Raw genomic sequence first — 72089 nt, forward strand, 5'->3', positions numbered from 1 at the left:
AATACAATGATGACGGTAGAACCTGAATCAGGGTTGCTAGGGAGGGATATTTAACTCCTTTGTTTCTGACTTCCTCAACCGTTACACCACCTCGCTGTGTATACCTGTTAAGTTCTCCCGATATTATAATCAGTTCTACCGCATTACTTCCCTGTTAACAAACATTTAAAGTGCGATATACGTCACACAGAAGTTCACGTTTCTGGAGTAGACCGAAAGCTGCCGAATCTCCAAAGAGCAGGTCAACAAACGTTTCCGTAATTATTAGAAGTCACGAGCATGGTGGAACGTATAGATTTTCTCTGCGAATATAACCCACTGCACTGCTGTAAGGTCTTGGTATTCTAGCAACCTTTTTGGCCAATATACAGTGAAGAAGGAGCGCAAGAACGTTAGCAATAGATTATAATCACAAATGTTAGACAAGCATATCTCTACCAATTTGCTCCAAGTCCCTTGCTCATCACTAGCGCACCTGCACACAAAACGCGATTGAGGAAACTTGGTGATTGACAACGTGCGTTAAAAGTCAGTTCACTTACAGGCGTATTTGCTTAGGCCCATAGGGAAATGGAATCAAGATTCTCGGGGAACAAGTAGTAATGTTTGAAATAAAGGTTAAGTTATTCTCATGGAAACCAGACGAGTGAATTTTTTCGATGTAGATGGTGCAACAATTGTTCTGCCTCTATAGAATATCGCTAGTAGACTCAGTGAGAATAGAAAAGAAAGACTGAAGACGCGTACGGAGGCGTTCACACTACCCTTTTTCCGCCACAACCTACAGAAATGTTGGTACTAAGTACCTTCCTCCACGCCCGCCCGAATAAATGCCAGCATGGTAGCTCAGCGTGTTCGGTTAGAGGGTTAGCTGCCCTCTGCAATAAAAAATAAAAATAAAAAAAAACTGAGTTAATCGATCAACAACCTACTTAAACGGATGTCTTAAGACGTCCGCCCCGAGCAGATGCAACGAACAAAAGCGAACACAATTACATTAAAGAAACAGAAGAATAGCGGAGCAGGTCTGGTGTGGCGGCCTGTGGATGGTTTTTAATGGGACATTGCATGTTCCATATTACCAATGTTAAATTATCGAATTTTGTGACCCATTATCTTAGAAACTTTTTAAGACACGAACTTACAATTTTTCATAATTATTGAATGCACCTTTCTAGATACACTGAACTAGAATTATTACTAAAATTGTATAGTGGGGCATGTTACCTTTTGTTTTCTTTTAAACACTCGATATTTTGACAGAATTTTGTAAATAAATGAATATAAAAACGAAGGAACTCAGGATATTTTAATTATTCTGGTTCTATATGTGCTGAATCTCACACATGGCATGCTGTGAAAATTTTATGTCTCTACCATGAGTACTTTTTTAGAAAACGGGTCATTCATTGCAAAAAATTGTAGTTCAGAGATATTGAGGTTTAAAACATTTTTTTGTTATACAGACTTACATTTTTGCGCCTTTTATGCACTAGAATTACCCTGGCACATAGTCTGTCTCTTCTTCAGTGTCACAATAGCCCAGTGCTTCCCTCCTCCTTTCCTTTCTTGTTTCTTTTGTCCCACAGTCTTTTAGCTGTGTTCTGTCCAAATCTTACCCCTAACTTCTCCAGAACCTTAAGGCTTTCATAGCTGCCACCATTAAATGTTATTACAGAATCAGACACTGCTAACTTTACAGTTATAAGGCCAACAAAGAAATTTTTAGCCACACGTCACCACACAACATTATTGAAAGACTTATTCACATTCTGAGTCTTTCCATGTAAACACTACTTTAGTAGCTCAGGAGTTGCCAGATCTCTATAAATAGGTTTTATTGCCTCCATTACTGCCAAAGCAAGAGAATGTTTATGTGTAAATTCATGCAGTGTGCCAGAAAATTCAGCTTGCCTATATTTACACCAAGTGTTTGGTGGAGGTGGACACAAAGCATGACATAGCTTTGCATCGGTTGATATTCGATGAAAGAAAATGCTCCACACAGCTCTTTTCATCTTCTCTAAATCGTCACAGTTATCTCTAATGGCCTTCCCATACACAGCCACTTCGTGTAACCCAGCTTGGTTTTTAGGTTACGCAGACGTGTTCCCATCCTTTTCTTGACATGTCCTACACACTCAAGTTTTCGTATAGGAACATCATATGGTTTACTGTTTTGTACTGTAATGAAAACCTTGCTGTCTCCATCACCTAAGTAATTCGCATATCTGACACCTCTCTCATTCTGCGAACGCTGGGAAATGTTAACTGCTCCTTTTACCTCCATTCCTCCACTTGTTCCATCATAATTTTTTATACACTGCTGCTTATGAAGTAATCTGTTCTTCTGTTTCACTGTACAACCTTGGCAGTATTTACTGAGAACTTCAAAATCAATACTTATTACAGACGTAAAACCATTTTTAGAACTAAACCCACTCTTTTCCCAGGATCCATCCACAGCAATGCTGATGTCTGTGTCACGCTCATTTTGTTCAACAACTTCTTATGTTGCATCAACCATTGAATCTTCAGCCACATCATTTACAGAGTCCCCAATTGCTGTTACATATTTCGTATACCTAGAAGGTGGTTTTGGCAAATTCAACACAGTGCAGAGAACATTACCAGCTCTTGCACCTTTACCAATGCATCTAAAGCCATAGAACAGTCTCACATTAGGTTCATACAATTCGTTACCTGAACACTTTGCCGGCCGCTGTGACCGAGCGGTTCTAGGCGCATCAGTCCGGAACCGCGCTGCTGCTATGGTCGCAGGTTCGAATCCTGCCACGGGCATGGATGTGTGTTATATCCTGAGGTTAGTTAGCTTTAAGTAGTTCTAAGTCTAGGGGACCTGAGAGTTAAGTCCCATAGCGCTTGGAGCCATTTGAACCATTTTGAATAATTGATGAAGTATGAAATGCTTTTTCTTCCTTGCACTTCTGACATTTAATAATTACTTTAGACACAACACCTATTCTAGGTCCAATAGCCTCATAAAGTTCAACTTCACCACCACAAATGAAATGTCGTGTGACGAGGGCCTACCGTCGGGTAGACCGTTCGCCTGGTGCAAGTCTTTCGATTTGACGCCACTTCGGCGACTTGCGCGTCGATGGGGATGAAATGATGATGAGTAGGACAACACAACACCCAGTCCCTAAGAGGAGAAAATCTCCGACCAAGAGATAGTTTCAGAAAGAACTTGTGCAAGGATTTGCAGATCAATAATGACGTTGTCCATAATATCATTACTTTTACTACTATCACCCGTTTCTAAAGCTACTTTCCTTTTTGATGCATTAGGGGGTGTGGTCGCTTCAGAAACATTATCGTGGTTTCCTTCAGTGGTAGCACACGTGTTTTCAAGTACTTCAGGAGAAAATGGAGGTCTCGCATATCTGTTACCTGCAAATTTGCGTTTCTTGAAGTAACTTTTACGCTTAGTCATTTTATTTACGTATGAAAAGCAATAGAAGTTAGCTTACTACAAAATTAGCCGGTAATCGCACTACTTTAAACGAAAACTAGAATCAGAAACAAAGGACTGATTTGTTTCTTCGTAAAGCCAACTCCTGAAACGTAGCAGTATGCACAAAACAAAGCAATTCACAGCCATAGAGACTGTGCAGTTCCCAAGATATGACTGCTCAACTGTGGCAGTATATGTGAGCCGCGAAATTTGACAGTCACATGTCAAGATTCAAAATATTATTTGAAGGTCTCATAATTGTCTGATTTTAATGTATTATATATCAAAATGTTCAGGAAAGTCCAAAGTACATTATGGAGTAGCAAACAGAAAATGTCAAATTTCAACGAATTTCACTTAAAATGTCCCCTTAAAGCGGTTTTCCATCTGCCTTGGCGAATGCGGGCTCTTTCCCTTTATTCCGCTTCAGTTACACTATGTCAGCGATTGCTGCGCATACACTTTCTCCACGTACGCATACACCATAATTACTCTACCATGCAAACACTGGGGTTACACTCGTCTGTATGAGATGTTCCCGGGGAAGGGGGGAGGAGAGGCGGGGGGAGGGGGGCCCACTGGGGCCGAACCACGGAAAAACACTCGGTTCGTTGTGGGGCAGTGGTGAGGTGGGTGGGCTGCTGTGGCCTGTTATGGGCTAAGGCGGGGCGAAGCCTCTCCGTCGTTTCTAGGTCCCCAGTTCAGTACACAATATACACCCTCCTCCATACTCCACACAGTAGCTTCTGTATGTATAGTGAAATGCGTAAGGAATAAAAACAAAAGAATTTGGCGATTAAGACAAGAGTGAATTATTTCTGTGAAAATGATTTCTGTCTTGACGCCTCATGATATACCAGCTGAGGACACTTTTGCGGCCGGCCGTTGTGGCCGAGTGGTTCTAGGCGCATAGGTCCGGAACCGCGTTGCTGCTACGGTCGCAGGTTTGAATCCTGCCTCGGGTATGGATGTGTGTGCTGTCCTTAGGTTAGTTAGGTTTAAGTGGTTCTAAGTCTAGGGGACTGATGACCTCTGATGTTAAGTCCCATAGTGCTTAGAGCCATTAGAACCATTTGAGACTTGTGCTCGGATGGAAAGGAACAATGCACATTTCTCAGGTGGTGTTAAACATTACGAGGGATTCGTATGCAGCAAGTGTGCGAAAGAGACGTCGTGAGCAGAAGCACTCTTGGTAGGTAAAAGGAAACCTGTAGATACATTCAAGTTGATCATCGACAAGAATAACGGTTTACTACATTGAGCGAAGTACGACAGATGTCAACGCAGAACCTTTGCGTTTCCGGTATTATTTTTCGGGGGTTGGCATATTAGTAAGAACAGCATTGAAGCTATCATTCACGAAGGCTTCAGTAAGCTGAAGAGTAGATCCATGTTTGACTAGCGCACATTAATTCATAGAGGTTATCTGGTACCACTTATTAGATGCGAAATACCATGGGAAACAGTCACGGTCGTAGAACAAAAATGCCAGCGAGACATTTCGACGAACTCGCAAACAATGCATGAAATACATGAAATGTATTCGCAGCTGCGAATACGGACGACCATCAGCTACATAATGGAATGACGACAATGAAATTTTGTGCCGGACCGGGACTCAAACCCAGATTTCCCTCTTTACAGGAGCAGTCACATTAATCGCTTTGGCTATCTTTGCACGACCAACTGCAAGACACAAAGCTTGCATATGTCGTCGTTCATGCGTCATGAGCTGCTCTCGTACACATTATATAATTCCCGTACAGGGGACGACATTTTAAGTGAAAGTCGCTGCCTGGTATTGACGGATAAATATGATATTTCAGTGCCCGTGTTGCATGTCTGAAGGAACATTGCATCGCACTTCTTAACACGGACACAGCAATATCGTATTTATCCACCGATACCAGGCATCAGTTTTCAATTAAAATATGTTCCACCTGTAGGGGACCTACACACCGAGAAGATCGCAGGTTGTGATGCATGAATGCATGAATGGCGACATACTGAAATTTGGGTCTCGCTGTGGGTCATGCACGTATAGCCTGTGAGTGTGTGGGTTTTATTTTGTCAAGTCACGCAATGGATTGATCCAATAAGTACCCTTTGGCTTCTGCAGGAAACAGTTTCCACCACACACTACTACAGAAGTCAGACAGACGTTCCTAATGTACCAACAAGAACTGCTTGAAAAACATTCAGCAACAAATATCTTCTGGAGTCGCCCGCTCTAAGGAAAAGACACAAAAATATTCTATATTCTTACATAACTAGTGGTATACTTGGGTACAGGAGTATTCCTAGTTAGTGTAAGAAAAACATTAAACGAACGAAAAATATTATTTATTGTAAAAAAAATCTTAGAAATCAAGTGAAACTATTTCCGGGTTCTTTTTGGAACAGTATATTGCCTCTTATGGATAGCAATGGTATTATTTTTACAAAGTATTTGAAAGGTTCTTTTCTCCGTTTTTTTTTTTTTTTTTTTTTTTTTTTTTAAAGAACGTTATTTACTCGGCAGAGCGGCTTAGAGCCACACCTACACAACTTGAATAACTTTCCTAGGTACGGTCAAGGCTGTCGCCTTAGAAATGTAATGGAGTGTACAGTTACGGAGGACAGATGGGTCTCGCATACGCTGTAGCGCACTATACCATGAGCTGCGATGACTGCTGCCTGTGTCTCCCGCTGCTGACAAATAACACAACTATCTCTTTCTATCTGGATTGACCTTCACCAGTCAAACTCTTCCTAAGCCTTGATGAAGTCAAGGACTACTATCCGCCCCTAGTCTAACTATTGGCGTGGTACACCGGTCAGACAACCAGTCCACCGCGATGCCACTCAAAACTCGCTCGCAGGTGTTTAACTAGTACTCTGTCTGTGTTCACACCACACAATAAGTGTGGCAGCCAAGACAGTGAACAACGCTTAATCACGAGCAACTCAATATAGAGTGTCACTCCAATTCGCTAACGACAGAGCTGCTCTCCCAGTGAAGTACTGAGGAGAGACTTTGTTCCTGGCTCTTTGCATACGCGTACGAGCGCACTCACTCTGATTACCTCTTCCCGCTCCAAGAACGACAACGGAATGGCACCTTTTTCTGGAAAAGTTGCTAGGGTATATCATTCCCTGCCTTCCCTCGCTCCTCTGACTCTTTGTGTCAGAAATATTTCGCCAATCAGCGTTGCTCTTTTAAACGGGAGAATGACGTTTCGTTTAAGTCGACCAGTGCGGAAATCTGTAGCATCTCTGTTAGGTGTATACTGTCCTCCTGTAAGAACTCCGTAACTACGCAGTCGGCCCGTGAAAAAAATGCGTCTTCTGGGCGCTCCCACACAAGGTAGCGGAATTTGCTTTTAAGGGTATACGGAATGAGTTTTTCGATGAAAAAATCGATTTTTGGGTAAATGCATTTTCGAAAAATTTAGACTCTCCCGTTTGATACCATGTATAAAATTTTTGGATGACGTGAATAGAACTATTTTAAATAATTTTTTAAAATAATTTTGACACACGATGTTCCGCACCTTGTATATGAGACGCGAAATATACCTGATATAGACAGCCTTGCCAGAGATATAACTGAGCACAAGAGAGTTAGCTTTTCTGTTGGCTACACTGCTAGACACTTGACAATAGATTCTGCAACATTTGTATTGTTTCCTTTGTGAGTACATTCATGTCATTGTTGTGAAAGTCGTATGTGGAGAAGTCATTGAGTTTTCTTTCCTTAAACGTGCCAAGACCTAGTCTGAAGGTATTTAGAAAGCGTGTACATTGGCGCAAGAAAGTAAAGTGTACTAAAAATTCGTCTGATTCATCTTCATCAGTATGTGATGCCCCAGTAGCGACTAACCTCAACACTGGTAGTGATACATTGAGTGATGCTGCTGCCACTACACCAGAAAGTGCTTCAAGAAGAAAACTAGCTGGAATTGAAGAAGAATACAAGAAACTAAATGCTGGGACTACAAAATATGAGGTAATTAACGTCTCTTTATTATCAGACGTTTTGGAGAACAATGTGTGCTGCAAACAATGTGGAAAATGTGGCGTTTCATTGAAAACAAATTTGCATGTAGGACTTGCTTGTGAATTAGAGTTGATGTGCAGTTATTGCAAACACAGTGTTACTTTCTTCAATTCCTCACATGTTACTGCAGATACAGGTAAACTATACGATATAAACATTAGACTGGTTTATGGATTGCGGTGTATAGGAAAGGGCAGGGCTGCAGGTGCCATGTTGTGTGGTGTGATGAACCTCTCTCCTCCACCTTCAAAATTTAACAAACACATAATTGCAATAGGCTCTGCTGTAGAAGATGTGGCACAGGAAAACATGAAAGATGCTGTTGAGGAAGCAGTTGTTGAAAATAATAATAGCAGAGAGTTATCCATAGCTTTTGATGGAAGCTGGCAGAAGAGAGGCCACACATCTCTGAATGGTGTAGTAACAGCTAAAAGTGTGGACACTGGTAAGGTAGTTGATGTGGCAATACTTTCCAAGCATTGCAGATGCAAGGAGAAAATGAAAACTAAACATGAAGAGAAGTGCATGGCAAATTGCTATGGGTCAAGTGGTGGTATGGAAGTTGCTGGTGTAAGAAGTATTTATCAACGCTCAGTAAAATGGTACAACGTCACATACATAAATTATCTTGGAGATGGTGACTCAAAGGCTTTGAAAGAAATTGAGGAACTGAGACCCTACGGTAACGACGTGAAAATTTCCAAACTGGAGTGTGTTGGCCATGTTCAGAAAAGGATGGGATCAAGACTTCGACGGCTCAAGGCTAGCATGAAAGGCAAGAAATTGAACGATGGAAAAACTTTAGATGGGAAAAATAGACTGACAGATGCTACAATAGATCATATTCAGAAGTGCTATGGTCTAGCAATAAGACAGAATACAGCAGATGCAGAATTAATGACAAGAGCAGTCTGGGCTCTGTTTTTTCATACAGCTTCAAACAATGAGAATCCCCAACATGGGCTATGTCCAAAAGGAGACGATAGTTGGTGCAAGTACAACAGAGGCAAGGTAACTAAGAAACAATACAATCACCCTCATCACCTGCCACCTGCCATAATGGATGAAATAAAACCAATATTCCGAGACCTCGCAGATATTAGTCTACTAAAGAAATGTCTTCATGGCCGGACTCAAAATCCAAATGAGTGTGTGAACCATGTGATATGGAATAGACTACCAAAAACTGTGTTTGTGGGTATAAACACACTTCACTTTGGCGTTTATGATGCTGTTTCATCATTCAATCAGGGCAATATAACAAAGTGCAAAGTTCTGCAGAAGTTGGGGCTCTGTGTAGGACTACGAACTGCCGCAGCTATGCTTTGTTTGGACAAGGAACGGCTCAGGTCTTCAGATAATGCCATAAAAGTATATTCAAAGATGGCTAGACAGCATAGCAGAGCCATCAAGAGGAAGCTGTTGGACGATTCTGATGATACAAGCTATGGAGCAGGCTTGTACTGAAGTAAAAACTTTGAAGGTAATTTCCCGTAACTTTAGTTTTTTTTTTTGTGTATAAGATACATTTTCTCAGGGCCTATTTATAGTAGAAAGATGAAATTTTCTGTAGTCGTTCCGTAAGACCTAATACATCTGAATTAAAAGATATGTGGAATTATTTTGTATTAATGGATGTAAATTTTAAAATACTTGTTAAAATGTATAACTTTTTTAACATTTACAAAAAATAAAATATCTGAAAAACTATACATTATTTTTTTCAAAATTAATAATTCAGCATAAAAGCAGAACATATCTCTGCGTTCTGCGAAAAAATCAAGAGTATCGTCCAAATAATAAATGAGAAAATATTCCTAACTTTTAGCTCAATTTAACATTGTAAGCACAGAGCGTTCCGTACACCCTTAAGTCGAACACGGGGGTCGTTATCCCTTCGCTATGGCAGAAGCTATCTTCTCTCTGGGCGGTCGCTTCAGCTGAAGTAGGTACATTGTTGACCCAGCCCTCTGAAGGGATGGTCTTCCCAGCGGGCTGGTTTCCTCTTTAGAACGAAAATTCCTGTGGCCGTCATGTTGTGTACGACAGCCTCGACTTTTTTCAACCTCGGTGCGCACTTGCAATTTACTTATTAGATTTGCATGTCGCTTACATAAATTCATACAAAATTGACTCTACCTTATCGAGTTTGGGTTAGAATGAAGCGTCTAGATGTGCAGAGTACGATTGTGAGGACGGAATATGTAAGAATGAAGGTCAGGAGACCACCACACCACCTTACAAGCCACAGCGCTTAAGGTGACTCCTCGTGTAGAGCGGGAAATCCGCATTCGAGCCCCATTCCGGTACAAATTTTCATTGTTGTCATTCCATTATACAGCTGATGGTTGTTCGTTTTCACAACTGCAAATACATGTCACGTATTTCAAGATGGCTTTAGTCGCCGCAGTGCCTGTTCCTTCGGACAAGCATGCATGTCGGAAGGAACACTACATCGTACTTCTTAACATCACAGGCACTGCAGTATGGCAGTGCATGAAATAGATGCTTCGATGGAACCCAAAAGAAACATTCACACCAGCTTCCAAAAGTTTTATGAACGTTGCGGAAAGCTTATTTTCGTAAAAAAATAAAAAAGTTACTTCTCATTCTAATAGTACTATTTTTATTGTATCTTCTGATTTCTTAGCTGTGCGAAATTCGTTGCATATATTGAGACTGAAACATATATAACATTTCGCCTTTTTTAGAAGAATGCAAAAGCATGGTAGGATAGAGAGGAGATCTCCTGGCGCCTTCAACAATTGTGAGTGGTGGTGAATACCTCGGAATGATTTCTTCGAGCTTTTGACCGACAGTCACGACAAAAAATCTTAGTTAGTAGCGGAGAAATGGTACTCCTAATTCTATACATTAAGATCAGGCACTCATGCGTGTACAACGTTTGATGCTTTCTTGGCTACATTGCCAGCACCTTACACAACATTTACTGAAGTACTCACTGTCCTTAAGTGTTATTTGACTGATATGTACAATTTTTCGGTGCATTTTGGCACGTTATGTCTGATTCATAAGTCTAGGTGTCTTATTTACTGTTACATCTTGTCCTCCTCCTCCAGTTCCTTTTCTCTTTCACTATTTACGCTGTCACTATGGGTGTCACTGTCCTTGCTATGGAGATTGTTGTTGCATATAGGGATGTTGTTATGTCGTATCCGCAGGTACACTTCATGTGTTTTTCTTAAATACTGTTTGCCGGCCGGTGTGGCCGAGCGGTTCTAGATGCTTCAGTCTGGAACCGCGCAACCGCTACGGTCGCAGGTTCGAATCCTGCCTCGGGCATGGATGTGTGTGATGTCCATTGGTTAGTTAGGTTTAAGTAGTTCTAAGTTCTAGGAAACTGGTGACCTCAGATTCTAAGTCCCATAGTGCTCATAGCCATTTGAACCATTTTGAAATACTGTTTGTTAATGCATTCAGTTGTGACCATTATTCTTCGTCTCTTATTGCTGTGTATATACCAGGTGCAGAAGTATGAAACCCGAATTTCCCTATAGATGGTGCTGGCCGTCAGTGTAGCGCCCATGAGACCGCGTCTGCAGCGCCATCTGCTTCCTGTAACGGCTGACCACAAATGTCAACACACAGTAACCCAAGTACCATGCATCGGTATCTGTTTCAAACCTGAAAACATGGCGAGTTTTGTGCCTACGAACTAAGATTTGCGGACAGCATTGGTTTCCTGTTATCGTTTGAAGAAAACTGCTGCAGAATCGGATCGAATGCTTCTCGAAGCTTTCGACGAACACGTTCTTGTGAAAACACAGTGTTTCGAGTGGCTCAAAAAATTCAAAAGTAGTAATTTTGACATGAGAAACGAAGAGTGCGGGAATCCACCGAAAAAGCTCGAAGACAACGAATTGCAGGCCTTATTGGATGAAGATAATACTCAAACTCAAGCAGGCTCGCGGAATAATTGAATGTGACGCAGAAAGCCGTTTCTCCTCTGTTGAAAGCTATGGCAGAGGCGCAGAAAATGGGGAAAATGGGTTCCGCATGAATTGAGTGAAAGACAGCAAGCAAATCGTAAGAGCACTCGTGAAATTCTGCTCGCCAGATACAAAAGAAAGTCGTTTCTCCATTGAATAGTGACAGGTGATGAAAAATAGACATATTTTGAGAATCCTGAGCGTCGTAAATCATGGGTGAATCCAGGCAAACAATCGACATTCGCTACAAGGTCAAACCGCTTTGGAAGGAAGACAATGCTCTGTGTTTGGTGCGATCAGAAGGGTGTCATCTATTATGAGTTGCTAAAACCTGGTGATCTCTACTAACAGCAAATGATATATTTACACCGAGCATTACTTGAAAAGCGACCGGAATATGGAAAATGGCAACAGAAAGTCATATTGCTCCATGGTGGTGGTAAGTTCCTGTGGGACCGAACTGCCGAGGTCATTGGTCGTTAGGCTTAATCACTACTTAATGTAACTTAAACTAACTTACGCTAACGGCAACACATACCCATGCCCGAGGGAGGACTCGAACCTCCGACGGGGTAGAATTACTCCAGGATAACGCCCCATCACACACTGCAAAACGGGCCAGGGAAACGATCGAGGCGTTCAGTCGAAAAATACTAGGGCATGCGGCTTATTCTCCAGACTTGGCTCCGTCCGATTATCATCTATTTGCATCACTGTGACACGCTTTCGCTGAACAACGCTTCAATTTGTATGAAAATGTACGAAAATTATTCGCTGACTGGTTCGCTTCAAAAGAAGAACTGCTTTTTTGGCGTAGCGTTCATAGCCTGCCGAAGAGGTAGGAGAAACGTATAAACAGCAATGGAGATTATGTTTGAATAAAATATTGTTTATCAGTTTCAAACAACAGACGTGTAATTATTGTAGCGAAATTCTGGTTTCATACTTTGCACCTGGTGTGTACGTCTGTTTCTGTGTAGTGCAAGTGCAGTGTATGTCTATCGTTCGCGTATTTCCCACAGAAAAAGACAGTGTACTCTGGGGAAAAGTTTTACAGAAGTTCGAAATATGGCGCGTACTTCAATGCGAGATGCTTTTTAATAATTTCCACAACGAAATTCTGTCTCGAAATCTGGCAGAAAACCCAAAGAGATTCTGGTCATACATAAAGCACACCAGTGGCAAGACGCAATCAATACCTTCACTGAACGATAACAATGGTATAGTCACTGATGACAGTGCCACTAAAGCAGAGTTTTAAACACGGTTTTCCGACACTCCTTCACCAAAGAAGACGAAGTAAATATTCCTGAATTCCAATCAAGAACAACTGCCAAGATGAGAAACATAGACGTAGATATCCTCGGTGTAACGAAGCAGCTTAAATCACTTAAGAAAGGCAAGGCCTCCTGTCCAGATTGTGTACCAGTCAGGTTCCTCTCCGAGTATGCTGATAAAATAGTTCCATATTTACCAATTATATACAACCACTCGTTAACAGAAAGATCCGTATCTAAAGACTGGAAAATTGCTCAAGTCACACCAATACCCAAAAGGGAAGTAGGAGTAATCCAGTTAATTACAGGCCTCCATCACTAACGTCGATTTGCAGTAGGGTTTAGGAACATATACTGTATTCGAACATTATGAAGTACCTCGAAGAAAACTATTTATTAACACATAGTCAGCAGGGTTGCAGAAAAAATTGTTTTTGTGAAACACAACTAGCTCTTCACACTCATGGGGTAATAAGTGCTATCGACAGGCTATGTCAAATTGATTCATATTTTTAGATTTCTAGAAGGCTTTCGACACCGTTTCTCACAAGCGTCTTCTAACCAAACAGCGTGCCTACGGAGTATCGCCTCAGTCGTGCTATTGGATTCGTGATTTCCTGTCAGAAAGGTCACAGTTCGTAGTAATAGACGGGAAGTCATCGAGTAAAACAGGAAAGTCATCGAGTAAAACAGAAGCAATATCCGGCCTTCCCCAAGGAAGTGTTATAGGCCCTCTAATATTCCTGATCTATATTAACGACATAGGAGACAATCTGAGTAGCCGTCTTAGATTGTTTGCAGATGCTGCTGTCATATACCGTCTTGTAAAGTCATCAGATGATCAAAACGATTTAGATAAGATATCTGTATCGTGCGAAAAGTGGCAGTTGACCCTGAATAAAGAAAAGTGCGAATTTATTCACATGAGTACTAAAAGACATCAGCTAAATTTCGATTACGCGATAAGTCACACAAATCTGAAGGCTGTAAATTCAACTAAATACTTAGGGATTACAATTACAAATAACCTAAATTTGAACGATCACATAGATAATATTGTGGGTAGAGCAAACCAAAGACTGCGATTCATTGGCAGAACACTTAGAAGATGTAACAGGTCTATTAAAGAGACTGCTTACACCACGCTTGTCCGACCTATTCTGGAGTATTGCAGTGCAGTGCGGGATCCGCATCAGGTGGGACTGACGGATGATATCGAAAAAGTACAAAGAAGGGCAGCTCGTTTTGTATTATCGCGAAATAGGGGAGATAGTGTCACAGACATGATACGTGAATTGGAGTGGCAATGATTAAAACAAAGTCGTTTTTCGTTGCGACGGGAACTTCTCATGAAATTTCAATCACCAGTTTTCTCGTACGATTGCGAAAACATTCTGTTGGGACCCACCTACATAGGGAGAAATGATCATCACGATAAAATAAGAGAAATCAGGGCTCGCACAGAAAAATTTATGCGCTCATTTTTCCCGCGTGCCGTTCGAGAGTGGAACTGTAGAGAGACAGCTTGAAGGTGGTTCATTGAACCCTCCGTCAGGCACTTTATTGTGAACAGCAGAGTAATCACGTAGATGTAGATGTGGGGAACTTTATTCCCCGCATGGGCATGTCGGTGTCTGTCTCAGACTCGTGGTTAATGTGCGTCCGTGTCCATTTAAGAAATGTACCATACTGCGGCTGGGATCGACTTGTTTCATTCTCAACCGCTCCCTTATGTCAGGGAGGAAGCCGTACAGTCTACGTCTTTTATCAAATGGTTCAAATGGCTTTGAACGCTATGGGACTTAACTTCTGAGGCCATCAGTCCCCTAGAACTTAGAAGTACTTAAACTTAACCAACTCAAGGACATCACACACATCCATGCCCGAGGCAGGATTGGAACCTGCGACCGTAGCGGTCGCGCGGTTCCAGACTGAAGCGCCTAGAACCGCTCGGCCACCAGCGGCCGGCGTCTCTTATCACTTACGTCCCACTCACCTTGCCGTGTATCCAAACGTCAGCTTTTAAGGAGACGTGCCGTCTGTATCGGCACACCAGTTACTGTGTATAACTTGTCTAGTCTCCCCATCTCTAATCAGTACCTTGCAGTTCAGTATTTGATCGTGATACCTATGGTGCATATTCCGAGCATATTCCAGCGAGCCGGTACTACGTGAAGAGTGACAGTCCTTTGGCAGAGAACAGGACGTTAGGATACGGTAGCGCGTGCCACTGCCCGCCGGCCGCTGTCCGCCATGTGCCGTGGTGGGCTCGCTTTGATCCGCGGGCTGGCGCGGCCTGTATCACAGAGCGGGGCGTCTGGCGGCGGCGGCGGAGGCGGCGGCGGCTCTATTTCTAGAGCGACAGCCGGGGGGCGGCCGCAGCCGACGCTGACGCCGACGCCACTTGAATCAATTTGGAGCGCCGTCAATTAGTCGGCTGGCTGCCGCCGCGGCGCCCCCGTGCTGGCTAGGTGTGCAGACTCCGCCTGGCCAGCTGCCTGTCAGATCCAAGCACGGGAGAGTTGAGAGAGGTGAGAGGAGTTTATCAACGAAGGCGGGAGCGCAACTACAGGAGCACCAGAGCCAATGACACAGCCTGTAAAAGGGGCCGAATTTATGAGGGAGCTGCACAGTAAGATCACAATTTCATCCATTATAGCTAGAGAACGTATGTATACACTATCTGATCGAAAGTGTATGGACATCTGTCAGCCGACACTAATGCGGGGTTTGTCCACCCTTTACGTTAATGACTACTTTAACTACACTACTGGCCATTAAAATTGCTACACCAAGAAGAAATGCAGATGATAAACGGGTATTCATTGGACAAATATATTATACTAGAACTGACATGTGATTACATTTTCACGCAATTTGGGTGCATAGATCGTGAGAAATCAGTACCCAGAACAACCACCTCTGGCCTTCATACGCCTGGGCATTGAGTCAAAAACAGAGCTTGGATGGCGTGTACATGTACAGCTGCCCATGCACCTTCAACACGATACCACAGTTCATCAAGAGTAGTGACTGGCTTATTGTGACGAGCCAGTTGCTCGGCCACCATTGACCAAACGTTTTCAATTGGTGAGAGATTTGGAGAATGTGCTGGCCAGGGCAGCAGTCGAACATTTTCTGTATCCAGAAAGGCACGTGCAGGACCTGCAACATGCGGTCGTGCATTATCCTGCTGAAATGTAGGGTTTCGCAGGCATAAAATTAAGGGTAGAGCCACGGGTCGTAACACATTTGAAATGTAACGTCCACTGTTCAAAGTGCCGTCAATGCGAGAAAGAGGTAACCGAGACGTGTAACCAATGGCAACCCATACCATCACGCCTGGTGATACGCCAGTATGGCGATGACGAATACACGCTTCCAATGTGCGTTCACCGCTAGGTCGCCAAACACGGATGCGACAATAATGATACTGTAAACAGAACCTGAATTAATCCGAAAAAATGACGTTTTGCCACTCGTGCACCCACGTTAGTTGTTGAGTACACCATCGCAGCCGCAACCATAGTCTCCGAGCTGATAGTCCATGCTGCTGTAAACGTCGTCGAACTGTTCGTGCAGATGGTTGTTGTCTTGGAAACGTTCCCATCTGTTGACTCAGTGATCGAGAAGTGGCTGCACGATCCGTTACAGCCATAGGGATAAGATGCCTGTCATTTCGACTGCTAGTGATACGAGGCCGTTGGGATCCAGCACTGCGTTCCGTATTATCCTCCTGAACCCACCGATTCCATATTCTGCTAACAGTCATTGGATCTCGACCAACGCGAGCAGCAATGTCGCGATACGATAAACCGCAATTGCGATAGGCTACAATCCGACCTTTACCAAGTTGGAAACGTGATGGTACGCATTTCTCCTCCTTACACGAGGCATCACAACAACGTTTCACCAGGCAACGCCGGTCAACTGCTGTTTGTGTATGAGAAATCGGTTGGAAACTTTCCTCTTGTCAGCACGTTGTAGGTGTCGCCACCGGCCCCAACCTTGCGTGAATGCTCTGAAAAGCTAATCATTTGCATATCACAGCATCTTGTTCCTGTTGGTTAAATTTCGCGTCTGTAGCACGCCATCTTCGTGATGTAGCAATTGTAATCGCCAGTAGTGTATGATGGGCAGATTTTCAATGAGGTGCATGAATATCTGCATAGGAATAACAGCCACTTCTTCCTCAAGAGCCGAAACCAGAGATGGTAGTGATGTTGGACACTGGAGTATGGTCCGGCAGCTGTGACCGAGCGGTTCTAGAAGCTGCATTCCGGAACCGCGTGACTGCTACTGTCGCAGGTTCGAATCCTGCCTCGGGAATGGATGTGTGTGATGTCCTTAGGTTAGTTAGGTGTAAGTAGTTCTAAGTACCACGGGACTGATGACCTCAGATGTTAACTCCCATAGTGCTCAGAGCCATTTGAACCATTTGAACTGGAGTCCGGAGCTACATCAGCGAACTCACTCACGCCAGATGTGACCACTGTGTTCAGGTTGGGACTCTGGGCAAGTCACTCCATTTCAGGGATCTTATTCGCCACAGACCGTTGCCTCGCTGCCTTATGACAGAGTACGTTGCCATGCTGATACAAACAGTAGTTGTCTCCGAGCTGTTCCTCAATTGTACACAATACACAATGCTCTAAAATGTATTCATGTCATTGCACATTTAGCGTTTCTTGAGCGCGATAAAGGGACCACACCATAACCACAAAAAGCTCTCTCCACGCCGTAGTATCACCTCCACTGCATTTCGCTGTTGGCACTACACTGATGGCTGGTAACACGATGTTTCATAGTCCTACGACAGATTTACGACAACTATATGCGCCTACAATTACGTGCATCTGTCTTACGACACTTGTTGAAAACGGGGTGACCTGTGCGTTTTTCCTGTCTCAAGGAACCCTTCGTTGCTCCAGCGACCTACAGTAAACTGCTCTTAGGAGGGGAGCAAGTCTTTTTGCACATTCTTTGTAGTATCTTACAGGTACATCATCTTGTCCTGATGCCTTCCACTACAAATTTTAGTGTCTGTTATTTCAAAGTTCTTAGGATGATTGAAAGCAGGGATCGCATTACGATCTTCCGAGGTGAAACTGTTTCGGAAGACTTGGTTCAAATGGCTCTGAGCACTATGGGACTTAACGTCTTAGGTCATCAGTCCCATAGAACTTAGAACTACTTAAACCTAACTAACCTAAGGACACCACACACATCCATGCCCGAGGCAGGATTCGAACCTGCGACCGTAGCAGTCTCGGAAACTTCTGTCCGTCATTTTCCGTTTCGGTACAGTTATGATCACTGAGTGTCTGAAAAGGTGATTTGGAACCGCTTACTCATTTTACGTCAAGCCAGAAGCTCTTAGGGTTTCTAGTCAGAGTGGTTGAAAAAATTATGTTTCAAAGTCACTGTTCCTTGTCTCACTGCTTTCGTTATGCTCATTTTCTCCTCGTTCAACATTTGTTCGTCAGATAACGTTTTAACTTTCCGTAAGTCTCTTCTGACGATTGATAAGATGAATACCTTGAAAACTTCTCACCTGTTTCCACCTCGTCCATTTCCCGCCATTCCTCGTGCTCCGTGTCTAATGACTTGATCGTCGCCTGGACCTTATCCCTTATCTTCCGGTCCCCTTCCACCCTTTGTGCCGAGGCAGGGGAGCCGCCTCTTTTCATCTTGCGACAACGTCTCACGTCGTGACAGGCATACAGAATTGGTCGCTTCTGCAACCTGTTGTCTTTTTATGTTGTCGGTCTCTTGAACCACTCTATCACAGTCGTCCATAGTTCCAAAAACCATCTGTCATCCAAGGTACATTGTGTCTGGAAAACAATCTGTTGCAGATACACATTTAGTATCTTGAAACACAGCTGAAACAAAAGGACCCAAGATAATCTCTAATACAGCAGTTTTCTCCAAACTGCACACTCCATCTTTCCGGTATCATATCGGATTCTTTCTTTTTACGAAACAACCTGTAGGTGATTTTTAATACCACAACTATAAAGTGTGCTAGAGCAGGAATAGTCAATATTTCCAGTAGGTACTAAAATAGACTAAGTCGAATAAAACTTTCCATATAATATGTCCAATCCTTATTGGTTACAGATATACTGCTGGTTACTTAGATAAGTTTTCATTTCGTTTGTTGTTGCACCATTTGGTATGGCACGGGCTATTTATCGTTTGTCATTTTTGTTTTAAAGTTCAAGTTGGAAAAGGGGCGTTCTCTGGAAAAACGACTTAAAAATGTGTTGAGATCGAGGCACTGACCACCAAACGTTTTAAATAGGTTTTTTTTATTATTGAAACTTTCTGGCAGATTAAAACGGCGTGCCACACCGAGACTCGAACTCGGGATCTTTGCCTTTCGCTGCAGGAAGTTTCACATTAGCGCACACACCGCAGTAAAGTGAAAATTTCATTCCATTTTTTTATTCATTTTAAACATTCATGCATGGACTAAATTTCAGTCAAATATAAACGAAACATTGTAGTTTCAGAATATATGATAATATGTAACAATGACAGACTGATTTGGATTTCAGTGAAGTCCTTGTTCTAGAGAACGGCTCTTGTGCTCGAGTATTTCAACCACGATTGTGATATGTTTGGCAATTCCTCTGTACCGATTAAGCATGCTGTACGTATTTACAAATACTAAGTACACAGACATAGACATAGTATTTGCGTACGGGTTCTGTAATGCAAAAACTGCTGCTGCTTCTAGAGAATGCCACAGACGATTACGAAACAGCGGAAAAGCAGAGTCAAGAGCGTTTACTCGCGTTTTCACTAAACTTAGTGAGACTGGCGCAGTGCCCAGCACTCATATTTCATCTGAACGTGAACACGAACAGACTTTGAATGAAGTAGAAGGCATTATTCAGCTGATAGAAGGTAGACCAAAGAAACGCACGCAGAATTTCTACACGTATCGGTGTATCACATACAAGACTAACGCGGACATTATGTACGCACGTTCTCTATCTTCATCATTCATAGCGGATTCAACACCTTCGAGCAAGAGATAAAGGCAGACCATTGGCTAATTGCAAATCAGAGAGTAATCCCATTATTCGATGAAACCACTTTCACGTTTGCTGGTACCAACAACAATCGTAACTCACGTAGCTGGTTCAAATGATTCAATTGGCTCTGAGCACTATGGGACTTAACATCTGAGGTCATCAGTCCCCTAGAACTTAGAACTACTTAAACCTAACTAAGCTAAGGACATCACACACATCCATGCCCGAGGCAGGATTCGAACCTGCGACCGTAGCAGTCGCGCGGTTCCGGACTGAAGTGCTTAGAACCGCTCGGTCACCGCGGCCGGCACGTAGCTGGTTCTGACGAAAATCTATATGCCTTTGTGGAGACATATAACCAAAAACACTTCTCTGCAAATGTGTGGCGAAGTATGACAGACAGTCAGTTGATTTGGCCTGTTGTCTTACCGCATCGTCTCACAGGTCGCTGTTCCACGTACTGTCTTAGAAATGAGCTTCCAGCATTTTTTGAAGCGGCTGCTTTGACTACAAGGATGGCTATGCTCTTTCATCATGAAGAGGCCCTTCACATTCTAGTGGTCAGGTGCAACATCATTTAGACCTAACATTCCCCGAAAGAGTCATCGGCAGAAATCGCCACGGTTCCTGGCCACCGAGGTCCCCGGACATGAGTCCTTTAGATTTTTGCCAATGGGGAATCTATCGTTTGGCTAAAGAATAGTCCTGCCTAGATAAAAGAACGCCAAGACAACCTCAGAAGAGGTACAAGTGCCGTTGTCAAGAGAAATCGAAAGTGCACTGAAACTGGAGTTGAAATTCAGGAAAATAAGCTCAGAAATTAACCATTTGTCTGTGCTTAATACCTTCCACAAGTGTTTGTTCGGGTTGCATTCTAATAGCTGTATCTCTGCAAGCAATAAAAGTTCGTCTATGTTATAAGTAATGTATTAGTTGACTTAATCTGTACTAGTGCCTCCTAAAATATTTATATTCCTTCTGAAACAGTGTATATATGCTGATGAGCGTAACGTAGTATGCTGGATTACAGTGACTTGTCAAGCCTTCTGACACAGCCAGCTGAATATATCCTCACTATACTTTGCAGAGCTATGGGCAGCTTTTAAGGCTCTGGAGCAGACGAGATCTATCCGCTGTGGGATTTCCTTGTACCTCTGAGCCCATGTCAGACCCGTCAGCATCCAACGAATAACTCCTGATAACATGACAGACATGTAGAATGAAATTTTCACTCTGCAGCGGAGTGTGCGCTGATATGAAACTTCCTGGCAGATTAAAACTGTGTGCCGTACCGAGACTCGAAATCGGGACCTTTGCCTTTCGCGGGCAAGTGCTCTACCATCTGAGCTACCCAAGCACGACTCACGCTCCGTCCTCACAGTTTCACTTCTGCCAGTGCCTCGTCTCCTACCTTCCAAACTTTACAGAAGCTCTCCTAAAGGTAGGAGACGAGGTACTGGCAGAAGTGAAGATGTGAGGACGAAGCGTGAGTCGTGCTTGGGTAGCTCAGAAGGTAGAGAACTTGCCCGCGAAAGGCAAAGGTCCCGAGTTCGAGTCTCGGTGCGGCATACAGTTTTAATCTGTCAGGAAGTTTCATGACAGACATCTGTTCCATCATACGACAAAAGATACGATACCATGCGGACTAATTTCCACCTGTTATCGAACTGTAGAAGCAGATGGTAACAATTCGGTATAGTAGTGACTTTCCGAAATTGAAACACATGCGGCAGTCTATGCAGCCGTCTGGCCGACCGCTGTGCACTTCGTTTCAGCCTCCTAAGAAGCATGAAGTGGTCTTCAGACCCATTCGAACTGGACATTGTCCATGTATTAGTCAGCTGTGTTTCATCTAATGGGACGTCAAGTGATGGTGGTGTTCTCGCGAAATGATGACAGCGAGATTCTTCGTGAGTCTAATTTTCATTTTTACTTGTTTGCAAGTTGAAAAGACTCATTCGGGGTATTCTTTCAAACTCTTTATTTTACAAATTTAACTTCGCGATCTGCCGCGGTCTTCGCCGCAGCGTAAACAAACGTTCCTAATGCCCCCTAGCGCTTTTAAGATCTCTGTCTATTGTCGTTCTGAAAATAGCGGCAATGCACTCGTAGCGGCAGAATGTTCTCGGCGCATTTCTTCTGAAAATTCTACATCTGCCCGCCTGAAAATTTCACTAGTGGAACTAATTCGAAAACACGGGCAGCGCATTACGTAGCATTCGGGTACAAGGACCAAGTCTCCGCCAAGCGATGATTACCGCCAGAATAGAAGACGAAAGCCAAAATGAAATAAAAATAGAGCGCCTATATTTCCTCGCTGACACACTTACCTCTGATGTGATAAGCCACCTTGACTTCCGGAAGGCGTTCGATACACTTTCGCACTGTCGCCTGATAAAGTAAGAGTCTACGGAATATCAGACAAGCTGTGTGGATGGATAGAAGAGTTTTTAGCAAACAGAACACAGCATGTTGTTCTCAATGGAGAGACGTCTACAGACGTTAAAGTAACCTCTGGCGTGCCACAGGGGAGTGTTATGGGACCATTGCTTTTCGCAATATATATAAATGACCTAGTAGATAGTGTCGAAAGTTCCACGCGGCTTTTCGCGGATGATGCTGTAGTATACAGAGAAGTTTCAGCATTAGAAAATTGTAGCGAAATGCAGGAAGATCTGCAGCGGATAGGCACTTGGTGCAGGGAGTGGCAACTGACCCTTAACATAGACGAATGTAATGTATTGCGAATACATAGAAAGAAGGATCCTTTATTGTATGATTACATGATAGCGGAACAAACACTGGTAGCAGTTACTTCTGTAAAATATCTGGGAGTATGCGTATGGAACGATTTGAAGTGGAATGATGATATAAAATTAATTGTTGGTAAGGCGGGTGCCAGGTTGAGATTCATTGTGAGAGTCCTTAGGAAATGTAGTCCATCAACAAAGGAGGTGGCTTACAAAACACTCGTTCGACCTATACTTGAGTATTGCTCATCAGTGTGGGATCCGTACCAGGTCGGGTTGACAGAGGAGATAGAGAAGATCCAAAGAAGAGCGGCGCGTTTCGTCACATGGTTATCTGGTAAGCGTGATAGCGTTACGGAGATGTTTAGCAAATTCAAGTGGCAAACTCTGCAAGAGAGACGCTCTGCATCGCGGTGTAGCTTGCTGTCCAGGTTTCGAGAGGGTGCGTTTCTGGATGAGGTATCGAATATATTGCTTCCCCCTACTTATACCTCCCGAGGAGATCACGAATGTAAAATTAGGGAGATTCGAGCGCGCACGGAGGCTTTCCGGCAGTCGTTCTTCCCGCGAACCATACGCGACTGGAACAGGAAAGGGAGGTAATGACAGTGGCACGTAAAGTGCCCTCCGCCACACACCGTTGGGTTGCTTGCGGAGTATAAATGTAGATGTTGTCGTATGGCTTCTAGCAATTTGTTCAAACTAAGGTGTATCTATGGGCGTCCGCAAAATGTGTGGGGGGTGGAAGGGGCGGCGGCAGAGGCAGCACTTTCCCTCTCCTGGAACCTGCGCACAGGCTCCTTATTCATTGCAGAATTCTCTTGAATTTCTAGCAATGATTGTCGTCAACGCTGCTAAACTGGAGATTAACAGTCCCTGGTGCAATAGGAATTACTATGACTTCAGCAGTGACTACTTACCTTGGGGATTTTTTTATTTCACACCGTTTACGGAAAATTATGATGGTTCTTTGGCGCGGTGACTGTTTCGGCGATATTCACTAGTCAGGTTAGGTGTGGGACCTTAGACAATAGCGTTAAAATAATGTCACCAGTCTTTTCTCCTTCTCCCTCTTCCACGTAAAACTCTTTCCAGCTAAGTAAATTCCTTGAAGCGCGGTTTCCAGTGAAAGATAGTCATGGCAGCAGTATATGTGCCTGTGATCCGTCGCCAATTTCTCAAGAAGCTTCCTCCAGTTGTTGTACGAAGGAATCTCAACAGTAGTATGCCGTTTGTCTGTGGACAAAGTAGACGTGTGACGGCTTGCAAATTTTACCTTCAGTTTTAGACGGTGGATCTGATGTAGTAGACTGAGGATACAGCCATTTGCACTTAAACTGTGAGCCCAAGTGCTTCAGTCGATACAAAAAATCTCATTTTCCGCACTATAAGAGTGGAAAGAAGTGTAAAATTTCAACGTCGAAAAAATGTTCTCTCTAGGAATTGGAACCTTCTCAACTCCGTACAGCGCCAGTGACAACCTGGAGAGACGATGACTGCCTTGGATCAATCCTAGGCTGTCAGTCTGACGGTGGTTTTGGAAGGTTTCTCCCGTTCATCTAGACGGCTATAGGCCATAGGCGATACCTTACGTCAGCGAGACAAAAGACGTAGTTTTTCAAAAGACATTTTATTCAATTTTAATTGTGCAAAAAATATAAAAAATGGAAAGCAAGAAAGTGATGAAATAAACCCATTAACGTGATCAGATTAGTTCTGTAAGCGAAGAAAGTATTTTAGATAATATCAAATATAATAAGCGTTTTTTCAAAGTTTACAGCCCGTTTCTTCATTTCAAGGGTTTGTTTTGCTCGTATTCAACAGGATTTTCTCAATCACTCTGACGTTTTTCTATTTCTGATTTTTTATTTTCGTTTCATATCACATAATGGAGAGACAAATAAATTTTGGTAAACTTTTTCTACCTTTATTTCCTAACTCATTGGTTGTGCTGGATGTAATCATATGAGAATAACATTTTAAATCGTTGAATGAAAAAGTGGCATCTATATTCGTTTTAATAACGTAAAATACGTACTTTGCAAATCCAATTGATAACGCTTACCTTTGAGATATCAAATTGATCTATCTTACGAATACTAATTTGATAAATATCAATCGTCTGAGGTCCAGTAAGTTTTGTGTATGCTTATCCCAGTTTAGTTCCTGGGGGACGACACGTTTTCTAGCTCAGCGATGCGGTTACATATAAAACAGAAACTTAAAAACTTTACCCCCTCTTGGAAAAATTTCTCCGGATAGCCATGAGTGTAATCTATATTTCTCATGCTCAGCAGTAGTTCCACAGAAGTTGTAATAATACGAGTCTAAGACAGGAAATAAATTAGGCTTGGGCGTTAATGAGGAAGGAATCTTAATTAACTATATATGATTACTGGAGTACAAGGAATAATCATCATGTGAAAACAACGTTTGTGTTTATTTATCGTAGTGATACGCAGCCATTGTGTGAAGCCCGTCGGCCGGCCGGAGTGGCCGAGCGGTTCTAGGCGCTACAGTCAGGAACCGCGCGACCGCTACGGTCGCAGGTTCGAATCCTGCCTCGGACATAGATGTGTGTGATGTCACTGGGTTAGTTAGGTTTAAGTAGTTCTAAGCTCTAGGGGACTGATGACCTCAGAAGTTAGGTTCCATAGTGCTCAGAGCCATTTGAACCACTTTTTTTTTTTTTTCTTTTTTTTTTTTTTGTGAAGCCCGTCAACGACTAACAGGAATTTCTTCAGATGTAATAAATAACGGAAATCCATGGAAGCGAGATCAGTGCTGTGGGACTGATTGTTAGTTAACGTCGCAGTGACGCCTACAAAAAACATTCTGTGCGTCCAGCTTTATTTTGCAGGTGAGGTTTTTGTGGACCAGTACTGTGCCAACATTTTGTTTTGAATAGTCGTTTGCAGTATCCGGGATCCGGATATCTGCTGGAAATTGCTGCTGAGTCCTGTGCGAAAAACGACGTTTTTCCATAATGCACTTCCGCACATGCTTCACAAGATTACAGTTCATAAATGGTCGTCCGGCCCAGTACGCTCGTGGACATTTGCACGAATTCGGAAAACGCACGCACCTACAGCACAGTGTTTGTATTCAATCCATGTGCTGCGTAGGACTGAATTTCGAGTGGTACTAAGTTATGTGCATACGAAGACTTAGGCAACCTCACTTATCACAGCCGCATTTTTAGCCGCAATAAGGGCAAAAGTACAAGCAATCGTCGATTGTAGCACTCGTCAGATAGTCTCTGTATCTCCGTATGAGCACTCGCTGTCCTTCAGCGCGAAGTAAAAAACTTACTCTGTAGCTTGAAGGAATCCCTATAAATCGCAGCGCTGTTCGGAGGAATCTAGGCATTATTAGAAAAGAAACTTCGTAGAACATGTAAAAATCCTTTTCTCAGAAAGGGGTCAAAGTAATGCGTAAGGTTGCCCCCCAGTGCCACTGCTGTCTATCAGTTACCGCTGCATGTTGTGCGGTCATATCATGAAGTTATCTTTAACGCTATTGTGGGCTTCCCATCCAGCGTCTAGTACTACCACAAATAAAGCGGAGCGTACTCACGAAGCTCACCGGCACCTTTCACACTACACCTGTCAAGGTTTTACTGATCAAAAAATGGTTCAAATGGCTCTGAGCACTATGGGACTCAACTGCTGAGGTCATTAGTCCCCTAGAACTTAGAACTAGTTAAACCTAACTAACCTAAGGACATCACAAACATCCATGCCCGAGGCAGGATTCGAACCTGCGACCGTAGCGGTCGCGCGGTTCCAGACTGCAGCGCCTTTAACCGCACGGCCACTTCGGCCGGCTTTACTGATCATACTCGGGATATGTCCCTTGGTTCAAATGGGTCTCAGCGCTATGGCACGCTTCAGTCTGGATCCGCGCGACCGCTACGGTCGCAGGTTCGAATCCTGCCTCGGGCATGGATGTTTGTGATGTCCTTAGGTTAGTTAGGTTTAACTAGTTCTAAGTTCTAGGGGACTGATGACCTGAGCTGTTAAGTCCCATTGTGCTCAGAGCCATTTTTTGAGCACTATGGGACGTAACATCTGAGGTCATCAGTCCCCTAGAACTTAGAACTAGTTAAACCTAACTAACCTAAGGACATCACACACATCCATGCCCGAGACAGGATTCGAACCTGCGACCGCAGCGGTCGCGCGGTTCCGGACTGTAGCGCCTGTAACCGCTCGGCCATATGACCCTTGGATGTCGTGTTATGTTATAGGGCAACGTCGTGTACTTCGGGGCTTGTACAATATGATTAAGTATACGAGATCACAGGAGCTCATATTTCTAATAAAAGACGTCTGTGAGGTTGGAGATTAAATGAACAGTACTCTGAGTCGGACACTAGAATCACTGAAAAGAGGGTGTAGACCATATTCCCAAACATTAAAATAGTCTGGGTATGAATGACATTGCCCCTTCTCAAGTTATGTTGTATCTACAGTGTGTCTCGCTAAGGAGTTTCTGATTTCAAAATCAAATATCTCGTGAACTAAAATCGAAAGACGAGTGCAACAAATGGTATGTTTATTGTTAAATCTGTAAGAATTTGTACAGAACGTATACAGAAAGTTTCGAAGTAGTCTGAAAAGCTGTTACCAGATGGCGTTGTAGTCGCAATACATGGTGCCTAAACATACAGGGAGGTGACAAAAGTCAGAGGATAGTGATATGCACATATGCACATGGCGCTAGTATCGCGTGCACATGGCATAAAAAGGCAGTGCATTGCCGGACCTGGGATTCATGTGGAAAAGTTTCCGACGTGATTATGGCCGCACGACGGAAATTAACAGACTTTGAACGAGGAATGGTAGGTGGAGCTAGATGCATGGGACATGCCACATCTGAAATCCTTAGGGAATTCAGTATTCCCAAATCTACAGTGTCAAGGGTGTGTCAAGAATACCAAATTTCAGGCATTGCCTCTCACCATGGACAACGCAGCGGCCGACGGCCTACACTTAACTAACGAGAACAGCGGGGTTTGAGTAGAGTTGTAAATGCTAACAGCCAAGCAACACTGCGTTAAATAACCATAGAAATCAATGTGGAAGGTGCGACTAACGTATCCGTTAGGAGAGTAACGTGAAATTTGGCGCTAGTGGGCTATGGCAGCAGAGGACCGGCGTGAGTGCTGTGCTGAACCCGAGACGTCGCCTGCAGCGCCTCTCCTGGGCTCATGGCTGTGGCTATCTGAACCTAGACGACTGGAAAACGGTACTTGGTCAGATGAGTCCCGATTTCAGTTGGTAAAAGCTGATGGTAGGGTTCAAGTGTGTTGCAGACCGCACGAAGCCATGAACGCAAGTTGTCAACAAAACACTGTGCAAGCTGGTGGTGGCTCCATAATGGTATGTGCTGTGTTCACATGGAATGGGCTGGGTTTTCTTGTCCAACTTAAGCGATTATTGACTGGAAATGGCTATGTTGCCCTACCTGGAGACCATTTGCAGGCATTCGTGGACTTCATGTTACCAAACAACGATGGAATTTTTATGGATGACAATGCGACCTGTCACTGGGCGCAATTGTTCGCGGTTAGTTTGAAGGACATTCTGCACAGTTCATACGAATGATTCGGCCACCAGATCGCCCGACGTAAATCCCATCGAACATTAATAGGACATAATCGAGAGATAACGTCGTAATCAAAATCCTGCGCCGGCAACATTTTCGCAGTTATGGACAGCTATAGTGGCAGCATGTTTCAGTTTTTCTGCTGGAGACTTCCAACAACTTGTAGAATTCATACCACGTCGAGTTGCTGCACCAAGTCGGGTAAAAAGATGATGATGATGATGATGATTTTGGATTGTGGGGAGCTGAACTGCCCGGTTATCAGCGTCCGTACAAATTCACAAACTTTGCTCAGTCCAGTCTCGCCACTTGCATGAATGAGGATGAAATGATGGGGACAACACAAACACCCAATTATCTCGAGGCAGGTGAAAATCCCTGACCCCGCCGGGAATCGAACCCGGCCGGGAAAAAGGAGGTCCGAATCGATACGAGGAGGAATCTCATGACTTTTGTTACCTCAGTGTTGTGTGTCACAGCTCAGAGCGATCAGTTCCACCGTTGAAATGTGGAAGGAGGTTAGCGTACCGAAAGAAGAGATTGCAGTCATGTACTCAATTGCGTGTTTTTCGGTACTGGAATGCCACAGGTTAAAACAAAGTCCTACGGCCACAGGGCGCAGCTTTCAAACACGATTTAATGTTCCAAAAGGACTCCATGCAAAAACCATTCGTAGGCTCTTCTCTAAATTCCAACTGACAGGCAGCGTGGCTGATGATCTAGCGGAAAATGTGGGCCCTAGGCAAACTATACTTACTCCTGAAAATGTTGCCACGCTTTCTGTAATTATTCGGCAAAATACAAGGAAGTCAGTTAGAAGAATTGCAACAGAGACTGGCTTGAAGCGTTGCAGCACACACAAAATAGTGAGACAGAGCTTGTACATTTTTCCATTCAAAATCTAAATCCGTCAGGCCATACCCGTACAAGCTTTGCATCAGAGGGCTGACTCTCCAAACCAGATTCTCACAGTGATTGATAATGAAGGATTTGAGGTCCACAGATGAAATACACTTAGACCTGGATGGAGTCCTGAGTAAACCAAACTGACGATTTTGAGGTACTAAAAATCACCATTTGGCTTAAAGCGAAACCACTTTATTCTCCCAAAGTTAATGTTTGGGCTGCGGTATGCAGCAATGGTATTCTTGGACAAACCGGATGAAAAATAAATTAAAATAATTTGTATGTGTCGAAATTATAACAGATGTAAAAAATGCTACGGTTAACCACATGGATAGGTGTACAATCTAGGATTGAAGGCATGCTTGTATCAATGATGGCACTGTAGAGTATTGTAATAACAATAGGTCTAGATATGGGTATTATTGTAGCTAGCTCGATTTTAACGACTCTTCCGAGGCAGCCGGTAATGTAGTAATATAAGCTGAAAGTTAATTACTTTAATTACACTCCTTTTATTTTGTATTACTTCATTATATTTTCATCGTTGAGTTTTATTTATACATTATAGATGAAAAATAGTTGATTTTAAGGTACTTTATCACTGTATATATACTACTGTTTTGTCAGTCTCCGTAGCGTAGCGGGGGTCCCGGGTTCGATTCCGGTCAGGGGACTGGGTGTTGTGTGTCCCTCATCATCATTTTCATCATCATTGACCCGCAAGTCGCCGAAGTAGCGTCAACTAAAAAGGACTTGCAATACGGCGGCCGAACTCCGCCTTGGGGCCTCCCGGCCAGCAATGCCATACGATCATTTCCACTTCACTACTGTTTTAATGGTATGGTGGCAACGAATCACCAGCACCGATTCAGCCTCAGTTTGTGGATGGGGAATATCGACGACCGCCTCGTGGGACCAGTCACCTTTCCACAACACCTCACTCGTGACGCATATCTCCACGTCCTGTGTGTGACTCTGGCTCCCCTACCGAGAGATGTGGCTTTAGTGGCATGGTGGATAATGTAGGTAATACATGATTGTGCTGCAGCTAACACTACTACAGAACGTTCCCACATGCCTAGTGTATTCTCATGTGTGCCTTTAATCATTTCAGCCTAGACTCTCAAAGGTCTTTTGTCTCTACCTTCAAGTTTGTGTACCTATCTCGGAACACATTTCTGGTGATGTGACCATATGACCGGTTTCGTTCTTCAAACTCTCAGGAATCGTTTCTCGCAGTTTGCTGCCATCTAGCAAAATCACCCTGTATAATACAAAGCATTGTATGTTATCGTGGCTATTGAATTTGTACGCCCCGTTTCAAAATCTCCAGTTAACAGGTCCAAAACTTGTGGCAATAAATTAAATTGCACTGATATCTGATTATTGACGCAACCATCCACAGATACTTTTTGACTATTCAGATTGGTAATATTACATAGATCTTTTTGGTCAACGACATGTCGTCTGGTCCACAGTGCACAAGAATATTTGAGTATTTAGTGCAATTTTATCAGTTGTTTCGTTAATAAAAAATACGCTAAAGTGCGGTGGTCCATTGATCGTGACCGAGCCAAATATCTCACGGAATAAGCGTCAAACGAAAAAACTGCAAAGAACGAAACTTGTCTAGCTTGAAGGGGGATACCAGATGACGCTATGATTGGCCCGCTAGATGGTGCTGCCATAGGTCAAACGGATATCAACTGCGTTTTTTTTAAATAGGAACCCCCATTTTTTATTACATATTCGTGTAGTACGTAAAGAAATATGAATGTTTTAGTTGGACCGCTTTTTTCGCTTCGTTTGATGCTTACTTCGGGAGATATTTGGCCCGGTCACTATCAATGGACCACCATATATATATATATATATATATATATATATATATATATATATATATATATATACATAGTTGTTAACGTACATATCTTCCAGTAGATGGTGGTTGGTTTTGGTTTTGTTGTGGTCCGTGTCTCCTGGAACATACGTAAGTGAAGACAATTATTTTGCATCATATATATAGTGCGTGTTTTTATTAATAAAACAACTGATAAAGTGGCACTAAATACTCAAATATTCGTGTGCACTGTGGAGCAGACGACATCCTGTTGACCAAAACATCTACGTAAAGAAAAGTACTAGCCATCTAAAGATGGGCGTGGTAGATCGAATCCGGTTTGGCAGTAAAATAAAACATTCAAAAAGTATTTGTGGCAGGCTCCATCATTCAGCAACTATCATTAACGGCCGCGGGGTTCACAAGATCCAACATGGATGAAATAACATTGAACTGATATTTCTGCATAATCCCTGTAGTTTTTCGTGTATTTCGTCTTCTTCTTCTGCTTTTACGTCTCATTGGACAACTTCAATCGTTTTCGGTCATCTCCTTCAGTAGGTTTTCTTTCCGCTTTGCTCAGTATCTTTTCATTCCTTCTGATGTTTCTTGTCGTTTTTCATCTGTAAATATTTTTATTGTTAGTCGTTTGTCTGTTTTTGGTTTAAATCTTTCGTTTATGTTTTCGGTTTCTTTAAATTTTCTGTTTTGTTTTGCAAGTCTCCCAATGTTAATTCTAGGTCTTTCATATCTTCTCTGGTTTCGTTTTTCAATGCTACTTGTTGTTTCACTTTCCAAAGTTTCTCTATAATTTCTGTAGATAATCTGGTTTCTTGTGTCATTGTACTGTGTTTTTAAAATGTATTAAGATTTTTTTCTTTACACTTACTTAATGGAGCTCCCGTGCTATGTCCAAAATCCAGTAGAGCCACCATCGCAACAGCTTGTTGACCGTTTCTTTAAGCGACTGCAAAACTCCGCCACACCGCTGAGGGTGGTAGGGACAGATAGCCCATAAAGGATCAAAGCGGTCCCCCATTTCGTCGACGCGGCAGCAATTTGCCTTTCGGCGCGGCGTCGAGAAATTCCTACGACACCTGGATTCCCAGAAAGCGGCTTTACCGATTCCGGCGGGGTAGGAGTCCGCGCTACATGCGAACCTTTTTATATTTATGATTTTTGTGTGTAAAGTGTTGGAGGGAAGAGCGCGTTTCTGGGAAGAGCGGCGGCGCGCGGGCAGCATGCTGATGGCGGCGCGCCGGCGCATGCTAATAGCCCTGCCGGCGCGGGCAGCGCTAGGCAGCGAGGGCTCGCATTGTTCCCACGAGCGTGTGTGGCCGGCCCCCTCCCACCCCGATTAATGGCCGGCCGCTGTGACGGGGCTTTGAACCCGGGCCGCCACCCCCGCGCCCGACCTGCATGCGCTATGGGCCCCATCGCCGCCGCCGCGGCCGCTGCCCGCTGTCTGCGTGCGCGCTGCATTTGTACTCCCCGAGCAACCGTACGGCGTGCGACGTAGCCTACGTGGCGTACGAGCTTCATTTCCGCCCTCAGACCTCTTCCCCTATTCCTTTCGCGAGTTTGGCTCGCCGAGTCCTATGTCGAATTTCTCTAATTTACGAACTGCATCTACCAGGTGGTTATAAATAAAGTGCAGCACTCACAGAGTTCCACTGTGGAATGTAATTATCGTATGACAGCGAAATTTGGTAGATATGCTAATAAATTAACGTGGAACCGATTTACGCTGGAAAAAAAATAGTTCTAATTTGGCCACCAGGTGCAAATCTGGTGCTGTGCAGCATCTAGTCGACGTCTCTGGTTCTCATATTGAACATATTGTGTAAGTGGTGATGTAAATAAAATGTAAATGTCGTGTGACTAGAGCCTCCCATCGGGTAGACCGTTCGCCGGATGCAAGTTTTCCGATTGGACGCCACTTCGACGACTTGCGCGTCGATGGGGATGAAATGATGATGATTAGTACACAACACAACACCCAGTCCTTGAGCGGAGAAAATCGCCGACACAGCCGGGAATCGAACCCGGGCCCTTAGGATTGACATTCTGTCGCACTGACTAATAATATCAACATAACGGCTTGCGTATTGTGTATTGAACCGGGGACCTAGAAACGACGGAGAGGCTTCGTCCCGCCGTAGCGCTCAGTGGTTCACAACTCCACAACAGGCCACAGCAGTCCACCCACACCACCGCCACTCCACACCCCATCATTGTGCGGTTCGACCCCCAGTGGACCCCCCCGGGAACATCTCTTACCAGACGAGTGTAAACCCCAAATATTTGCGTGTTAGAGTAATTATGGTGTACGCGTACGTGGATACATGTTTGCGCATCAATCGCTGACACAGTGTAACTGTGGCGGAAAAGGGGGAACCTGCCCGCATTCGCCGAGGCAGATGGAAAACCTCCTTAAAAACCATCCACAGGCTGGCCGGCACACCGGACCTCGACACTAATCCGCCCGGTGGATTCGTGCCGGGGACCGGCACGCCTTTCGGGTCGGAAGCACTGCGTTAGACCACCCTTTCGCACTTGCTAGACTATTCCTACCCACGCCCCTTTCCCAACCCATTACATAATGAAACATTTCTATGTGTCTTTCTTGCAATCACAGCGCCAGATTTTGACGTGGTCGCCAAACTCACATTGTATCTCAGTGACTAGCTACGGTATGACTTTTTTAATTTGCACCCTGTATGTTTTATTCGGTAATTCATTTCCTGTCCCAAAGACCTATTCAAAAATGTATCACAGTGTACCATTCATTGAAAGACAACGTTATTAATCACGTAATACAACACTGACGTTGACGCTCCCAGCGCTTATTACAGGTACTTGGGGTAATGGAACACATCCACATGCTGACGTTGACAGAGGCCAAATGTAAACATAAGTAGAAAGCGCACCCGTCATTCCGTCAACCATCGTCAGTTGAAGGTAGAAATGCTACTCAGCTATGGGGAATGTAATTGCAATACTGTTTTCTTATGTACGGGTACATTTAGTACATTAGTTTAATCCTTTTAAATACTGGTGTGTAGAGTAGGCATACAGTAAAGGCTGTCCTTACTACAAACTACATCCACATAACGCTTCTTTTCAAATTGGTTCAAATGGCTCTGAGCACTATGGGACTCAACATCTTAGGTCATAAGTCCCCTAGAACTTAGAACTACTTAAACCTAACTAACCTAAGGACATCACACACACCCATGCCCGAGGCAGGATTCGAATCTGCGACCGTAGCAGTCCCGCGGTTCCGGACTGCAGCGCCAGAACCGCTAGACCACCGCGGCCGGCAACGTTTCTTTTGTTGTTGTTGTTGTTGTTGTTGTTGTAAGGTAGGCGAAATGCTACGCAGGTAGCGAACTGTACGGAGAGCGATATCCTGACAAGAACCCACCTTCCCAACGGATGTTTTCTCATCTTGTTGCGACGCTTCAGGAAACGGGAAGTTTCAGTCCACGACAACGCAATCGTCGTAGCACTGCTCTCGCTTCCGTTGCTATGAATCCACATGTGAGCACACGACAGCTTGAACACGAGATTGGCATTCCCAAAACCAGTGTACATCGTATTCTTACGCGTCACCGCTTCCATGCTTACCATGAATGATTTCCAGAATCGTGTACAATTCTGTCAGTGGGTACAGCAGCAAATCATCGCCAACCCGAACTTCATCTCCAATGTTCTATTTACCGAAGAATGTTCCTTCTCGAACAAAAGACAGGTAAAAGCAAGGAACATGCATTATTGGTCCAGCGACAACCCACGATGGCTTACACAGGTGGAACATCAGCGTCAATGGAGAGTTAACGTCTGGTGTGGGATGCTTGGTACTACAATTATTGGCCCTTATTTCATCAACGGTAGTCTATATGGCACAGCGTATGCCAAGTTCCTCCGACGAATTCTTCCTCCTGGATGAAGTGTCGCTTAAAATCAGACTGCTTATGTGGTATCAACACGATGGATGTCCAGCACATATTGCCTTGCGTGCGCGTCGTGTTCTGAATCGAAGGTATCGTGCGAGATGGATTGGTCGAGGAGCAACAGTTACTTGGCCTGCTAGGTCTCTTGATTTAAATGCCCTGGACTTTTTTCTTTGGGGATGCATTAAAGGCGTTGTCTATCGCGATATTCGAACAACTCCAGAGGACATGCAGGAACGTATCGTGCTTGCTTGTAATTCTCTTCAGCATGCAACACTGGAAGCAGTAAATAATTCTTTCTTTCACCGAGTGCACCAGTGTATCGGTGTCCAGGGTCACCACTTTGAGCACCTTTGAATGTTCTACTCCTGGGCAATGGTACAGGAGAGTCAAAGTGCTATGTTTTTACGTGGTTTTCATTTGTTTTCTGACAGCTCCAGTAAGTCGACAATTTTGTGATCCCGGGCTCAAAGTCAATGTTTTATGTAATTAATAACGTTGTGTTTCAGTGAATGGTACACTGTGATACATATTTGATTAGGTCTTTAGGAGAAGACATGAATTACCGAATAAAAAACACAGGGTGTCATTTAAAAAAGTCATACCGCTGATCATATCTTTGCAAAAAAAAAAAGCTACAACGATGGCGATCGTGCTGATTGATGTCCCCCTGACGGCTAAAGAACATTTGCTTGAAACATTTTGTGATTTGCATCTGGACAAACAGTTATTTAAGGTAGTCAAGATAGCTGGGACACCCTGTATATAGGCTGATTCAGAATTGCTATAACACAGTTATAGGTGTTGTGGAGTAGGCTCAAATGGTTCAAATGGCTCTGAGCACTATGGGACTCAACTGCTGAGGTCATCAGTCCCCTAGAACTTAGAACTACTTAAACCTAACTAACCTAAGGACATCACACACATCCATGCCCGAGGCAGGATTCGAACCTGCGACCGTAGCGGTCTCGCGGTTCCAGACTGTAGCGCCTAGAACCGCACGGCCACTCTGGCCGGCTTGGAGTAGGCTCATGACAGCAATAGGTGATAATAAACACATGTCCGGAAATGCGCCGCTTGGAAGACAAACAGCTTTGAACGATGGAAGGCAATAAGCATTGACAAAGGTTGGTGTGGCATCATGTCACCCAGCGAACTGAAGCGCATGTACATCAGTGGTTCTTAATGGTCGAGAAAAACGGTGCATTACAGAATGGCAGAGCACATGTCTTCCGAGAACGCTGGTGTGTTTCTCATCTACGGTGAAGGTAGACGAAATGTTCGATTCGCACAATGCCTGTATCACGAACGACTTCCGGTCGGGCCTGTCCACCACACGCCATTTTTGCAAGATTGGAACATTGGATTCAGGAAACCAGCACTTACAAGGCTGTAATTAAAGTCACAAACGATGGCGGTCGGACTTAGGCTTGTTCTGTGTACCTACACAATGTGATCAAAAGTATCCGGCCACCCGAAAAACATACGTTTTTCATATTAAATGCATTGTGCTGCCACCTACTACCAGGCACTCCATATCAATGACCACAGTAGTCATTAGACATCGTGAGAGTACAGAATGGGGCGCTCCGCGGAACTCACGAACTTCGAACGTTGTCAGACGATTGGGTGTCATTGTGTCATACGTTTGTACGCGAGATTTCCACACTCCTAACCATCCCTAGGTCCACTGTTACCGATGTGATAGTGAAGTGGAATCGTAAAGGGACAGGCCAACCTCGTCTGTTGACTGAAGAGGGTCGTAATGTGTAATATGCAGACATCTATCCAGACCAACACACAGGACTAATGTCCACCCGATTTATTTCGACTACATTCCATTGTCCCCGTTTTGGTTTTGTTGATGTTCATCTTATATCCTCCTTTCAAGACACTGTCCATTCCGTTCCGCTGCTCTTCCAGGTCCTTTGTTGTCTCTGACAGAATTACAATGTCATCGGCGAACCTCAAAGTTTTTATTTCTTCTCCATGGATTTTAATTCCTACTCCGAATATTTCTTTTGTTTCCTTTACTGCTTGCTCAATATACAGATTGAATAACATCGGGCATAGGCTACAACCCTGTATCACTCCCTTCCCAACCACTGCTTCCCTTTCATGCCTCTCGACTCTTATAATTGCCACGTGGTTTCTGTACAAATTGTAAATAGCCTTTTGCTTCCTGTATTTTACCCCTGCCACCTTCAGAATTTGAAAGAGAGTATTCCAGTCAATATTGTCAAATGCTTTCTCTAAGTCTACAAATGCTAGAAACGTAGGTTTGCCTTTCCTTAATCTATTTTCTAAGATAAGTCGTAGGGTCAGTATTGCCTCACGTGTTTCAAAATTTGTTCGGAATCCAAACTGATCTTCCCGAAGGTCGGCTTCTACCAGTTTTTCCATTCGTCTGTAAAGAATTCTTGTTAGTATTTTGCAGCTGTGGCTTATTAAACATAGTTCGGTAATTTTCACATCTGTCAACATCTGCTTTCTTCTGGATTGGAACTATTGTATTCTTCTTGAAGAATACTATATCGAATCTATCTTGGCCGGGAGTACCGTACAAATTTCCTTCGATCGTGCATGCTTGTCCGAAGGAGCTTTGCCCATCGTACTTCTTAACAACACAGGCTTGAATTCCTTGTATGAGGATATACATAAGGAATGTACGAGTCAAGTTAGGAGACACATGCTTGACGGCGTATGGTGGTTTGGATCTGACCGTGAGTCGTGCATGGGGGCCTAATGGTGAGGCAACCGCTCTCGGTAAGCGGGAAATCCGATTCGATTCCCGGTCCGGCACAAATGTTCGTTTCGTCATTCCAGTACATAGCTGCTGGTTGTCCATATTCGCAAATGCTAATGCATGTCTTGTCTGTTACTTTCGCGCCGGCCGAAGTGGTCGTGCGGTTAAAGGCGCTGCAGTCTGGAACCGCAAGACCGCTACGGTCGCAGGTTCGAATCCTGCCTCGGGCATGGATGTGTGTGATGTCCTTAGGTTAGTTAGGTTTAACTAGTTCTAGGTTCTAGGGGACTAATGATCTCAGCAGTTGAGTCCCATAGTGCTCAGAGCCATTTGATTTTTTGTTACTTTCGGTCTACACATTCCATAGCAACATAACCACAACCATATTCCGCACAAGGTACACATTGGACGGCCCGTAGCAGGTGAGAGGAACGGAATGGCAGACCAAATTAGCTCCGACCTTGCTCGTAGGAGCGCTGCAAGATTTCGACAGTTCAGAAATGGTTAACATTGAGTTTGGGACTAGTTTTGTAGGTGCTCTCTAAACTGAGGGAAGCCCAAAAATCCCCTTGTCCAAATTCCGCAACTTTTCTGTTACGTAGAAGAGCCGAGGGCCAATACATGACGTTTTACTTTATAATATCTACTGATAAAGAGGAATGGAGATGCTAGTACAGGAACTATAATGCCATTTTTTTTTTTTTTTTGCGTGCCTCAACGATACAGATAGCCGTACCGTAGGTGCAACCACAACGGAGGGGTATCTGCTGAGAGGCAAGACAAACGTGTGGTTCCTGAAGAAGGGCAGCAGCATTTTCAGTAGTTGCAGGGGCAACAGTGTGGATGATTGACTGATTTGGCCCTGTAACACTAACCAAAACGGCCTTACTATTGTGGTACTGCGAACGGCTGAAAGCAAGGGGAAACTACAGCCGTAATTTTTCCCGAGGGCATGCAGCTTTACTGGAGAGCTGCATCAAACCAGTCTCAGAACTGAAGACCACAACAAACAACAACAATCGGAAGCAATCACAATTTATTCTATGTGCTGTCTGACGTAATCACAAAACTATTAATTATGACCGGATACTGAGAAACTGCATTGGAGATCATAAACACGGACTTTTAAACATGGGATTTAAAAATCATATCTCTTCTACTTGACAAAATCTTGCTTTAAAAGAAACGCAAATTAAAATATGGTCCATACGCGTGGATCAGCGTATGGTACACGTAATGTCAGATGCGTTATCACACTAACTGAAGTGTGGGAAGTATGCAAGTATGTATGTGCCTAACGTATAAATAGCTTCTCCAACCACTCCTAGCGCATAATACGCGCGACCTCTATATGTGGCTTCAAAACACGTAGAAGACTTGCTTTGTAAATATGATTCTGCACATCATTGTCAGTATTGCCAAATGGAACATATATGAGCATTGCAAAATTGTGTATTACGTAGTTATACTTTGAAGGGAGGGAGCATGCGTCATAAAATAACTTAGGCAATAACGAACAGAAAGAATTATAAAAGGACAATGCGTAATACGATTTTTTTTTTGGGTCAGGAAGAATTGTGCACCATAAAATAAGGTGAAACAGAATTTAAACGTTAAAACAATTACAGTCAGTGCCATAAGTGTACGTAATTAGGGATATTGTAGAATTTAATGTAGACTGTTGCTGGAGTTCTCCTTCCAGCAGCAGCTGCAGGTCATCTACATGGCGGCGTTGACGCAGCTCGGACATGGCGGCACAGTTCCTCAAAATGGTTCAAATGGCTCTGAGCACCACGGGACTTAACATCTGGGGTCATCAGTCCGCTAGAACTTAGAACTACTTAAACCTAACTAAACACATCACACACATCCATGCCCGAGGCAGTATTCGAACCTGCGACCGTAGCAGTCGCGCGGTTCCAGACTGAAGAGCCTAGAAACGCTCCGGCACAGCGGCCGGCTCACAGTTCCTCGCTGCGGCGCCAGACGAGGATAGTGGTTTAAGAAGTCATTATCTCAAGGGAAGCTATTAGGACGATCCATTCGTGGATTCGCCGAAGTTTAGACATTTTTAATCAAATGCAGGTAAAAGTTTTTCGAAAATTGACGATGGGTCTGTTCCTGACGAAAGAGTCCTGATGTTCTGTTGTGAACAAGCGGAGAAAATCTTATGTGAAAGTGAAAACTGTCTTATGGAAGAGACATTTGACAGTTGTTCGAAACAATTCAAGCAACTTTACACTATACACGTTGATATCGGAAGCACAGAAGAAGAGGCGAACGTATTTCCTGTTTTATTTGCTTTGCTCCAAGACGAAAGTCAAAATACGTCTTATGAGAGACTTTTCTGGGCTGAAAAATAAGACACATGGCTGGTCACCGAAAACTGCAGAGCTAGGCTTTGAAATGCCTACAATGAAAGCTATGAAAACAGAGTTCCCCGAACATCCCATTCCTGTTGAAGTTTTCATTTTACCAATGTTAGACGAAGAAAATACAAGAACTGGAATTAACGGAAGAATACAGGGATAGACAAGAAATCCGATTGGTTTGCCGCATATGTGCTGCAGAGACATATTTTTCACCAAATAGTGTAAATGAAGAGTGGAGAAAAGGTCATGAGATTCGCAGACTATACAGTCAATCAATGGATGGAGTACTAGTATACCAATTGAAATGTGGAATGTTTACAACGAGCGGCACAGGATCACGAATGTAGTTTAAGATTCGCGTAGAATATTAAACTCGTAAATAAATCTAACACATCCAAACGTACACTTTCTGAAAAATATGCTTAAGGAATAAGCAGTAATTGCTATATTTGAAATTTAAAAATAAAAGATTCCATTGGTCGGCGTCTTCAAAGAAGAAGGAAAAGGTAGATGGATCTTGATAAAAGATTAAGACATTATAAGACTAAATAAAGACTTGGGGGATTTAAGAAGATGTTTAAAATCTCTGGCTTTCTTATTAAAAATTGAGTGAGAAGTTAAAATTCATAAAATAAGCCAACAAGTTTAATCATTTGCTGCGGAAGAAATAAAAAAGGTAAAAATAGAAATAAATAGGAAAAAATGAAAATAATAATTAAAAACATTTGAACATGCTTGGGTACTGTGTCCTAAGGTTGGATAAACTGTAAAGGAATCTTATTACAAAACATTCGGTAGAGCCTGTTGCGACTTCCTTCGACGGTCGGAAAACCCATGACTAAAATATTAGTGATCGGAAACACCATGCTGACGTCACGGGTCGCAAAGCCCACGGTCGGGAACGCCTTGACACCAGTTCCACGGGATGCAATTTTCATATAACCAGTTTCCATTTAATGTGTAAACTAAACGGGATTCTAAAAGTGGTGAAACTTACCCTGATACTTCTAGCCATTAGAAGTAGAGTATGAATCTTCCACATTTCTAGTCACTAGCGCTGGCTAAACGTCGGAAAAACCACTAAATCATCCTCAGCTGACGATACCGAGACGAGCACCAACAGGTGACAAGACTAGGTAGGATTCGTTTGAAGCGCCGAGTGCTAGTTACGCTCTAGAGCAGTGGTCGTCAAACTGCGGCCTGTGGACCACATGCTGTCCCAGTGAAGTATTGGTGTGGCCCACGGTTCGCAGCCGTATTTTATAATAAGGCAGTAAAACACCGATTATGTGAGGAACTAAACTTCCATATACAGGGTGGCGCACGAAATGTGTTACCAATTGTTTCTATCACAATTTACGACGCACATTAGATATCCCGCTGGGATCTCTACAGCAGTACCAGCACAGCTTGGAAAAAAAAATGAGTTACGAAGTGACGTGTAATTCACGATACTGCCGCTAGGAGACTAGTAAGCAGCAATGTCTGACAATGGAAGACTGACGACACAGCAACGATCGGCAATTGTGTTACATTTTCATGAAACGAAAAGCCTTGTTGTGACTCAGAGGCGTTTTCGACAACAGTTTAGCACACGATGGGTCCCTTGCAAGAAGACCATCCACAGGTTGTACGATAAATTTATACAGGAGGGAACAGTATTGGAAGCGAAGCGACCTCGGCCTAAGCCTGTTTGTTCGCCGGAGAATATTGAAGCGGTACGAGTTGCTGTACAGAGAAGTCCCTGGAAATGGTGTAAAATGGTTCAAATGGCTCTAAGTACTATGGGTCATCAGTCCCCTAGCCTTAGAACTACTTAAACCTAACTTACCTGAGGACGTCACGCACATCCATGCCCGAGGTAGGATTCGAATCTGCGACCGTAGCAGCAGCGCCGTTCCGGACTGAAGCGCCTAGAACCGCTCGGCCACACCGGCCGGCGGAAATCGTGTAGAAAGGCAACATTGCAACTGGGAATACCCAGACGCTCCGTTCAACGCATTCTTAAAAGTTACCTCCATATGTACCCATACAAGATGACCTGTGCACAGAAGCTCACTGAAGAACACAAGCAGCAGAGACTACTGTTTGCTCAGTGGGCGGAGGATAGGGAAGAAACTCTCAACAACGTTTGGTTTTCAGATGAGGCGCATTTTCATTTAGACGGTGTGGTTAACAAACAAAATGTACGCTTTTGGACCACTGAAAACCCACAAGTGCTTCATGAACGACAACATTGTGCTCCAAGGATTACAGCGTGGGCAGCAATTTCCAGTCACGGACTTATTGGACCCTTTTTCTTTGAAGAAACTGTGAACAGCGAGCGTTATTTGAGCATGCTTCCAAATAGCTTTATTCCACAACTTCTTGCTACTTCTTTTCCCTTCAGTACGCAGTGATTCATGCAAGATGGAGCAAGGCCACATACTGCAAACATTGTGTTGGAGTTTTTACACTAGCGTTTCGAATTGCGGATCATTTCACTCAGGTTTCCAGGTCGCTTCAATGACGGACAAAATTGGCCCCCCAGTAGCCCAGACCTCAATCCATGTGACTTTCTTCTTTGGGGGTACCTAAAGGAAAAATTTTTCCACAAACGTCCAGTGATTTAATGAATCTCAAAAGACTTATTTTTCAAGCTTGCAGTGAAATTACGGAAGACGTGTGCCGTAGGGTAGTCACTAACTTCAGTGTTCGTTTGAAGGAAGTTAGGAAACGAAATTGTGGACATATTGAGCATGTGCTGAGTTACAACAAATCTCCACGAACGGCTCTTCATTGTAGTATATGCTCCTTTCAGATTGTACTGACAATAAAATTTATATTCAAAAACAAAATGGTAACACATTTCGTGCGCCACTCTGTATAAAATAGCTTCAAACGTCTGATTACTTTACAAAATAATTGATGTGTTAAATATTTGCCGCTAAGTATGTAAGCGAGAAAAAGTTTAGAAACTGAATGGCTGAAATTTTTACTATGTATTCATGAGATCCCGATGGTGAAAAACGTTGAAAATTTTCTTGATATCTTTATCCGTTTCCGTAACATGCGGATTCAGAGTTATCCTTCTTGTAGAAATAAAATACGTGCGTAAAATCCTGTGTGAAACGAAAGCGTAATTTATAAAGAGAGGTAGCACAGAGAAATATGCTGTAAAGTGTCTCCATTATCATCTTTTTTTTGTATATAAAATCCGCGGTCTGATGTCTAAAGCGTTCTTTAAATTTCAAGAAAATAACTGTCTAAATTTTAGTGACCAATACATTTCTTTTCGTATGAGTTATATGCCGTGCTCCAGCAGGGAAAAGAAGGGAAACAGCGGAAAAATGCTTCTCTCGGAGCACAAAAAATGCGACTATGTTCTTTTTTTATTTAGAAGACTCTGACTGAAAAGTGAGGTACCAACTGCCTCACTCTACTTTCCCCAGCACGTCTAAAAATATTTCCGAAATTTTGGCATGCGAAGATATTCGCTCATTTTTATGCTGAAAGAGAAGAAGACAGTGGCAGTGGCAAAGACATGGAACAGTAATAAATATTAGGAAATAGCACACAGCAGTCGTGTCATAGAAAGAGCGAGAAAAGACAGTAGCAGTAAGAAGGAAGGAATGAGATGTTAGCACTAAGAAAGAGCAAAATGGAGACAGTGACAGTGAGAAGAGACTGCAGTAGTAGAACAGAAGGAAGGGGACTGTGGCTGTGACACAGGAGATAGGACAGAGAGACACAAGGAGACAATGACAATGAGATGGGCTGAATGAGTGAGTGAGAAAGGGTAACTGGGAGTGGATGGTCATGCGTGACTTACAGCAATGGGCTAGTTGGAATGAGTTACAGTTACGGGAGCTTGTGGGAGTCTGAGGGGGAGCTTGTGGGAGTTTGAGGTGAGTTGCATGTTTAACAAAGCGCGAATATTTTTGCATGTCAAAATTTTTGGGAGAAATATTAAAGTTGCTGAAGAATGTAGAATGAGGCAAGCGGTACCCACTTTCCAGCTGTAGTCTTTTAAATAAACAGGAAGATACTCCCATTTTTTGTTCTCTAATAGGAGCCTTTTTCCGCTGGTTACATAATGCGTTTAAATATAAGTACAGTTACCGTTATTAATCAGTTAATCACCTGCTAACGCAGGCACTTCATTGGACAATTACGTATCACAGATCTGGCCTTGCTGAGCAGCAATCTGAAACGGAGCACAGGCAACACGAAGTTACTCCGAATGGACTGACTTTCGGCGACCACTACTTGGGAGCCGGTAGCCAGCATATAGTCCCTTAATAGAGCTAGTCTACTGGGGACTCATAACATAGTAATATATGTAGGTTGTCAATGATTAATAATAAAATCAGTAGATATGTGGCCCCGGTTGTCGCTCCAAAGTGTCAGTATAGACTGCTAGAGCAACCTTAAAACTGTGCGGATCCCAAAGAGAAAAAAAACCACAGAGTGGCTAATATACGCCTTACAGCGCTCCTTGGGGCAACCAACTCAGCCGCCATTTCCATGGTGGTCAGGACATTAAGAGGAGCCCATTGAGTTAAAATCTGGATCGTCAATTCCCGGCTTTGATTAAGTCTGTAGACACCGACGGATACTGATAAGTTCTGCTTTTTATGCAGTAAAATTATTATTGTAATCTTGGTTCAAATGGCTCTGAGCGCTATGGGACTTAACATCTATGGTCAACAGTCCCATAGAACTTATAACTACTTAAACCTAATTAACCTAAGGACATCACACAACACCCAGTCATCACGAGGCAGAGAAAATCCCTGACCCCGCCGGGAATCGAACCCGGGAACCCGGGACTGGGAAGCGAGAACGCTACCGCACGACCACGAGCTGCTGATTATTGTAATCTTATGGTGAAATTCAAAGTGCAAAAAAAAGCTGAAAGCACAATTTGACGGGGCACAACCAGAGAATGTGCTACTGAAGAATGTACGACACAGAAAAACAACAGTGCAGTCAGAAACCTGATTTGCTGGTTTGAAGAAAAGATTACGTAATTCTGTTTGTGATATGTTAAATAGTGAAAATGTAACAGATCTGGTGAAGGAGTTTTTAGAACTTCAAGGTAGTGGTAAAGCAACACAATATTCTCAACAATTAAGAAAATTTGTTCTGACCATACATTTTTATTTTACTAAGACATAACTACCTACGAAAGTTTGTGAAATTTTCTCACCCAAGAACCGTTTACTAAAATTACTGAGGAGCTCCTTATTTATAAACAGTGATCATCTTCTGCAGCAACTGAATTTGGGGAAGAAAGGCATTATATGAAATTTACAGGCCTAAAATTGCTCCTGAAGCATTATTTTATCTGCAGTATATATCATTTATATAAATCTAAATCTTCTGAGCGGAGAGATGAAGCTGTAAGACGACTGTATACTAAGCTTATTTTATGTAAAGATCAGTGACGTTGTTGCAAAATCATGTGTCAATGAAAACGCTGTAAAAACGAAATGCCAATGAAAACATTGAAAAATGAAGTTTCTGTAAAACATCGTGGAAATTAACTGTCAAATTGGCTTGTAAGTCATTATTGTTACTGAATTATTTGTGTTAATTGCCTGCAACACATACTTTTTTTAACAATATTCTCGTCCATAGCGCACTGGTGTTTGAAGCCGTGTCTGTCCTTAAAATACAAACAAAAATACGGAATTTCTGCGCCAGTTCACTACAACGCATTTCGATGTTTCGTCCCCAATCTTCGGATGGAGCCTCCTCAAAATGCATTGATTTACATTCATTTTGCTAGCAACAAGAAATTATCGTGGGTGGACGAACATGTTTTGATTCAGTATTAGTTAGTCTTGGTTGCAATTTTAGTTTTTTATTTATCAACTATGCGTTTCACCTTATTTAGGCATCTTCAGGCTGATCTTAATTTAGTATTTGTTAGGACGATCTACTAGACAGTGTATCTAAAGAGTATCGTCAGTACATCAGGCCAAAACCCCTTCGTTAACCTCAGTAAATAATGCTAACTACTTAAGCCCCATCTTATCCTATTATTTGCTCCTGTGAAAGTGAACGTGTTATGGAGGTCTTGGAGTCACTCACGTCCATCTAGAAAGTATTTACTGAGGTTAACGAAGGGGATGTTGGCTTGATGTACTCGACGATGCCTTTAGCTACACTGTCTAATGGATCTTCCTAAGAAATACCAGATTAAGATCAGCCTGAAGATGCCTAAATAGGGTGAAACGCGTAGTTGATAAATAAAAAAAACTAAAATTGCAAACAAGGCTGTTTTCAACTAATACTATTAAACACTGGTTTGCTGAGTCATGCCACAGATGGATGGAAGAATTTCTATGTTTTGATTCATCTTGAAGTTTTATTCACATTTCTACTAAAACTTCCCTTGTTGCTACCAGTATACACAGCAGTGACAGCTGTTTACTATTTTTAGAAACAAAATAAATGATCATTTTCAACAACAAAAATTTGTGTCAAGTTCCAGTGGGACCAAACTGCTGAGGTTACCGGTCCTTCGGCTTACGCACTGCCTAGCCTAACATAAACTAACTTACGCTGAGGAGAACACACACAACCATGCCCGAGGGAGGACTCGAAACTTCAACAGGGAGAGCCGCGCGAGATTATTTTCAACAGACCGTAAGACCATTGGTACTTCCCAAACTTCATTTAAATAGCTTATAATTAGAGTGTGGCACTGAAGATGTTAAGGCCATTTTTTATTTTTTGATAGTTTTTATAAATATATTATTTTTACAGCAAGAATTAAAGCCGGCAAGGGCTATTTGAAGTTAGTCAAAGTCAACTTCAAGTCGACGTGACACAGGAGATAATGCCATCGACTACCGATAAAATGGCGGACGGGAAAGATTGCTTCAAACATGGCGTACGTGTAGACACGTGCTTTTCACAAACAGCTAACCACATTTATGAACATAGTTAATAAAACTTATTATAACTTGTCAAAAAGCTGAGCTCCTATTAAATACAGAAACCAACTTTACTGTAGCCACCGCGGGAATAAGATTAGGACAGCCAAATTATCTTTAACCACACACATTAAGGGGTTCCTACATCCCTATCTGGGTAACGAAAAAGCCACTCAGCACTTCCGTGCACGAAGGACGCCAGTGTTCACAACCCCAAGCAGACGACCAATAGCCCACTGGATCACCCAATGGAGACGCTGACGTTGAAGACACTGAGGCAGTAAAAACAAACATGTCCAGCCAGGGCTCCAGTTATTCAGGATAGTACCATAAATGTGAAAGACCTTCCAAGTCGAATACACGACTGTGTGTCACGTACACAGTTATACGTCTTGCTTCATCACCGAAGTTAGCAACGTCATTCTGCGTGCTGTATACTAGGACTTCATTCAATAAATTAATATCTGCGTATCTCATAAATTATTGTAGTTGGGTTGGTGACTGTTCAAGAATTTGTGGAACTGAATATTGTTTTCTTTCAATGGAAGTTTTTGAAAAAAAAAAAGTAATATGTTTTGAGGGGAAGTACCACACCGACCACAACGTAGGCCTTCCAATGACTCATGGGATGAGCATTCCACGATGTCCTCGGGTGCCACGCTGCTGAATAATCACTTAAATCAAAAGGACGTCTTCATAAGGAGCCGCAGCGGACGTCGTCCAGGCGGCAGGACAAAAGGGCCGGGCTCGCCGCTTCCCTTCGCCTGTCCCTGCCGCTGCAGCTGAGCCGCTACAGCCGGTCGCAGCCATTGTCGGACTGCTGGGCCATTGAAAGACGCCCGTGAATGAAACCGCGTGCTCGCGAGTATCGCCACCGCCGCGGCCACCGATAAAGATATGTAAACAAGTACCGAGAAGGCGACCCGCCGTGCCGGAAGGACAGCATCCGCAGCGGCAACACAGACATCTTGCCGCCTCCTCACTGCCTCTGCCTGTGCGGCATTTCGACGCTAAAGATGCTTTTAATTTCCTCGCCGGTGAGCTCTCGGATGACAATGGCCTGCTACTCATTTTGAATATTAACTGCCTTCTACCTGGAATTGCTTATACCTACATATGGCTCGTATTGGAAGAGTGTCTGTATTCATGACCAAGACACCGGGCAGAACAATTTGTGAGGTCCCTGACCGGACACCTCGGCCGAATGTTTAACATTCTTGATTTATTAACATGTATGGAAGTGCCTCAGGGCGGATTTGGTGCAGGCAAAGCAGAAGGCTCGAAAGAAGCTGTTCTGTGTACAGCCCAGTGAGTGTGCAACGTCTAGAGCATCTCAAGCGACTTCTTCTGGACTTCCTGACTCGCTGTCCAAGTCCTTTAGGAGTGTAAGCCCGCCCTGACTGCTTAAGCAAGAGAAATTGTGACGGTGTTCTTACACTCCTCATCCCAGTAGATTGGTAGACAAGGCCAGCTATGGCAGTATCTACTATGGGGACTCCCTTTCGGGGGGAGGATACTTTTCGGCACTCTCCCCCCCCCCCACCCACCCCACCCCATTGATACCTTTGATTTAGGTTTTTTTGATGTTCCTAAATCACCGGCCGGAGTGGCCAAGCGGTTCTAGGCGCTACAGTCTGGAACCGCGCGACTGCTACGGTCGTAGGTTCGAATCCTGCCTCGAGCATGAATGCGTGTAATGTCCTTAGGTTAGTTAGGTTTAAGTAGTTCTAAGTTCTAGGGGACTGATGACCTCAGAAGTTAAGTCCCATAGTGCTCAGAGCCATTTGAACCATTTTTTGATGTTCCTAAATCGTCTAAGGCAGGGGTGACAAATCTTTTAGCTTACCTGGGTCGCACTGGAAGAAGTGAGTACGTATGGACCTTACATAACATACGTAATACTACTAACAATAAACGATGAGGAAAGAGAGAAAGACCGAGTGAGGTGGCGCAGTGATTAGCACATTGGACTCGCATTCGGGAGGACGACGGTTCAAACCCGCGTCCGGTCATCCTGATTTAGGTTTTCCGTGATTTCCGTAAATCGCTGCCGGCCGCTGTGGTCGAGTGGTTCTAGGCGCTTCAGTCCGGAATCACGCAGCTGCTACGGTCCCAGGTTCGAATCCTGCCTCGGGCGTGGATGTGTCTGATGTCCTTAGGTTAGTTAGGTTTAGGTAGTTCTAAGTCTAGGGGACTGATGACCTCAGATGTTAAGTCCCATAGTACTTAGAGCCATTTGAACCATTTCAACCTAAATCGCTTCAGACAAATGCCGGAATGGTTCCTCTGAAATGGCACGTCAGTCTCCCTTCCCCCATCCTTCCCTAATCCGATGGAACCGATGACCTCGCTGTTTGGTCTCCTCCCCCAAATCAACCATCAACCAACTAACAGAGAGAGAGAGAGAGAGAGAGAGAGAGAGAGAGAGAGAGAGGGAGAGGGAGAGGAGTGGGGGGAGAGAGAAAATAGTATCATGTGCCGATTGATTTTGAGACTGAAAATATCATAACCTTACATAAACGTAATTTTATGGATATTTTTTTCCGGTCGTGTGATAGATGCTCACTTCGGCCACGTTGTTACCTGCTTTGGGCCGCGTGCAGGCCACGGCTGGCACATCCCTGGTTTGCAATCAAAATTTGGAGCCGGGTACCTACATTATGTATAGCTGCACGTCGTCGATGCGTCAAGCAGCATACAAACTGAACATTGGCTGACACGAGTCACAATTTTGTGTTTTTTTAAATGATACAAATCATCGAGTGCATCGACAGGACCATGTGGCGGTTAACCCGCAGCATGTGGAGATTGTAGTTCAGGCCGGAGGTGGCCGTCTGTTTTCTGAGGGTCTTTTCCGCACATTGACTTGGATCCAGTTGCTCAGGTTACCGTGAAGATGAACTAGAATGTTTATTTCGGTTAAGCACTGCCGTTTCCTGTATATGTCCATGATGAGTGTTTTGCGGACATTTCCGTCTTTTGCTGTAACAGAACATCCATGTTCACAGGCTTTCGTCGTCTGCCTGACACTCAGACACCGTACGACACTCAGACTATTTGGAAAAGCGAGTGTAACGCAGTAATCAACATTCTCGCAGTTTGGAAGCTCTACGTTATCTAACTGTATCTGGCATACCTCACCGAATGGAGGCCATTATTAACGTCAGAGGCGGCCTTAGACGGTGTTGGGGTACAGACATCGATACAGTTCCTACATATCGAATCTCACCCTTTCTCATCTTTGCCGGTCCGCGCCCAAGTGCGCGGGGATGTCTCATCATTACAGAGTAGCAGCGGATTGACTTGATACCTGTCTAGTCTGGGCGAGCCTGCGGTGATGGTCGTCGGCGAGCAGGTTGTGCGCAGTCGCGCATCGCAGTGTGACAAGTAAGTGGGGAAAGTAATAACGGTCGGTTCAAGGAAACAAGATAGATATTTCACGACGATCGAGCGGAATCTGCAAAGTAGTGGCTAATTCGGTGTGAAGTTATTAAATCGTGTGAATGCTAATGTGTTGTGAATGAACTTTTGACATCGTAACAACGCTTTCTATTACGTAAAAGCATAATAAATTCAGTGTTTAATATAAACTGTTTCTGATTGCAAGAGACCTTTTCACAAAGTTTATACATTGCTGAGTTGGTTACGTGGAGGAGCGTTGGGCGTGTCTTGCAGGAGCACGATTAGAGACCCTATTGCTGAGACTCTGTTACCGTGATATGTGCACCTTGGGAATAGAGCCGTTCACCAATGCTGTCATAATCAAGAGTCCGATACCAAAATAAAACGACACCAAACGAAAAAAACGAACGAATTTAATCTATAGAACTAACACTTAATCCAAATATAGTGTGGATGCCTTACAACGGTGTTAGCTTTACACTGTTTGATCGAAAGTATCCGGACGCCTGTTAATGGACTTTAATATGGGATGTGTCCACCATTCGCCTTTAGACGGCTTGGACTCTGTTGCCTGTGGAGGAATAACGTGGCATCCTTCCTCAGTAGCTGAAACCAGAGTTGAAAGTGATGTTGGACACTGGACTTGGAGCGAAGTTGACAATCTAAATCATCCAAATGGTGTCCTGCTGGGTTAGGTCAGGACTCTTGGCGGGATTGTCCATCAGCCATCGACTTAAAGATGCTGCTTTATCGCAGGGTGGATTGCCTTGCCGGTGCAGACAGTCTTCATCTCGGAAGTGTTTCTTCACTGTACGCCGTACACAATTCACTAAGATGTCTTAACACCCTTCGGCAACTAGCGTTTTTGGATTAGATTGGATTGATTTGGGGGAAAGACACCAAACAGCGAGGTCATCGGTCTCATTGGATTAGGGAAGGATGGGGAAGAAAGTCGGCCGTGCCCTGTCAAAGGAACCATCCCGGCATTTGCCTGAAGCGATTTAGGGAAATCACGCAAAACCTAAATCAGGATGGCCAGACGCGGGATTGAACCGCCGTCCTCCCGAATGCGAGTCCAGTGTGCTAACCGCTGCGCTACCTCGCTCGGTAATTAGCGTTTTTCTATGGGCAATCAGGGGACCAGACCCTAACTACGAAAAACAACTCCATACTGTAACACAACCACCATCTCCGTACTTCACTGTTGGCACCACACACGACGGCAGATAACGTTTCCAGGAATGAACCAAACCCAGCGCTTCCATCTGATAGCCAAAACCTATCCAGTGGTATTGCTCCTTACTGCACCTCAAGCGTTGCTTACTACTGACGAGAGAAATGCGTCGCTTATGAGGAACTCCTCGACCATTGTACCCTGTTCTTTTTAACTCCCAACTGTAATAAAACTGAATACGGTCAGATGAATGTGCTAACCGATCTTGGGTCATATGAAGTGAACGATACCGCACCGAACCCATATAAACCGAAAATCTACACTACTGGCCATTAAAATTGCTACACCATGAAGATGACGTGCTACAGACCCGAAATTTGACCGACGGGAAGAAGATGCTGTGAAATGCAAGTGATTAGCTTTTCAGAGTATTCACACTAGGTTGGATCCGGTGGCGACACCTACAACGTGCTTACATGAGGAAAGTTTCCAACCGATTTCACCTACACAAACAGCAGCTGACAGGCGTTGCCTGGTGAAACGTTGTTGTGATGCCTCGTGTAAGGAGGAGAAATGTGTACCATCGCGTTTCCGACTTTGGTAAAGGTCGGATTGTAGCCTATCGCAATTGCGGTTTATCGTATCGCGACATTGCTGCTCGCCTTGCTCGAGATCCAATGAGGCAATGACTGTTAGCAGAATATGGACTCGGTGGCTTCAGGAGGGTAATACGGAACCCCGTGCTGGATCCCAACGGCTTCGTATCACTAACAGTCGAGATGACAGGCATCTTATCCGCATGGCTGTAACGGATCGTGCAGCCACGTCTCGATCCCTGAGTCAACAGATGGGGACGTTTGCAAGACAACAACCATCTGCACGAACAGTTAGACGACGTTTGCAGCAGCATGGACTATCAGCTCGGAGACCATGGCTGCGGTTACCCTTGACGCTGCATCACAGACAGGAGCGCCTGCGATGGTGTACTCAACGACGAACCTGGGTGCACGAATGGAAAAACGTCATTTTTTCGGATGAATCCAGATTCTGTTTACAGCATCATGATGGTCGCATCCGTGTTTCTCGACATCGCGGTGAACGCACATTGGAAGCGTGTATTCGTCATCGCCATACTGCCGTATCACCCGGCATGATGGTATGGGGTGCCATTGGTTACACGTCTCGGTCACCTCTTGTTCGCAATGACGACACTTTGAACAGTGGACGTTACATTTCAGATGTGTTACGACCCGTGGCTCTACCCCTCATTCGATCCCTGGAAAACCCTACATTTCAGCAGAATAATGCACGACCGAATGTTGTAGGACCTGTACGGGTCTTTCTGGATACAGAAAATGTTCGACTGCTGCCCTGGCCAGGACATTCTCCAGATCTCTCACCAACTGAAAACGTCTGGTCAATGGTGACCGAGCAACTGGCTCGTCACAATACGCCAGTCACTATTTGCTGCCCAGGCGTATCAAGGCCGTTATTACGGCCGGAGGTGGTTGTTGTGGGTACTGATTTCTCAGGATCTATGCACCCAAACTGCGTGAAAACGTAATCACATGTCAGTTGTAGTATAATATATTTGTCCAATGAATACCCGTTTATCATGTGCATTTCTTCTTTGTGCAGCAATTTTAATGGCCAGTAGTGTACTACTGCATAGCTATGCGAAAATGTTTAAATGTCAACGCTTATAAATACTTAATGTAATTACAACGATAATTATGGACTTCTCTAAAAAGATAGACAATTAATAATATTTTATTTATGAAATGTACGTTCCAAAGAATGTTTTGCACAAATAGGTCGATAAATTATAGTAATTTCTGTGCTGCTTATCGTTAGAGGTAAATCTTCGTTCTTTGGTGCTGTTGGTTGTAAGAGTTCGAAGCACGAGGACTAAAAGGAGTTATGTGTGTTTTATTCAAGTGAATTGACTGAAAATATATGTGTGATTCTGCAGGAAGTCCGCCAGATTTCATACTATTATTGAAAAATTAACCCGATTATCGTTTAGACGATTATAGAAAGATAAACCACAGAAAAGAAATGAGCAAAGAGTCATCAATACATAACAAAGAAGAGCAACAAAAAGGATGAGTATTTTTATTACTTACAGAACTAAGCCGGCCGTTGTGGCCGAGCGGCTCTAGGCGCTTCAGTCCGGAACCGCGTTGCTGCTACGGTCGCAGGTTCGAATCCTGCCTCGGGCATGGATGTGTGTGATGTCTTTAGGTTAGTTAGGTTTAAGTGTTTCTAAGACAAGGGGACTGATGACCTCCGATGTTAAGTCCAATAGTGCTCAGAGACATTTGAACCATTTTTGAACAGAAATAGTTATTTAAATTCGACTGTCCCTGTCGCTCGCTGCAGAGCGCCACTATCTGAACGTGGCAAGTACTGTGAATATGTGATCGGCCGACCAAGTTAGTAGCTTATTCCAAACAGTAATAAACCTACTTGGGGCAACAAGAGGGTGGGAAACGGCCAGACTACGCATAGTCACTGCGTTAGCTGGACTGCTGGTAGCGCTCGCTAGCGATTCCTTCCGCTGATTGGATGCGATTTTGTACAACCAGCGTCCGAAAGTTCGACGTCCCTGTCCGTCAGTACATAAGATCTGGTTCGACTTGGTTTACCTGCGGTTGTTCCTTCGCGTTTCCGCTTTGCGGTCTCGCATCGCCAACATTCGACTTCGGGGGCTTTAGAAGGATTGAGATGCCCATGAAGGATTTGTTTCTCAGGTGGCATCCAATGACTATATTCCGATTAAAATTACATGATAGTTGACGTATGTCACGCGCCGCTATGGTGTTGCCACATCCGCTGCCAGCTACCGGTCGGTTATAGGCGCTACACAAACGCGACGGGTCACTTCACAAATGTTGATAATGTGTAACGTGGAGCACTGTTGGAAGCACCATCCGCGAGGTATTACGAAAATGGGATAATAAGAATGATAATCAAGGTCTTTCGATTAGATTTAGAAAAATAAAAAAGAATGTTGCATTTGACGATTTTTGAACCATGGAGCTTCTTACCAATGTGAGTAGGCTGTTCAGGTTTTTATGTTGGTATCGCCACGTGGCGCTCGGTATGAAAATCACTGACTGTGCTGTGTGCAGTGTGCGTGGCTGGTTGGACTCATTGTTGGAATATTCGCTTGTGTACTGTTGGGCAGTTGGATGGGAACAGCGCGTAGCTTTGCGGAGTTGGAGGTGAGCCCCCAGCAGTGGTGGATGTGGAGAGAGAGATTCCGGTTTTGAGAAGTTACTATAAGCGAACGATCTGGACGTGTGTCCGCCAGAAAAAGGAAATTTGTAAAGAGAGATGTCATGAATTGATAGATATACTCCTATGGTGACTTCTGAACACTATTAAGGGCCGGCCGGAGTGGCCGAGCGGTTCTAAGCGCTACAATCTGGAACTGCGCGACCGCTGCGGTCGCAGGTTCGAATCCAGCCTCTGACATGGATGTGTGTGATGTCCTTAGGTTAGTTAGGTTTAAGTAGTTCTAAGTTCTAGGGGACTGATGACCTCAGAAGTTAAGTCCCATAGTGCTCAGAGCCATTTGAACCACTATTAAGGTAAATACATTGGTTGTTCTCTATCAAAAACTTTCATTTGCTAACTATGCCTATCAGTAGTTAGTGCCTTCAGTACATAGGATATTTTATTTAGCTGGCAGTATCGGCGCCCTCTGTATTGCAGTAGTTCGAGTAACGAAGATTTTTGTGAGGTAAGTGATTCACGAAAGGTATAGGTAATTGTTAGTCAGGGCCGTTCTTTTGTAGGGATTACCCGTCAGGGTAGCCCAGCGCGCTAACGCGCTGCTTCCTGGACTCGGGTTGGCGCGCCGGCCCCGGATCGAATCCGCCCGGCGGATTAACGACGAGGGCCGGTGTGCCGGCCAGCCTGGATGTGGTTTTTAAGCGGTTTTCCACATCCCGCTAGGTGAATACCGGGCTGGTCCCACGTTCCACCTCAGTTACAAGCGTCGCAGACATTTGAAACACGTCCGCACTATTTCACTATTTCCACTATACACAGACATTTGGGGCACACTGATCCTGTCCTGGGGGGTACGAGGTGGCGGCAGGATGGCATCCAGCCATCCCTAACACTAACACTGCCAAATCCGTTGTAACCACGCCGACCCTGCGATCGCTGCGGGGCTATGGCGTAAGCGAAAGAAAGAATTCTTTTGTTGGGGTTATTGAAAGTCAAATTGCGTTGCGCTAAAAAATATTGTGGGTCAGTTTAGTGATGATCAGAATAAGTAATGAGAGAACTGTCTGAGCACTTTGTTTTACTCAGCTGTCTTTGTATCAAATAAAGCAGAAGTTTGCGAGCACAGTCATTCATAATTATTCAAGGGGATGTTTCACCAGTACTCTATGCGATTACACTACAAAACCTCTTGTATTTATGACACTGATATCCCATTCGTAAAGATTACTTGACAGCCTTCAAACATGCCGTTTGAAGCATATTTAATGTAAGCCGACCGCTGTCATTATAATGACGGTATAAATGACGCTAAATCACATCTTGTGCGAGAGGATCCAGTAGTGTTTAGTTAGTCCAGTTTATGTAACGTGTGTACTTTGTTAATATCGCTGTGTGTGTGTGTGTGTGTGTGTGTGTGTGTGTGTGTGTGTGTGTGTGTGTGTTGTTTTTGGTCCGGTTATCGTGCATGATGAAGTACGAAATAAAAGCGCCAGACCCAGGATTCGGGATCCTAACACATTAAGAAAGAAAGCCGGGTAAAGAGTTAGAAGTGAACTACGAGGATTGCCCAGAAAGTGATGCACCACATTTTTTTCTTCTACAATTCTGTATTGAACATAATGCGAATTACATGCACGAAAGAGTGGTGTTTTATCTACACACCCCATTTTTCCACGTAATCTCCATCCTGTTCTGTGGTTTTCCTCCAGCGTGTTTACTCTGTCGGTACACATACTTTTGAATATCCAAGAGTGCGGATAATTGGATCCACACTTCCTTTTGCTGATTCACAGACGCAGCGCCAACTGCCGAGTCGTAATGCGTCTGTCATCGCGAATGACAACATCAGCTCGCTGCAACATGTCAGATGTGACAGTGGTGGGTGGTCTCCCCGACCGCTGCATATCGTGGAGCTCCGCGGAACCGCCTTCTGATGACGTCACCCTCCATGCCTAGCGACTAACTGTACTTCTGTCAACAGCAGATGCTTCATAAACTCTGCACAAGCGTTTGCGAATATTGTATGTACTGTATTGCATGTTAACCGGGGCCCTAGAAACGACGGAGGGGCTCCGTCTCCGCTGCAGCCGCAGTGGTCCAAAACCCCGCGACGACAACCGCAGTCCACTTCACCCCTCCGCCGCCCCACACTGAACCACTCTTTCAGGTTTACTGTTCGTTTCGGCCCCCGGTGGACACAGTAATGGTGGTGTATGCGTACGTGGAGAACTTGTTTGAGCAGCAATCGCCGACGTAGTGTAGCTGAGGCGGAATATGGGGAACCAGCCCGCATTCGCCGAGGCAGATGGAAAACCGTCTAAAAACCATCCGTAGACTGGCCGGCTCCCCAGACCTCGACACAAGTCCGTCAGGTGGATTCGTGCCGGGGACGAGGCGCTCCTTCCCTATCCGGAAAGCCGTGCGTTAGACCGCGCGGCTAACCGGGCGAGCTTTGTGAATATTACTCACAGTTTCTTTCTCTGCAGTGAGAAATTCAATGACGGCACGTTGCTTGTAATGTACGTCACCTCCAGATGCCATTTCGAAACTGTCCTGCAGCCACGCTATCTGTCGGAAGTGACGCAATCTTGGTGCGTTCGCTCGGGGGATGTCTAATAATACATACGTAACGTTTCGCATTCGTAGCATTGTTTTTGGCTGAGAAAAAAGGGGTGCGTTGCATTCTGGCCAACCTTCGTAATTCAGAATGAGATTTTCACTCTGAAGCGGAGTGTGCGCTGATATGAAACTTCCTGGCAGATTAAAACTGTATGCCGCACCGAGACTCGAACTCGGGACCTTTGCCTTTCGCGGGCAAGTGCTCTACCATCTGAGCTACCCAAGCACGACTCACGCCCCGTCCTCACAGCTTTACTTCTGCCAGTACGTCGTCTCCTACCTTTCAGGAGTGCTAGTTCTGCAAAGTTCGCAGGAGAGCTTCTGTAAAGTTTGGAAGGTAGGAGACGAGGTACTGGCAGAAGTAAAGCTGTGGGTGTGGTGTCACCGCCAGACACCACACTTGCTAGGTGGTAGCCTTTAAATCGGCCGCGATCCGTTAGTATACGTCGGACCCGCGTATCGCCACTATCAGTGATTGCAGACCGAGCGCCGCCATACGCCAGGTCTAGTCTGGAGACTTCCTAGCACTCGCCCCAGTTGTATAGCCGACTTTGCCAGCGATGGTTCACTGTCTACATACGCTCTCATTTGCAGAGACGACAGTTTAGCATAGCCGTCAGCTACGTCATTTGCTACGACCGAACAAGGCGCCATATTCAGTTACTATAATTACTATCTTCATAGAATGTATTCTGAACAGATAATATTGTGAATCATGTACCGTCAAGAGCGATGCTCATCATTAATGGATTAAAGTTAAGTATCAAACTAATTACGTCCGCTTTCTGAATTCTAATTCCTTGTCGTGTTCCAGACCTCACGTCTGTAGAGTCCTTCCCTCCTCACGCCAGCCTGCGTGAGCTAAAACGCGTGCATTTCGGCCCCCACCAGTAACACGGTGTTGGCTCTTCTGCCAACACAACAGTGGGGACGGGACGTGAGTCGTGCTTGGGTAGCTCAGTTGGTAGAGCACTTGCCCGCGAAAGGTAAAGGTCCCGAGGTAGAGTCTCGGTCCGGCACACAGTTTTAATCTGTCAGGAAGTTTCAACCTTCGTAGTTGTTGACGCTGTCTGGCAGCGGCGAAAGTTTCGGCCGTGATGTTGAACCCTCTGATTGGAGGAAACCAACTATAACACGTGAAGTGTCAACAATCAAGTAATTTTAATCGGTCTATAGTTCACGTTCGAGGTTACTGAGTTCCTCTGCTTCTCCATCTGTACTGGCAACACAATAGTCCGTCCCCGCCTTCTTTTATATTACCAGATCCGCGACTCAACTATAGCAGACTAAAATAGTAAACACTGGAATAGTGGTGTGTCGCAGTGAGATACGCCGAAATTGTGTGTGCTCCCCTTTGTGCGCCCTGTCAGCAGAGTCGGCTGTCTGGCGGGGAAGACTCGCTGCCTGGTGGGCAGCGGCGCCGGGCCGTCGCGACGCCGGGGCAGGCCCGGGGGCAGCCCTGGCCGCGGTCTCGTCAGGCGACAAATGAGAACAAATTAAGTAAACAGCGGCTGCGGTGGCGGGGGCGGCGGGGGCGGACGGCGAAAGGCTAGCGGGGCAGAGATAAGAGCCCGGCCGGCGACTGGCTGGCTCCACCTCGTCGCTCTGGCCGTCCGCGTTAGGCGCCGCTCGAAGAAGCCACGCTGCGGCGATAGAGCGACTTAACCACAGAGGTGACTCGACTGTCTCTCAGCGAATCTAATAATACTATAATGAACTTGCTGGTCGTGTACGGAGTAATCGCGCAGCCGAAGAGTATGTTAGAGGGAGGCAGGGAACGAGAGAAGAGACTTCACCCCCTTAAGTTCTCATTGTTGCATATGGTCGCTTTTACCGGCCGTCTGAAAAATATTGTCTAAGTTCACTTTAATCTTAACTGTGTTGTGTTTTGTTGTTCACCCACTGTCTTTGCAACATCAAGGCAGAAGGACATCAGACTCCTTGCTAAATAAAAAAAAAAGTGAAGGAGGGGGAGGAAACAAAATGAAACTTGGTGAGTTGAGGGGGTATGTGATGTTATTTCAGTGATTACAAAATCGATCCAAATTTGTAAAAAAAACTTGGCAGTATGAACCCGCTTATCAGTATTGCCATATCACGTATCAGTACCACTTCACAGGCGTTAAGGTGGCAATAGAGTTACAAGTTTCCGTTTGCCACCGACAGCAGTCGCGCAGAATCTGGCGGGCCCAGTGGTGCGCACCTGCTGAGCCACACCGCCAGCGACTCTGGACTACGAGCGCCCTCTGCTGCTACAATATAGGACGGCTGGTGGCAGCCACTCTGTGTAGAACAGTCTTCCTATGCCACAAACTTCACGATCTTATGGTTCCTGCATAGTCCTAACTGCATCACAGGGTGAACTACACCTGTCAGTATAGGCCATCTGTTTTGCATCAACATGTCCACTTTAATACCTTGACCTGCTGTTCAGAAGAAAATAAGCATTAATGACTTGCTCTTGACACATGTAATTGGAGGTTCTAACCGACATAAAGACATACAATTTGTAAATGCTATAATTATTAGTTTTTAAATGACGTAAATACTGATGTAATGTTGTTGAATACACCGCCATCAATTACCGATAGAAATATCAGCACTTATACTCCTTACACCACGTATAACAGAAACTGCTAGCGTTTACATGAGAGCGAAACATTAAATCATTGTTATTCCGGAAGTATTTAATACTCTGGTCCAAAGCATGTCACGATGAACTCTGCACTCATTGCCACTTTATGTCGTGTACATTTATATCAGCAGTGAACAGTACAAATGCTTGACAAGTGCTCTGACCAATATTCTGGCCGTGACTCCAGCATTACTGCACTGGTTAAAGATATGCAAGTGTCCCAAAGCCTTCAGATAAAAATTATACAGATTAAAAGAGTTCTAAGCTATTTTGACATATGGACTGAAAGATCAAAAATGTTCAAATGTGTGTGAAATCTTATGGGACTTAACTGCTAAGGTCATCAGTCCCTAAGCTTACACACTACTTAACCTAAATTATCCTAAGGACAAACAACACACCCATGCCTGAGGGAGGACTCGAACCTCCGCCGGGACCAGGCGCACAGTCCATGACTGCAGCGCCTGAGACCGCTCGGCTAATCCCGCGCGGCCGACTGAAAGGTCAAGAAACTTCACACAGCAAGAGATCCTGAGTGAGTAATGTGTGTGAGACACATGTTTGTGAACTAATTATGTTTCCTATTACCATACCAAATTTCTCATAGAATATCACCTATGAAAACGTTAAATCTGGAAGGATAAGAATACAAATTACAGCGTTCCCTACTGTGTACAGTAGAGGAACACTTCATCAGAAAGTAGCATCTGTGAGGCAATGGTTTGTCGACAGTGACATACCCCAAATGGACTGGCTTGCCCAGAGCCCCTATCTGAACCCAATGGAACACCTTTTGGACGAGTTAAAACGTCAAACATCAGTACCATCTATGATTTCGGCTCCTCCATAGACATTCATATGCCTCATTTAAACGGTTCCCAGAAGAGTTTAAGCCGTCATAAAGGAGAAGTGTGGACACAGCTCACATTGATGTCCACTAAAAAGTGTCCAAATACTTTTGATCAGATAGTGTATGTAAGAACCGCACGCTTTGGAGAGACAGAAAATCTGGAGAGCACAGCATCAACAGAATTAATGAAGAACACTCGTTAGATTTTAAACATAATGAGATGGATTCTGGAACTCTGTCTCCAAAGAGTCTGTGGGTATATGGGTAGATCACTGTCAACCGTTCATTGGTTTACAAGCAAGCTGCATATGAAATGCGCCGTTAGTTCCCCTTTCTGGAAGTGGGGGAACAGCACAGGGAAAAGACAGCTAACACCAGAACGCGACGCCCGGATCCCCGTTCCCCGTTCACCCTCACAGGTCTGTACACTCTCTTCTGGAGGCACACGACTGGCCCAGTTGATACTCCACGTATAGAAAAACGCATCCTCAGTAACCAACTCCATTAGGTGAATTGAATACCTTAACTCCAGAAGAGATTTATCCAATCGGCTGGCGACTTCATCGACAACTATAGAATCACTCAGAATATGAGACACTGGTAACCTGCATACCAGTGTCCATAATGCGAAACCCATAATGCAAAAGATCCCGGCCGGTCAAAGTGGGCTATGCGTGGCTGCTTCGCACATCTACCATAACCACTCACTTAGCATGATTTAATATACACTATTGGCTATTAAAATTTCTACACCACGAAGATAACGTGCTACAGACGCGAACTTTAACCGACACGAAGAAGATGCTGTGATATGCAAATAATAAGCTTTTCAGAGCATTCACACAAGGCTGGCGCCGGTGGTGACACCTGCAACGTGCTTACATGAGGAAAGTTTCCAACCGATTTCTCGTACACAAACAGCAGTTGACCGGCGTTGCCTGGTGAAACGTTGTTGTGATGCCTCGTGTAAGGAGGAGCATTGCGTACCATCACGTTTCCGACTTCGATAAAGGTCGGTTTGTAGCCTATCGCGATTGCGGTTTATCGTACCGCGACATTGTTGCTAACGTTGGTCGATATCCAATGACTGTTAGCAGAATATGGAATCGGTGGGTTCAGGACGGTAATACGGAACGCCGTGCTGGATCCCAACGGCCTCGTATCACTAGCAGTCGAGATGACAGGTATCTTATCCGCATGGCTGTAACGGATCGTGCAGGCACGTCTCGATCCCTGCGTCAACAGATGGGGACGTTTGCAAGACAACAATCATCTGCACGAACAGTTCGACGACGTTTGCAGCAGCATGGACTATCAGCTCGGTGACCGTGGCTGCGGTTACCCTTGTCGCTGCATCACAGACAGGAGCGCCAGCGATGGTGTACTCTACGTCGATCCCTGGGAGCACGAATGGCAAAACGTCATTTTTTCGGATGAATCCAGGTTCTGTTTACAGCATCATGATGGTCGCATCCGTGTTTGGCGACATCGCGGTGAACGCACATTGGAAGCGTGTATTCGTCATCGCCGTACTGGCGCATCATCCGGCGTGATGGTATGGGGTGCCATTGGCTACACGTCTCGGTCACCTCTTGTTCGCATTGACGGCACTTTGAACAGTGGACGTTACATTTCAGATGTGTTACGACCCGTGGCTCTACCCTTCATTCGATCCCTGCGAAACCCTACATTTCAGCAGGATAATGCACGACCGCATGTTGTAGGTCCTGTACGGGCCTTTCTGGATACAGAAAATGTTCGACTCCTGCCCTGGCCAGCACATTCTCCAGATCTCTCTCGAATTGAAAACGTCTGGTCAAAGGTGGCCGAGCAACTGGCTCGTCACAATACGCCAGTTGATGAACTGTGGTATCGTGTTGAAGCTGTATGGGCAGCTGTACCTGTACACGCCATCCAAGCTCTGTTTGACTCAATGCCCAGGCGCATCAAGGCCGTTATTACGGCCAGAGGTGCTTGTTCTGGGTACTGATTTCTCAGGATCTATGCACCCAAATTGCGTAAAAATGCAATCACATGTCAGTTCTAGTATAATATATTTGTCCAATGAATACCCGTTTATCAACTGCATTTCTTCTTGGTGTAGCGATTTTAATGGCCAGTAGTGTACTTCTATAACTAAATTATTCCTTACTTGTGACGTCAGAGATGTAAGTTTTTGTAAACAGAGTAATCAAAACTTTTGTTAGCTGCGTCTGTGACGAAAGCTTATTCTCAGTCGAATCAACTATTACGGAAATCTTACTATGTATTTTTATTATCCAAGCAGCACATTTACTGATGCACTATTTTATGTCCTCCACTTCCGAGTCATGGATGTGTCAATTCCTCTCGACCCAAATGCTATCCCTTCACTCAAATTGCGTCTTACTTTTCTTTTCTCCTGAAGTCTATCCATACGCTAACCTACTAGAAGGTACAAAAGCCAATGTGGCTCCTCCACATGATACGTCACTTGCCCAAGTCAGCTTTCCCGCTGCTCGACTTCCAGAACAACTTCAAGTATGGCTACTTTCTACGCCCTTGAATTCTTTGCAACGCTCTCTTCAGATTCGCCATTACTGCACATTTATTACAACACACACTATTACAATTTCGACCTTTTGGCTATTTTCTGGTGGTTACATGTGCTGAAAACACAGAAGGAGTCAGCGTTAGTAAAAAGAAGACTGTCATGAACGACGGAAGTTGGAATCGCCCCTTTTTATCTTTTAAAGGTGACTACTGTTGCATTTTCAGCACCTAGAACCATTTTACAATGGCTAGAAGGTCGAAATTGCAATTGTGGATATCGTAACGATGAACAGTCGTGGCGAATGTGAAGTCTTTTTAAGAAGTTATACCCCTGTTAACATTTATGAAGCACTTCAGAGAGGTTTCAAGTTTAACCTAGAAACTCGGTACACGGGTAGTAGTCAGAAACTGAGTGCCGCTCCCCTTTCCTTGCCGTACGCATCAAATTCAGGTGGTCAAAACTGCTTACACTCTCTGAAATTAAAACAGGCACTTGGGATCGAATGCTATGTGGATAGGCGAATACGATTTCCATTGCATTTATTCCAGGAACTGCGTTCTCCGTGTTGATGTTTGCTGTCGGAGGATGTCGGCGGTTGGGTTGCTGGAGTGGCGTTGAGCGAGTACGTGAGAAACATATCCGATGAAGTGCGATGCACCAAGCCTAACGCTGTTAACAGATGGAGAATATCCTTTGTGTCTCGTGTGCCGAACGCAACAGCAAAATACAGGTATATCCAGCATTGTGTAAGGTTCTTCATCCTCATTTTAAAAAAATATTAATTGTAATTTTCGACAGAAAACAATTCAAAACCGACGCCTCCTCCCCTCAGATCTATATTTATTTTCCAATACCAACTCCTTCAACGCTGTTGTTGAGGGCTGAATCAGAGTTCCACGTTATTTTACTCCGATTTCTTCAGTCTAACTTGACGCCTTACGATGAAACAGTTTCACTTACTCATAACCACCTAGCAACGAACATCGACAGCAATGTGGTGTCGACCACGTGTAAGCTGTCCCTTGAGTGCTATCGACATGAACTGAAACACACCAGCTTCAACCAAACGTGCTGTATGCGACCTTTGCTGAGTCGAAAAACAGATCTGCCGTGGCACCCTAAGTGCAACCCTCTAAGGTCTTCAGTAATGTTAGGCGGCAAACTGTATTGAAATGTATTTAATTCGAAATTGAAGCGTATCGAATTTATTCTTGTCATCACACTACTATGAAATTGGTTAGAATGTGTATCACTTACATGGTGTGTAATATCTTAATTTTCTGGGTGCTAGATGATGCCAAGATGTGGAGAAATAAACTTAATTTTGATTTATGTGTCAGATAACATTCAGCATTATGCTGAATATTGCCGTGCTACGAATCATCCTCTCATTCACCTGCGCCTTTTTTAAGCTCAGAAATCCATTTAACCTAGCTATGTGCGTGAAATTTTTCCTGTTTAAATTGATAATGAAAAATTATCCTGAGTGTGTGTGTGTGTGTGTGTGTGTGTGTGTGTGTGTGTGTGTGTGTGTGTTTGGCTACTTAAACAGATATGCTTTGAAATTACAGTTTTGATACTTTGGTCGAAATAATTGGGATTAATAAACATTTTTGGATGAGTAGTTATCGATCAAACAGACTATCCGTTTTGGATCCTACACTTCCAGAGGCTTGCAACGTCATTTCATTTCGCAGAATTATTATTTTAAGGGTTCAAAAAAAAATGGTTCAAATGGCTCTGAGCACTCTGGGACTTAACTGCTGAGGTCATCAGTCCCCTAGAACGTAGAACTACTTAAACCTAACTAACCTAAGGACATCACACACATCCATGCCCGAGGCGGGATTCGAACCTGCGATCGTAGCGGTCGCGCGGTTCCAGACTGTAGCGCCTAGAACCGCTCGGCCACTGTAAGGGTTCATTTTATGTAAGAGGAGATATTACTATGCCTAATATGCACATTAAATTATGACCTTGCGGGTAACAATCATCGTTAATTTAGTTTTGGGTTTGGTTAGAAACCCGCAGGACAAACAATTTGAAAAGACTGTTCGTCAAGTAGATGTAGTCATAGAAGTTTGGAAGTTCTGTGTGCTGCTCGACTATATTATTGTGGTAGGAGACACTTAAAAAGGAGACGGTATTTCCCGAAAAATGGAGCACGATTGTGCCAGTGTATGAGGGGAGAGCTGGCATAACGCTGTGTCAACCATAAAGGAATTAAACTGATGCCACACGCCATAAAAATCGAAGAAAGGATCGTGGAAAAGTGGCTCAGAGTCGAAAAGAGAGCATCGAGAGAGAGACGAGATGCATCATATAGTCCTCATAGATCTAGAGAAAGCACTTGCTGGAGCGCCACGACAAGAAATTCGGAGATGAGTGCGAAAGAAGCTACTGCCTGAGAAGTATTAACGTATCGTGTAAGACATTAATGAAAATGTAAGAAGAATGGGAAAAAGCAGTATGAGATCAACTAAATGGATATGAATCTGAATCATTGAGAATTAGGAAGCTGCGCTCTGTACTTGCAGCTGTGATTTCGTTATGTATGTATGCTGTTTGTAGACTCATCGTCTTCTGCAAAAACAGCGAGAATGGCTTGAGTCGCAAGTTGGCCGATTACAAATGAGCACTGTAGGACAGAAGGCTTAGATCTACACAAAATGAAATCTGGGGAGCGAGGAAAGTGAAGAAGTGATAATTAACGGGGTGAGTTTTAAGAACATACTTTTTTTTTTTTTTTTTTTTATTTGCACCGTCCCAACTGTGGCGCCGGCCGGTGTGGCCTTGCGGTTCTAGGCGCTTCAGTCTGGAACCGCGTGACCGATACAGTCGCAGGTTCGAATCCTACCTCGGGCATGGATGTGTGTGATGTCCTTAGGTTAGTTAGGTTTAAGTAGTTCTAAGTTCTAGGGGACTGATGACCACAGATGTTAAGTCCCATAGTGCTCAGAGCCATTTGAACCATTTTTGAACCAACTATGGCAAAAAACCGGAACTTGCCTTCTGAGACAGATCACGCAGCGCAAGCTGTATGGAGAAACCAGAAAAAATTCTCTCTGATAGAAACATAAACGTCAAAGCTAAAGAAGAGACGTGCAAGACAATCATGATGGGGGAATTGCTCTACAGGGACGTGACTTGTCCGACTATTAAACCAGTAGAAGTGGCTAACTGTAGCTAAGATGTACGGAAAATGTTACCAAAATGGACAGGAATATTTATTACAAAATCCGAAGCTATTTAAAAGCTACTGAGGTGTCCAAGAAAGGCCAAGAGAAAGTATTCCAATCGAATTATAATTTGCTAGGAATGTGATAGAGATAGTAATAGAACAAAGAAAAAGGATGACGAAGGAAGAAGATCGACTGCTTTCTAGAGGCCCGGAGGGAGAAAACGCTGACGAAGAGTGACATACGTGCCCGGATACTTTCATTGTGCAATTAACTACTCCTACCAATCTATAGTATCTCGTCCTTTTTTTAAATGGAAGAAGTCTCGAGTATTCTTTTGTCTGCGTTATTGTACTTCGCCTGTCACCCTATTCGGTAAGTTCCCATTGCTGGCTTACGTAAAAGCAAGATGAGGCGTGTATATTTACTAATATATGTGTAAATTCTTTCTCGGATGAAATTATACGGAACGTGCAATGCCTTCAATGACTGGCTCAGAAACTAAGATTTGTTGAAGGTCCAGTAGTCGTGCCTTTATCTCCTAGTCTACGATGTAAGTGACTGGTAATGCAGTCAGGAGGGATTTTTGTGTGCCACTGAATGAAACGGTGGACAAGTTGACTGTTCTTGGCTAGTTAGTTCGGGGCGTTTAAAAAAAATAAAAAAAATTGAAAATGAAATATCACCGAGAAGAGGAAGAGCGAATGAAATGAACTTCACGAAGATAACGGGTGTTAATTCAGTGACTACAAAAACGAGTCACATTTATAAAGAACTTGGCAGCATGAGCCCACTTATCAGCGTGAAGCTGCACCCCCTTTGTCCTGGATGCATGCACTGATTCGGTTGGGGAGGGTGTCATATATGCATTGTATCATCCCCTGAGGAAAGCGACCCACGACTGTTGTAACTGGTCCTTTATATCCTGGTTAATAACGTTGGTACGGAGTTGATGTCCGAGCTGGTGCCACGGATTTTCTATTGGGGATAGACCTGAGGATCTTGTTGACCACGGGAGTCTCTCAGTATAAGGCAGACAGTGCATAGACACACATTTCACGTGTGAATGAGGATTGTCCTGTTCAAAAAGGCACCAAAAACTGTCGTATGAGAGGCAGCACATGAGGATCCAGGATGCAGGATGACCGTCACGTACTGTCGTGCCAACACAGTTCCCTCAATTAGGCCACTACCAACTGTAACCTGAAGTCATAGCAGATGGCTCCCCACATCAGAACTTCAGGAATAGTACCACTCTGCCCCTCCAAAATATTTGAAGAAAGTGACCTCTCCCAAGTTCGCCGCCATAACCGCCTGCCTTCATATTCCCATGCAGTCCAAGATCGAAACATTGTCTCATCCGTGGCCGTATTGCGTGTCGCAGAGAACTGAAAATCTAACCATTTCCATAAATATGGACCATGTCTTCTCGGTGCTTCACTTTTTTTTTGTCAGAAAATGTATTTTGGCCTAATAATGAAATGAGATATTCAGACAATGTTTCTCTTTCATTATGAAATTTTTGAGAGCATTCTTTGTTTATTTCGGTGATGTTCGAAGTCCCTGATGTTGATGAATGATGGAATTCAAAATGAACCACAGTGCATCGGAACGCCACGTAGCGCTCCGATTTGCTGATGTGGAGAACAACGGGGAGAACCACTACCTGGTTTATTATTAGTTTCGTACTCACCGTAACCCCATCTCCTTTAAGGAGACGGTTCGTGAGAAATAACCGCTAAATCTTTGTCACATTCCTCTGTGATTTGCAAAGTAAAACTGATATACTATTATAAGTCCTAAGTACGTACCCGATTCCCTCCAGAAGGCGACTCTGTTTTCGACTGTGACTTATGTATGAGATCACACGACCTGGAGGGGACATGATGGATCACATTTATTGCGCTCAGTTTTGATTTTGCTATGGTTACAACATTAATTTCGTCAATTGTGGGGAAGGCGAAACAAAGACTGCGCTTTTTTGGCAGAACACTTAGAAGATGCGACAAACCCACTAAACAGACAGCCTACATTACACTTGTCCGTCCTCTGCTGGAATATTGCTGCGCGGTGTGGGATCCTTGCCAGGTACGATTGGCGGAGAACATCGAAAAAGTGCAAAGAAGGGCAGCTCATTTCGTGTTATCGCGCAACAGGGGTGAGAGTGTCAATGATACGATACGCGAGTTGGGGTGGCAGTCACTGAAACAAAGGCGGTTTTCTTTGCTGCGAGATCTATTTACGAAATTTCAATCACCAACTTTCTCCTCCGAATGCGAAAATATTTTGTTGACACCCACCTACGTAGGGAAAAATGATCATCATAATAAAATAAGAGAAATCAGAGCTCGACCGGAAAGATTTAGGTTCTCCTTTTTCCTATGCGCCATTCGAGAGTGGAAAGGTAGAGAAGTAGCATGAAAATGGTTCGGTGAACCCTCTGCCAGGCACTTAAGTGTGAATTGCAGAGTAAAAATGTAGATGTAGATGTAGAATGTGCATTCCGAGGCTCCTAGATGTGTAGTTAAGGCTTCGCGCATTGCAATATATTGCCGTATCGTTAGCATATGAGCTATTCCCCCGTAAGGTGCTCGGGGACATGTTTGGTGTACACTCCAAGGCAAAAAAGTACAGACAAGCAAATGATTACAATTTCAGAAAAAAATTGGACGATTTGTTCAAGACAAAGATATTCACAATTTGAGCATGTCAATAACGCGTTTGTCCGCCTCTGGCACTTATGCAAGCAGTATTCGATTTGACATTGATTGACAGAGATGAGGGATATTGCCAAATTGAAGCACTAGATCGTCAAACTCCCAAGATGGTAGGAGGGCCCTGCCCTTAATGCTCCAAACTTTCTCAATTGGAGAGAGATGCGGCAATAGGAACACTTGTCATGTGGAGGCGGGTATTATCTTGCTGAAATGTAAGCCCATAGGTGGCTTGCCATGAAGCGCGACAAAACGGGACGTTAAATATCGTTGACGTACCGCTGTGCGGAAAGGTTGCCGTGTATAGCAACCAAAGGGGTCCTGCTATGAAAAGAAGTGCCACCTCAGACCATTACTCCTGGTGCCGGCCGCTGTGGCCGAGCAGTTCTAGGCGTTTCAGTCCGGAACGGCTCTGCTGCTACGGTCGAAAGTTCGAATCCTGCCTCGGGCATGGATGTGTGTGATGTCCTTAGGTTAGTTAGGTTTAAGTAGTTCTAAGTTCTAGGGGACTGATGACCTCAGACCGATTACTCCTGGTTGTTTAACCGTGTGGTGGACGACAGTCGAGTTCAAATGGTTCAAATGGCTCTGAGCACTATGGGACTTAACATCTGAGGTCATCAGTCCCCTAGAACTTAGAACTACTTAAACCTAACTATGGACATCACACACATCCATGCCCGAGGCAGGATTCGAACCTGTGACCGTAGCGGTCGCGCGGTTCCAGACTGAAGCGCCTAGAACCGCTCGGCCACATTAGCCTGCCGGTTGGCATCCCAACACTGTTTGGGGCGTCTGCAGACGCTATCAGCTGCGCTCAGTTGGTAGTGGGGCTCACGACTGAGCAGTGTTTTACTCCAGTAAATGAGATTCCAGGCAGAAGACGTGTCTGGAGAGGCCCAAAATAGCGATGGAATTCGAACATGACTTTCGCCCGGCATACAGCCCGACAGTCACGACTGATGGTGTGCCAAGTCTTTTCGTAGCAAAACCCCTGCGATTGTAATGTATGGCTCCCATTCAGCACAACAGTACGTCGACGATATTCTTCGACGTGTTTTCTTGCCGTTCATGGCAAATCATCTTGGCCCTACAGTTCAGCAAGCTAATGCCTACCCGCTGACGGTGAGAGTTTCTACCGCTTTGTCATCGTGCTTGCCAAACCACGCCTTGGCCACCAATGTCGCCGGATCTCTCCCTCCCTCAAAACTTTTGGAGCATTGTGGGCACGGCCCTCCAACCACTTTGGAATTCTGACGATCTAAAGCGCCAGTTGGACTGAATTCGGCACGATATGCCTCAGGAGGGCATCCAGCAACTCTGTCAATAAAGGGCTGACACGTTAGTGGCTTGCTCAATTTGTGAAGCTCTTTGAATAAATCACACAATTTTTCCAAAATAGTAGTCACTTGCTTGACTGTACATGTACGTCACACCTGTCGATTTCCTTCCAATTCGGTATTTTCTTTAGGCACACTGGCCTTGTCCGCGGTGGCATAGAGGCGCCAGTTGGACGTGGAAACTGTTACCTCTGAAACAATACCGTGGTGCTCCACAATGGTGGAGTTCGTACATTAATCCTTTCTGCCAAACGCGGCCGCCTGGGAGGAGCAAAGAGCACGGCCCCTTTATGCAGCGGCGGCGCTGGCAGGGCGCCCGGCAGCTGCGAGGTGTCAGCCGGAGGCGGCGGTGGCAGACAGGCCGGCGTTTAATTGCGGCGCCGTCCGTAATGAGGCCGTTCGCCGCCGCAGCAGCCGCAGCCGCCGCTGATTGCGTCTTGGCAGTATTGCTCCGCGGCGCCCGGCCTGACACGCCGCGACGCCGACGCCGGACCGACCCACCGACGCCAACCAGAGATTACTTGCCGACTGCCGGCTCCTGCATGCTCCGCGCCCCTGTGCCAACCTTTTCATCTCGGAGCAGCACTTGCAACCTAGGTCCTCAATTATTAGCTGGATGTATCCCACTACACTACTGGCCATTAAAATTTCTACACCAAGAAGAAATGCAGGTGATAAACCGGTATTCATTGGACAAATATAATTTACTAGAACTGACATGTGATCACATTTTCACACTGTTTGGGTGCGTAGATCCTGAGAAATCAGTGCCCAGAACAACCACCTCTGGCCGTAATAACGTCCTTGATACGCCTGGGCATTGAGTCAAACACAGCTTGGATGGCGCGTACAGGTACAGCTGCCCGTGCAGCTTCAACACGATACCACTGTTCATCAAGAGTAGTGACTGACGTATTGTGACGAGCCAGTTGCCCGGCCACCATTGACCAGACGTTTTCAGTTCGAGAGAGATCTGGAGAATGTGCCAGGGCAGCAGCCGAACATTTTTTGTATCCAGAAAGGCCCGTACAGGACCTACAACATGCGGTCGTGCATTATCCTGCTGAAATGTAGGGTTTCGCGGGTATCGAATTAAAGGTAGAGCCACGGGTCGTAACACATCTGAAATGTAGCGTTCACTGTTCAAAGTGCCGTCAATGGGAACAAGAGGTGACCGAGACGTGTAACCAATGGCACCTCATACCATCACGCCGGGTGATACGCCAGTACGGCGATGACGAATACACGCTTCCAATGTGCGTTCACCGCGATGTCGCCAAACACGGATGCGGCCATCATCACAGCGACCATCATGATGCTGTCAACAGAACCTGGATTCATCCGAAAAAATGACGTTTTGCCATTCGTGCACCCAGATTCGTCGTTGAGTACACAATCGCAGGCGCTCTTGTCCGTGATGCAGCGTCAAGGGTAACCGCAGCCATGGTCTCCGAGTTGATCGTCCATGCTGCTGGAAACGTCGTCGAACTGCTCGTGCAGATGGTTG

The 72089-nt window shown here is 44.4% G+C and overlaps 1 protein-coding gene across 1 annotated transcript; it reads left to right on the top strand.

The window, feature by feature from the left end:
• Positions 1-14997: 14997 nt before the first annotated feature.
• Positions 14998-58884, top strand: LOC124788498 (ESX-1 secretion-associated protein EspB-like). Its single transcript, XM_047255768.1, has 3 exons — positions 14998-15176; positions 32088-32397; positions 58705-58884. The coding sequence occupies exons 1-3, from the start codon at positions 14998-15000 to the stop codon at positions 58882-58884; spliced, it is 669 nt and encodes a 222-aa protein (XP_047111724.1).
• Positions 58885-72089: the final 13205 nt, after the last annotated feature.

This window comes from Schistocerca piceifrons, chromosome 3 (assembly GCF_021461385.2).
Source record: "Schistocerca piceifrons isolate TAMUIC-IGC-003096 chromosome 3, iqSchPice1.1, whole genome shotgun sequence".
NCBI lineage: Eukaryota > Metazoa > Arthropoda > Insecta > Orthoptera > Acrididae > Schistocerca > Schistocerca piceifrons.

Excerpts from the sequence above, each read along its gene's own strand:
- LOC124788498 (XM_047255768.1), top strand. The coding sequence starts at position 14,998 with ATGTGCCGTGGTGGGCTCGCTTTGATCCGCGGGCTGGCGCGGCCTGTA. Across the intron at positions 15,177-32,087 it reads ATTTGGAGCGCCGTCAATTA|TGTTGGAGGGAAGAGCGCGT; the intron begins GTCGGCTGGCTG and ends TTGTGTGTAAAG. Across the intron at positions 32,398-58,704 it reads TTTGTACTCCCCGAGCAACC|AGTCGGCTGTCTGGCGGGGA; the intron begins GTACGGCGTGCG and ends CCCTGTCAGCAG.